Here is a 72,089-nt window from a genome sequence, read left to right on the forward strand (position 1 = left end):
ATGAAGCCATGTTCAGAGTGGTCTGCCCAGAGCTACAGAGGAATACAGCTGAGTGGCAGGGCTGAGTAAGAAAGTGACTACAGAGTCACAGCTCAGAAACAATCATAACCAAAAAACCATCTTATACCTCTGCATTTAGCTGCCTCAAATCCTTTCTAAATGAAGAGAGATTTAAATTTTATTTTAAAATATTTCAACATAGTACTTTTCCAAATATTTGTTATATTCGTTATCTCATGACCCACACATTAACTCTAGCAAGCAGGTAGGCCAATGTCATCCCCGCTTACACATGACATGCCTGAGGGGCTGCGAAAGTTAAATGACTTGCCTAGAGTCAATCAGCTGACCAACTGTTCTGGCCCAAGAACCGTGCCCTCCTGAATTCTCCCAATCCCACCCAGGCCCAACAAGTCCAGCTAGACAATTTTAGCATCCCAAAGAAAAGCTAGGAATGAAGCTGGAGATATAAATATAAAAATATTCCTTCCCAAAGACACCTGAGATCTGAAAACTACCTCTTCCTAACAAAAATTTAACAAATTAAATATCAGTGTTGCTAAGTACCAAGTTGATATACCACACTTATACCTGGACAGAACAACTACAGTCTCTACTAGTTACAAAGACTTGTGAGAAATGTTGGTTTTATGTTTTATTATAAACATTTATACTATCTCAGCTTTTAAAAATATGGTAGAGTTTAATTTTTACAGTTAAGATGTTGTCTTGGGGTCAGGAGTGGTAGCTCACACCTGTAATCCTAACACTTTGGGAGGCCAAGACGAGAGGATTGCTCGAGCTCAAGAGTTTGAGACCAGCCTGGGCAACATAATGAGACCGTGTCTGTATTTAAAAAAAAAAAAAAAAAAAAAAAAAAAAGGCCAGCGCAGTGGCTCACACCTGTAATCCCAGCATTTTGGGAGGCCAAGGTGGGCAGATCACAAGGTCAGGAGATCGAGACCATCCTGGCTAACAGTAAAACCCCGTCTCTACTAAAAAAAAAATAATAATAGTACAAAAAATTAGCCGGGTATGGTGGTGGTTGCCTGGAGTCCCAGCTACTCAGGAGGCTGAGGCAGAAGAATGGCGTGAACCCAGGAGATGGAGCTTGCAGTGAGCCAAGATCGCGCCACTGCACTCCAGCCTGGGCGACAGAGCGAAACTCCGTCTCAAAAAACAAAAAAAAATAGTTGCCATAGGCAGTACTAGTGATTTGTTAATTATATATCCAACACCTATTTCTTGAGTTGCCTTCTAGTCTAGTCTGGACTGGCTTATATGAATGTTTTTCAAACTTTTTTGGCAATGGCCTACAGAAGAAATATATTTTACTTTGTAAAGCATAGACATGTGTCTGTCATTGAAACAAAAATTTCACAAAATAACAATCACCCCTCTTTTGAGTGATTCACTTGGATATCTTCTATGCTTTTATACTTTGTCACCTTATTTTTTAAAATACAAATTATGGCCCACTAAATGGATTTTATGACTTACAAATGGGTCACAACCCAAAAGCCGAAAAATACTGGCTTATATGAACAATACACAGATCGTGCCCTCAAGGAATTTATACATTAGTTGGGAGTCTCATACAGTTCACAGACCTCTTACAGTTGGAAAGGCCTGGAGGTCAATTAGTTCAACTACCTACTCTATATTTGATTCTACACCATCTCTGAAAAAAGGTGAGAAATGTGAAAAAGGCTTGTTTGCTATTTCAAGGACAAGAAGTTACCTCTTATTTGGAACCTAACACAGGATGGGTCAAATAGAGACCTGTTTTTAACAGGTCTCTATTTAAAACAATACAGAAAGAAATAAAAATGAATCAAGTATCAAAATACACACTTGATTTCTTTTTTCTAAAAGATAACTTGGACCTTTGTTCCTAAACTCATCTTAGTCTTTTTTAGGAGGAGGGTGAAAAGGGGAAGGTAAATCAGGGGGACAGAGGTCTAGAAAGCCTTCTCTCTGATGACCTGAAGAAGGGGTCTTAGCAAGTTACATCACAAGCAGCCTTTGCGATTGAGGAGCCTAATAAATGATACTCACAATGACTGCTAGGAGAGTAGAAGTCAGGAAAGGCTCCCCTGAGGAGGTCTGAAATGAGCTGAGTCTTGAAAGACTGACTGGAATCAGACAGGTGAAGAAAAGATGGGAGAGTGTAGTCAAAGACTGTGAAGGAGAAATGAGCCAGTACATTTGGCGGACAGTAGACAGGTCCCTGAAGAGGGGCAATAAGAGATGAAGTGAAAAAGAAAGACTGAAACCAACCTGTGGTGAGCAAGACAGAATTTGGATTTTATTCTGTAGGTAATGTGGTGTTACTGAAGGTTCCTCAGCGTGTAGAGTGGTAGTTCAGAATTGTTCATCTGCACATAGACCTGAAACTTGGCTCTAGAAAGACCTAAAGACCCAGAGTTCAGATGACAGATTCTCAAGCTGTGTTTTAGTACAGAGAAAAATGTTCTGTAAGGGACTTTATAAATTCAGAATTCTAACACGAGCAGTGTTGGTTACCTAAAAATTAGAAAAACTGGAATATAGAGTTTAGACAGCAATGGAATCCAATTTATTTTTCATCATTTTACTTTTGTTAATGAAGCGTGAGCTTTGTCTGTAGCTGCCACGAAGTGACTGATTTCCTTTATAAAACCTACAGACTTTATTCAGAGGCAAGTCTTCAATGTTGCTATGGGCCTAATAAATTATTATAAACCACTTTGCAAAAATTAAATTTTGCCTAAACAACACTTTTAATAATAAGGTTGCCTAAAGTTAATATACAAACAGGGCTCTCTGAGGGTGTTAACTATCTAGTAATTCAGGCTCTGCTGGATACAGTGACAGAGCTCTATGAACCTCAACTAGAACTCAGGTCGGCCTCAGGTGAATATAAACATTTGTATGTGAGTCACCTTGCAATTACAGCTGCCACCTGGAAGCAAATTTAAGCAGTAAGAACTACAAAACCAAATCCCTGTAAGATCCTGCATTGACCTTCCTCTTACTTCTTCCTGTCTGAGGATCCATAAACTTCAGGATTCTTTACTAATTTCTCATCAGCATCATTTTTTATTGTATTTCCAAATTAAAAACGACTGTCTCCAAAGGCCTCAAAATTACTTTGTTGTTACTATAATAAATATCAGTGATGTATGATGTATTAATTAGAACCTAAGGTGTTTTTTTTCCCCTCCCCACAGGAAAACTACTTCAGAAAAAGACTTTAAATTTCTGAGAAAATCTTTGTACATATCGAGTATATATGCTATACCACATACATGAAAATAATTGTTTGGGGATAATGCACATCATTTGCCAATGATTAAGATTCAGCCCAGTCTTTGTCGCTGCATTTCTACATTCACATAAATTGGTAAGTCATGATGACACAGAAGGCTCACATGCCACGTAAAAATTTCAAGCCTGGATCTGAATCGGTGCCTGAATCCTTCTCAGAATGCATATTTTGGAGGCAACTGTTTGGTTTATGTTACTGCTCCCTAAACTGGGCAGTGACTCAAGAGGCAGCTGGAAGAGAGAAGGAGGTGCTGGGCAAGTGCTAAAAAAGAGTGAAGCCTCAACAGCAGAGTCCCTCCCCCTTCTCTACACACCACACAGCCTTTTTGTGACTTCTTGTCCCCATCAGATATGCTCCTCTAGACTAACTCACCTTCCCAGGGTGGAGCAGAGTCTCACCGGCTCATTATCTCACAGCTCCCGGGATGCCCCTGGGTACAGCAACTGTGTGGCACTTGGCTGTGGAAATTCAAGTTTTTCCACCCTAAAACAAGTAGGTTGTGAAACCCGATTTCTGTCCTGGTTACCATTAAGAGAGGGGCCTACCACAGCCCTGTGTCTGGAAGTTCCTGCCTGTCGAAGCTCCTAGCCCCCTGTCCCACCCTCACCTTCAGCACCTGATGGAGAAGATGCAGTCCCTCCGCGCACCTTACATGCCCAGGCCACACTGGTGGACTCACGCACGCACGCCAACTCTGCCATCCCATGCACGCCCGGCTTCGGAGGGCGGCTACGAACTTACTGCTCGTCGAGCCAGCCGAGCCAGGGCGCAAGGGGAAAGGCCCAAGCGGGGCCGGGGATAGGAAAGGATAGGAGTCGGGGTCGCGGTCGGGGTCGGGGCGCACTCCGCCGGCCCGCTGGCCTCCCTCCCCTGACCCCCGGGACAGCCCCCGACGCACGTGCTGGGTGACAGGCCCCCTATAGGTTCCATACCTGCCACCGGAAGTGAGTGAGGAGGGCAGTATAGGCATTTCCTGTGACGCGAGCGCCTGGACTCCATTAGGCAGCAGCTGGGGGAAGAATCAACACACCAGGGAGCAGAGCGGAGCGGACCCGAGGACAGAGGCGGCAGCTGCCTCCGCTGCCGCCCGCCGCCGCCGCCGCCGCCGTAGCCACTGCCGGGGCTCAGCCCAGCGGCGGGCCCCGCGCCCCCGCAGCCGCCCCGCGGCGACCCCCGGCGCGACCCCCGGGCCGCGCACCCCGAGCTGCCTCCGGGAGGGGGGGGGGAAAGGGCCCGGATCCTCCTTCTCCCCCTCCTCCTCCTCCCCCTCCTCTCACCCTCACCCTCCTACCCTGACCCCCTCCCCGGCCCCCCTCACCCCGACCCTCTCCCCGGCCCCCGCCTCCCCTCCCCCGCCTCGCCCCACCGGCTTCCCACCACGGCCTCTCTCGGCGAGGAAACTCTGGCCTCCGCTTCCTCCTCCTCCGACTCGGACACCGGCGGAGCCTCCCCGCCCCCGCGGAAGAAACCCCGAGCCTCGGCGGCGGAGGGAGCAGGAGAGCCCGGGGCTTCGGCAGGCAGAGCAGGCCTCTCCCCTCCGTCCTCGTCGTCCTCTTCCTCCTCCTCCTCCTCCTCCTCCTCCTCCGTGGTGGTAGTGGTGGGACTCCCCCCGGCTGCTGCCCCTCCCGCCGCCGCTGCTGTCCCCCACCGAAGTAGCGGCCACAGCCTGGTCAGCGGCAACATCATGCAGGCCAACGGGGCAGGAGGAGGAGGAGGAGGTGGCGGCGGCGGCGGTGGAGGAGGAGGGGGCGGCGGGGGCCAGGGACAGACCCCGGAACTCGCCTGCTTGTCGGCCCAGAACGGGGAGTCGTCCCCCTCGTCGTCGTCGTCCGCGGGGGACCTGGCCCACGCCAATGGGCTCCTGCCTTCCGCCCCCTCCGCCGCCAGCAACAATAGCAACAGCCTGAATGTCAATAACGGGGTTCCCGGCGGGGCGGCCGCCGCATCCTCAGCCACCGTCGCAGCTGCCTCCGCCACCACCGCCGCCTCCTCTTCCTTGGCCACCCCAGAACTGGGCAGCAGCCTCAAGAAGAAGAAGCGGCTCTCCCAGTCAGATGAGGATGTCATTAGGCTAATAGGACAGCACTTGAATGGCTTAGGGCTCAAGTAAGTATCCCTTACCGGCAGCTGGTGATGGACAGACCGAGGGACAGAGGCTCCCGGGGGGTAGGGGAAGGGGCGGAGGGGAGACGGGGGCTTGAAAGAGCTCGGTCAAGGAGAATGAGTGCTGGGCACGCAGGACCCAGTACACAGGAGGACGCGGCTCAGGCCGACCGGGGAGGAGGAGCGGACCTGAAAGGAAATAGGGGAAAATCAATCAGTCTGACAAATTGTGAGACGAGACAGGCGTTGAGGGGTTAGGAAGGGTTAGGAGAAACCCAAAGAATGACTTCTCCCCACGCACCTTCAGAGCTTAATTGTCTGTCAATAAAGACAGATGCGGGAGTGTGTCTCTGTATGTGTTGGGGGAGGGGTGGATTAGAGCTGGTGGAAATAATGAACCTTGGAGGATTTGTTTTTCAAGTGTATCTTGGAGGCATCTTTGTGGGACACCTCCCCACCCCCAACCGTGGCGGACAACAACCCAAGCAAACTACCAATCAGGAAAGACAATCACCTACAAGTGTTTATGGGAACGGAGGGGCTGGGATCATTTGGAAAGAGGTTGTTGAATGAATCTGGTGGGAATAATGAAGATACAGTGTTGATGTCGTTTAAAGGCCCTTGTGTGTGTGTACAAGAGGCCTAACCCTAACTAGTCTGAAATCTCAGTTTAATACCAAGAAGATGATCGCCTCTGAAAAGGGGACATCTGATCTGGTGAACCATTTGTTTTCAAATATAATTTAGGTGGCCTTGTATACCTAACATAGGGTGAAGGTAGACAGCGACCTTGGGCAAAAACCACCGTTTTGTATACACACAAAGAAAAACTAAGGGGGTGGAAGGTAGGATTGGTGGGAGTGCCTGATGAAGGAGGTGGAAGAGGCAGAGTCAGAATGAAATGAAGGGGGGAGGACGTGCAGCAGCAGTTTCCTACATTCAGAGTGTAGATTAAGCTCTCAGGCTAGCCGATGTGTACTTTTGCATTTATGGATTTCTTGGAGAGTGGGGAGAACAGAACTTTTTTAAAGTGGCATAAGTATTTCGGTTTTCAGGCAGATCATTGCACTGTTTAGCTAAAAATTAAGTTTTAAAGCTGAATAAGAAAGCATTGAAACATAAGCACAAAAAATATAAGACTGATAAATGAAGGTTCTTAGATACCAGAATACATGAGGGAAAAAAAATACAGTTGATGAATCTTTTAAGTGCTCAAAGACAAATATGTGGTAGGAAGAATTCACTTTATTCCCTAGGGAAAAGGATTAGTATGAAAACAGATTTTGTAAATGCTAACAGAACATATTACTGAGACAAGAAGCAAGCTGACAGCAGCAGGAGGAAATAACTCGTGACTGTTTGGAACCTACACCATAGTAAATTTGCTATTTTTAGTATAGAGAGAAAGGGAATGATTTTTGATGCTGGATTTATTTTAATTTTAAAGATTGACCTAGTAGAATTTCTATGCAATATAATACCTGGATATATAAGCTATTAACTGATACGGGTCATCTCTGTTACCTTGTGTGAAGCTAGTAGTTTTTATCTTTCAAAATGTAGTGACATAGTATGTAGATTCTGGTTTTTCATTTATTTGACTAGTCGGTTACAGCACATTTTTAGAAATTTTATACTTTATACATTAAATTGAGGCATTAAATGGCAAACTAGGAAGAACTTACATTGAATCTGGTTTCAAGAAAGGTTTTTAACTTGACTAGGAAAAAATGTAGGTGTCAGTTTTAAATAAAGTTTGTTTAACCAGGCACATGAAAGCTATTTTTTTCTTCATCATGAGGCTAGCTTAAAAACTTTGCATCTGTTTTCATGGACATTAGTTTATTTGGAAGATTAAAACCCTAAAGTTGGTCAGGTCTGTTTTACACTGTATCTTTCCTGCAGCCAGACTGTTGATCTCCTCATGCAAGAGTCAGGATGTCGTTTAGAACATCCTTCTGCTACCAAATTCCGAAATCATGTCATGGAAGGAGACTGGGATAAGGTAAAGTAGGGCATATAGAGCTGTGTGACTGCTGCTAAAATTACAGATTTGATGTGCATTTTGTGACATTTCTGTTTTTCTTTTATACCAATTTTTACAGGCAGAAAATGACCTGAATGAACTAAAGCCTTTAGTGCATTCTCCTCATGCTATTGTGGTAAGAGGCGCACTTGAAATCTCTCAAACGTTGTTGGGAATAATTGTGGTAAATACACTTTTGTTCTTAGTTTCACATTTATGCTTATTTTAATAGGTTATTGATAACTCTAGGCTTCTGCCTCTTATAAAAAAATAAGGCCTAAAAGTAGTTAAATTTCATATAATTTGTAAACTAGGTTGAGTATATGTTTTAAAGTATGAGTTTATATCTTTAAAATCATACTTAGTAAATGTGTCATTTGAACTTTATAAATTAAGCTCTACAAAAAATATATTGAAAGCTCTTCATGCTTTCAGTGCTACTAATAGAGGTTTTATATTTATAGAGTTAAAGATAAATTATACTTTTACTATGTTACTTAAAATACTGAATGCGCTGGTTAAAGAGAAAGTGTGTTTAGGTGTGTGTATATCCATACAGCCTTAAGAAGCCGATACATCATCTTTTTTTTAATCTTTATGAATTATAGTTAATTCAAGCCAACTCCATTGGTGTGCTGGCCATTTTCCATTCTTGCATTCCAGTTGTGTGAATTGACAGTGTCAAAGTTTGTATAATACGTATCACTCTGGTGGAGGGTTTGTATGCAGATTTGACCATTTGGCCCTGCTTACTGGCCTTATTTCCCTGACAAGATCAATTTAGTAGTTTAACCTGTTAGCCTCTTTCATAAATCTTAATGAATCTTTTAGACTCATGGGCTTTAATTCTTCAGTAGATGGTGGTGAGGGAGAGAGGAAATAAGTTTTTTTCTAAATGCTGGAGTTTGGAAACCGTGAAGAATCAGCTGCTAGCTGCTGGCTTTTTAACTTCTAGCTGATTCATTTGTTGTCAAAAGCAGTTTCCTGTCTGGGGGTGGGGAGAGAAAGAAGGCAAATAGGAAGTGAAGTAGAGAAACCAGCTGTTTGTTAAATATTAGTAAATGACTATTACATTTTGATTTTTTTAAAATTGAGTCAAACAATCTTTTCTGCCTCTTTCTATAAAAATAGGGCCTTGTGTTTTTTTTCTTTTGAAATCTTATTACGAAAGAGTTTTCAAACTCAGTGTAATTCTACACAATAATCCTAGAGAAATGGGCTTCAGGTGAATTAAAGGTGCAAACAAGCAAGAACAAATACAAATTCATTTAAGTTGATGATGTAGTGTATTTTTATTCTTTCATTAAATACTTAAAATATTAAAAATTTTAAACTACTGTTGACTAAGATGATTGGTAATAAATTAACTTGTAAAATAATTCTGTAGTAAAATTTAAAAATAAAAGCAGAAGTTAAAATAGTTAAACATCTATATTCAAAGGGATTGGAAATTTTTCGTTAACTAAAGTTTCCTCAATTGGTGTGTTTGGGGTTAAAAAAAAAAATACCCAAGTACATTTTATTGACCAATTCTGCATAAATTTTTGCTTTTGACTCAATGAGCTAAAATAAAAACAGTTAGATGGCCAAAATAAGAATTAAGGTTGCTTTCCCATTGGGCAAGTTAGCACTACTTGTGTGTTGACAATAAAGAACTTGCCTGTGGACTGTTTTAAAATGTGTGTGATTTCTTGGAGGTTGTTTAAGCTTCACCCAAATTACATCTGTAATTTAGTAGTAAAAAATTCGATAGGCTTACTTCCTATTTTTTTCTTATTTGTTTATAGTAATTTGAGGGTTCTGTATTAGATTCCGATTATGACTATCTCATTAGAAACCTTCATTAGAGGCAACATGTAAACTGAAGAAAGGTAGTTATAGATAATAAGGAGGAATCCTTTCTTTTTACAGCCTGTTCAGTCTGTAGAACATTCTAGGATCTAATAAAAGGTGAAGATTAAATCTCTGGCTGAGACTCATGCCATCAAACTGTTTAGGTATTTATAAAAAGAAAGGGGTTCCAACTTTTATCTCACTTTAAGCATTGATGAATCAATTGCTTTTAAAGATTAATTTCAGCATTTTTTGAAGTTGCTCTTCACCTCTCTAATTGTGTGTAAATTTACTTTTCTCATCCATCCCATCTCCAGAAGAAGAGAATCTAATATAAGCTTAAATTTGTAATAATATCTTAGAAGACAACTATTAGGGTTTCTTTAAACATAATTATTTTAATTGCATACCCAGACACATTTGATGGCTTAGTCTAGACTAAAATTGTACTTTATTTTTTAAGCCTGAATGTTTTCATTGACCCAATCCACTCTCCCTACAGCCTACTCCCTTTGTTTTGTTTTGTTTTGTTTTGTTTTGTTTTTTGAGATGGAGTCTCGCTCTGTCGCCCAGGCTGGAGTACAGTGGTGCGATCTCGGCTCACTGCAACCTCGCCTCCCAGGTTCAAGCGATTCCACTGCCTCAGCCTCCGAAGTAGCTGGGACTACAGGCACACGCCACCATGCCTGGCTAATTTTTGTATTTTTAGTACAGGTGGGGGTTTCACCGTATTGGCCATGCTGGTCCCGAACTTCTGACCTTGTGATCCGCCCGCCTCAGCCTCCCAAAGTGCTGGGATTACAGGTGTGAGCCACTGCACCAGCTGCTTAAATGGTTTCCAATTAAATGGTACTAGGAATGGCAGAAGTTGCTCTCATGAATCAGCATTTTTTTTTTTTTTTTTTTTTTTTTTTTTGAGACGGAGTTTCTCTTATTGCCCAGACTGGAGTGCAATGGCGCAATCTCGGCACACTGCGACCTCTGCCTCCTGGGTTCAAGAGATTCTCCTGTCTTAGCCCCCCAAATAGTTGGAATTACAGGTGTCCATCACCACGCCTGGCTAATTTTTTTTTGTATTTTTAGTAGAGACAGGGTTTCACCATGTTGGCCAGGCTGGTCTCAAACTCCTGACCTCAGCTGATCCACCCGCCTCAGCCTCGCAGAGTGCTGGGATTATAGGCGTGAGCCACCGTGCCCGGCCAAATCAGCATTTTTTAGTTTGGGTTCAAATACACTTAGCCATTTCTGGGCAATTTGGATGGGTTTACAAGACCAATAGTAGAAAACTTTTTTTATGTCTAGAAATATTTTGTTATTTTTTAATATAGTGGAAATATGCTTAACAAAAATTGGCGTCCATATTTTAAAGTCAAATAGGAGTTTTGAGAGCCAAGTTTAGATATAATTTATTTCCCCTTTTCTCTGAGAAATCATGATTTAATTGATAAGATTTGGCTATGACCTTACTCCAGAGTTAGAACCACTACTGAATTAGCTAGGAGGCTGCCCTTGAGAACCAAACTTTCTGAGTATCGTAATTTCTGGGTTTTTCTTTCATGTTGAGTTCAGTTTAATAATATGGGAGCAAAGGAAGGAATAAAGCAATTCAGTATTGGGTGGACTAGGGGAGCAACAGCAGAATTTACAACGTGAAACTATCATTCAAGCTATCCTAGTCACTTAACAATTTCAAATTTATTAGATATTAAAATGGAGAAGGAGATCTTCCTGGGCCCAGAGATGGTGAAAAATCATTAGAGACCAGAAATAATCTCTTAAGAGGTCTAGTTGGGAGTTGGGGAAAGACATAAAGGAGAGTTTATTTTCCTAATCTTTTTTTGTCTTTATTTCTTCAAGATTTTTTTTTTAATATAAACATTAGTAGAGCCCTGTCCCCATCTCAGCAAGCTTTAATTTTGTCTGATTTTTACGATGTTTTCAGTAAATATTTAACATTATTTGTTAATTAAAGGGTATTTGCTTTCTTGAGGTTATATTTACATTTTTGTGCTTTAAATTTTGGGAGGTAAAATACAGTTTTACTCCCCACCCTTATCATATGTGTCAAATACTTCAACTGATTTTTTGGAGAATAAACATTTTCTTTCAAACAAATCTCTAGCTGTGCTTGGCCAGCAGCATGTTAATTGCCAGGCACAATACCAGGATTTGATATCTGTTTGAGAATATTCTTGGTCTTGATCTGGATAAAATGACTCATAGAGAAATGCTCTTGTGCTACTTTTATAGCATTCCCTGTATATACAGAAATATGTGTTTATATTGGCTTCTCTCAGAGTTTTAGTCAGCCTTTCTCTGCTCTCCTGCCCCACCTCTGCCCCATAGAAAGAGAGTAACATGTTGTATCAAGATCTTGGTGGGAAAATAAGGGAGAAATAGCACTTTGGGCACTGTCCCTGCACACATTGGAATGGGGGAGGGGTGGGCATAGGAGCCTAATGATTAATACCAAAAAATATATAAATATTAAGTAAATAAAAAACTTGCCCTGAAATTTTTTTTTAAGCCCCTCAATTCCTAATTACTAAGAAAATTTAGTGAAGAAACTATATCACCTGCTCTGGCCAGTTCCATGTGACATTTAAATGAAAAAGTTCTGCAACTGAATATGATTTTCAAGTTTGAATTTAAAAAATACCACAAAATGGAATGAAACTTTTTTTTTTTGAGACAGAGTTTTGCTCTCGTTGCCCAGGCTAGAGTGCAGTGGCACAATCCTGGCTCACTGCAACCTCCGCCTTCCAGTTTCAATCGATTCTCCTGCCTCAGCCTCCGAAGTAGCTGGGATTACAGGCACCCGCCACCACACCCAGCTAATTTTTTTGTATTTTTTTTAGTAGAGACAGGGTTTCACCATGTTTGTCAGGCTGGTTTCGAACTGCTGACCTCGTGATCCACCCGCCTCAGCCTCCCAAAGTGCTGGGATTACAGGTGTGAGCCACCACGCCCAGTGGAATGAAACTTTTAACATTATATTGATAAATGAAAATATATGAGGTCTTCATTTCATAGTTGCATTTTTTTCAGAAGCTAAAATGGTGCGACTATCCAGAATGACTTAAAATATAAAATTCTTTTATTTTTAGATTTTTTTCTTTTTTTGCGTTGTTTAGTTTTTGGTTTCTGTGACCTGATGAATGTCAAAGTTTTTTCATTTAACATAGAAAGGTTAACTTCAGGCTATATGTACAGTAATGTACTTTTCAGAGCATCTTGGTAATTAATGTATTTCTGAAACATTCATTAGTCATTCTAAATTTATATGTAAAATTTGATAAGTGTAATTTTCCTAGAGTTACAGGAGTGTCTCAGTTTGAATTTTTTTCTGTTCCTTAGCCATATATTTAAGATGAGATTTGTATCAAGCAAAAGCACTGTATCTTATAAACACATGCCTAACTTATATGAAAGGGTTTATTATTGCTTACTTTCTCTAGAAACCACTTTTATAAGCTTATAGTTTATATCTCTCTTCTAAATACTCCTTGATAGAAAATCTTGTAGAGCAGTTTATTGCACTGTTAATTCTGCAAATAAATGGTAATTTCTCCACAGCATTTCGTGACAGCAGTGTATTTCTTTATGGTTTTAAAGTAAACATTTTGGGCCGGGTGCGGTGTCTCATGCCTGTAATCCCAGCACTTTGGGAGGCCAAGGTGGGCAGATCACTTGAGGTCAGGAGTTCAAGACCAGCCTGGCCAACATGGCAAAACCCCGTCTCTACTAAAAATACAAAAATTAGCTGGGTGCCTGTAATCCCAGCTACTTGGGAGGCTGAGGCAGGAGAATCGCGTGAACCCAGGAGGCAGAGGTTGCAGTAAGCCAAGATCATGCCACTGCACTCTAGCCTGGGCCACAGTGAGACTCTATCTCAAAAAAAAAGAAGAAGAAAAGCATCTTACGAAGAAGAAAAATTGTACTTTAAGTTTTAATTTTAAGTGGACTTGAGATCTTTACCGCTGTATTCCTTGGAGTCTCTAAATATGACTAACATTTCCTACCTACTGACTTCTCTGTTTACATCAATTGGCTTGCTCAAGCTCCACAAGTAGAAAATATGATGAAAAGGTCCCTCCAAGCTGTGGTCCTTAATTAGGTTTAAGGTTTAAAAGAAGTTTCAAAATGATATTTATAAACATCCCTTTTCTCTTGTAAAAAACTGCTAAGATTGCGACCACGTGGTTTCAAGTTAAAAGTAAAATAATAAAGTAGCATTTAAAAGTATTAAAGTCAAAAACACAGTTCAGGAAAAAACTAAATGTGAAAGTGTCTCACAGTAAAGCTAGAAAGTGGTTTATTGGTTTAGGGGAGAAAAGAGTGAATAATAGTTTCCTGTGCTTCATTTTTAAATGCATCAGTGATCAGATTGTCAGAAATACACAAGTACAAATATTGAATCTTTTTAAAAACCTTTAAGTTCAACCATCTAATGTAGACATCCCTTAATAGCCGCCTAGAAGAGAGTGAGTGCATCAAGCTTATGCTTGTCCACGTTAGTTGTAGGAAATTCAATACTTTGCACACCAACTTGTAGTCCATTTGTTGGACAGGTCTTAACTTTTGATAAGCCAAAATATGACACTTTTCTCCTTCTCGTGAGTGTGTCTAGTTCTGATTTCTGGTCTACTTATTCCCTCTTTCACATGGTGACTTAAATAGTTCACTTGCTGTTTTTTCTCTAATCTTTTCAAAACTTGTTGCATAAAACCCCCCAGTATCCTAGTTATAAAGTCATGCTTTGTAAAAAGCAAATTTCAAGTACTTGGAATAGTTCTAAATTTTTATACAAGAACTAAAATTCTAGGAGATTGCTTTGAGAGGAGAATTCATTTTTTCCAAGGCTGATGCCTCGGTCACTAATGATCTAGTCTGATTTGAGATTATTTGTTCAAAGCAGAGTTTTAGTAAGATGTGGAATTGAGCAAAGTCACATTTAATCTACTGTGGCTCTACTAAACTAAAATATTTTGAGTCATCTTGAAGCTTTATAAAAATTTATTTCAAAGGGCATAGTAGAATGGTTTCTACTGTTCTGTTTAGGCACAAACATTTTCTGAAACTTCCATCAACTTTTTTCCCCTGACTGCTGCTTTCTGTCATGTCAGAGGATGAAGTTTTTGCTGCTGCAGCAGAAGTACCTAGAATACCTGGAGGATGGCAAGGTCCTGGAGGCACTTCAAGTTCTACGCTGTGAATTGACGCCGCTGAAATACAATACAGAGCGCATTCATGTTCTTAGTGGGTAAGGAAACTGAGTTCTTGAACTCAGGTTAATGGAGGGCCAAAGTTACATTTCTTTAACATTTTTCCAAAATATAAAATCTTGATTATTGCTAAATTCTTAGATATTTGTCTAGGTAAACTCACTCCTGTGTGGATCAACTATTTTGGTCATCCTAGGAAACTGTTCAGATTAGGATAGAGATATATTTAAGTGGGTGAAAGGGAGAAGAAAATATGTATTGCCTGTGAAATGCTACTTTAGAATGTTCTATGAAAACCCTATTACATTCCAAGGACAGCTTTTGTAGTTAAAAATCTATGATATGGATCACAGTAAACAATGACATTTCCAGTATTGGTGCACACTAACTTTTTTAAGTGAATACTTGTCATGTGCCAGGCCCTTGCTAAGCTTTTCACATAAACAGCCTCATTTAATCCTCACATCAACATCAGTCCTTTTTTGGGGGGTGAAGGGTAGAGACAGGGTCTTACTGTGTTGTCCAGTGTGGTCTCAAACTCCTGTGATCTTCCCACAGTGCTGGGATTACAGGCATGAGTCACTGTACCTTGCCACATTAATCCTTAAAACGTTAGAGTACCCAACGGTTTGATCCTGGGCCTCCTTTTTATTCTCTATCTACATACTCTTTTTAGGTAATCTCATTCTATACCATGCCTTCACATACTATCTATATACCAGTGGCTCTTAAATTTAGCTTCTCATCTGAACTCCCAATATGTATATCTACTGGCATGCCTGACATTCTCCACTTGGATGTTTAATAGATGTCTCAGTTGTATGAGGCTGGTGTGCAGTGGCACAATCATAGATCACTGCCACCTCTAGTTTCTGGGCTTAAGCCATCCTCCTGCCTCACCCTCCTAAGTAGGTGGGATTTCAGGCATGCACAAGCACATGTGGCTAATTTTTTCATTTTTTGTAGAGACAGGTCTCACTATGTTGCCCAGGCTGGCCTTGAACTCCTCCTAACCTTAAGCAATCCACCTGCTTCGGCCTCCCAAGGTGCTGGGGTTAATAGGCATGAGCCACTGCACCCAGCCTCAAAACAAAATTCTGGATTCACCCCTTCATGATAAATACACTCAACAAACTAGGAATAGAAAGGAACTTCCTTGACCGAATAAAGGGCATTAATGAAAACTCACAGGGCTGGCAGTGAAAGACTGAAACCTCTCTTCTTGTGATCAAGAATAGGACAATGGTGTCTACTCTTGCTACGTCTGTTCAACATTGTATTGGAGGTTCTAGCCAAGGAAATGAGGCAAGAAAAAGGAATAAAAGGTTGAAAAGGAAAAACTAAAACGATCTCCGTTCAAAGATGTCATGATTTTATATAAAGAAAATTTAAGGAATCCACTGAAAAACTCTTAGAACTAATAGGCAGGTTCAGCAAGGTTGTAGGATACAAGATCAATACACAAGAATAATGGTATTTCTATAATCTAGCAATGAATAATTCAGAAAATGAAATTAAGAAAGCAGTTTTATTTACACTAGTATAAAAAAGAATAATTTAGGAATAAATTTAACCCCTACAGACCTGTGCCACTTCTAGTATATCACAAGATCTTCAACCCAGTTGCTTAAGGGAAAAACTTAAGCCTCGTATTGCTTTTTCTTTATCTTTTAACTTTGACATGTATGGCCTAATTCTAAAACATCTCAAATTTTCATTTCTCTGAATCTCCACAGTTTCTAGCCTAGTTAAGCCATGGACATCTCTCCTAGAATATTATAGTAGCTTCCCACCTAGTTACATTGTCTTCACTCTTAATTTCTTTTTTTTTTTTTTTTTTTTTGAGACAGAATTTCACTATTGTCACCCAGGCTGGAGTGCAATGGTGCAATCTCAGCTCACTGCAACCTTCGCCTCCCGGGTTCAAGTGATGCTTCAGCCTTGCCTCCTGAGTAGCTGGGATTATAGGCATGCGCCACCACACCCAGCTAATTTTGTATTTTTAGTAGAGATGGGGTCTCACCACATTGGCCAGGCTGGTCTCAAACTTCTGACCTCGGGTGATCCACCTGCCTCAGCCTTCCAAAGTGCTGGGATTATAGGCATGAGCCACTGTACCAGGCTTCGCTCTTAATTTCTTAACAATGCATATTTCACACAGCAGCCAGACAAGTAAGCAAAACCATAAATGAAGTCTTCACTCCCTTGCCACTGGCTCTCCTGCAGTCTTAAAACTCAAAATCTCTGTGCAAGGCCACAAAATCCCTGATCTTTTTCTGCCATCTTTATTCATTACTCTAGTGACACTCGTGCTCTTTCTGTTCCTTAACTTGCCACCCCTTAAGGCATTTGCACTGCTTGTCCCCTCCATCTGAAATGTATGTCCCCCAGTCTTTGCATAGCTGGGTACTCCTTGCTCAGCTCCCAGCCCAAGCATCATCATCTCCCAAGATTACCCACTGGGTATTCTCGTGACATCACTCTGTTTTTATGTTTTTTCTTTATAGCATTTTTCACTATATGATATGGCTCCAGCATCGAGAACAAATATGTGACACATGAGTTTGTAAATACAAAATGATGGACAAAAGAATGGGCTCAAGATAAGGGCCCATTCCTTGCAGATGAGGAAACTGAGCCTCAAAGAAGTTAAGTAGCCAGCACAGTATAAAGCTAATAATTCAGAAAGCAGGACTCAAAGCCTGGTTTGACTGATTCCAATGTCATTGGTCTTACCCACTACCACATCTTGAAACAGTAAATTCTACAGGTTTTTTTCTTGTTGTTTGAGATGGAGTCTGGCTATGTTGCTTAGACTGGTCTTGAACTCCTGTGCTCAAGCAGTCCTCCCACCTTGGCTTCCCAAAGTGCTAGGTTTACAGGCACGAGCCACCACACCTGGCCTGCTAGATGTTTTGATACGGTAGCTGACAAATTTCTTGTTCTGATTACTTTTTTTTTTTTTTTTTGAGACAGAGTCTCGCTCCATTACCCACGCTGGAGTGCAGCGGCACAATCTTGGCTCATTGCAACCTCCACCTCCCGGGTTCAAGCAATTCTCCTGCCTCAGCCTCCCAAGTAGCTGGGATTACAGGCGTGCGCCACCACGCCCAGCTAATTTTTTTTCTGTATTTTTAGTAGAGACGGGGTTTCGCCATGTTGGCCAGGCTAGTCTCGGACTCCTGACCGCAGGTGATCCTCCTGCCTCACCTCCCAAAGTGCTGGGATTACAGGCGTGCTGATTACCTTTTTAATGCAGTATCTGATTTCTTTCTCATCGGAATATCATTCACATGATGATTTTTTTTCCTGCTCTTGTGTCAGAACATATAATTTAGTCATATGGGTTTTATTCTGAAGCACACCATGAGTTTTTCACCTAAGGAAATGGCCCAAAGGTGGTGAGATGTGGAACTGGGATCAGAACCTAGGGTTTCTACTTCTCAGTCCAATGTCCTTTTAGTTATACCATGTGACTTTCTGTAAACAGAAATTCATTTGAAACTTTAAGATTTAATATGTATTTTCACAAGGACATAGAAGCAATTGTAAGTCATTTTTGTAAAATTTTAAAAATGAACATTTTAAAATATTATAATAAACTTTGCCCAAAAAAAGTTGTTTTAGAAACAAAATATTCACAATAGCCAACTTCCGGCCGGGCACGGTGGCACACGCCTGTAATCCCAGCACTTTGGGAGGCCGAGGTGGGCAGATCACGAGGTCAGGAGATCGAGACCATCCTGGCTAACATGGTGAAACCCTGTCTCTACTAAAAATACAAAAAAACACAATAGCCAACTTCCTATAGAGTATTTTGAGTATAATTACTTACATTATTAAATAAGTTTTTTTGATCAGCTAAAGCACTATGTACTAAAAATCAAGAAAAAGTAGTTCTGCTGTTTGGGAAGAGACTATTAAATCATTTAGATTCTAAACGAAATATGCTTTATGCAGTTAAGAAAGAGAGGGAGTGATACTCATGTTAACTGAGAGGTATAGCAGGTTGTAGACTAAGTACTTAAAATGCTTCATCTTCAAGAATCCTCATTACCCTATTCAATATTCTTTTTACAAGTGAGAGGAACAGATTTGTGTGGCAGAGCATGAGACAAAATAGCAGGAGAGTTACTTGCCAGGTCTAATATCCATGTTTGAATAATACCTTCACTTCTTTTACTTTCAAAGCCCATTCTTCTGAGAAGAGCCAAAACCAGGTCAGGGTCACACTCCCAGCAGGGGCCCCTCATGTATTCTCCAGAATCTGTGAACTTCAGCATTTATCCCACCTTCTGTACATACAGTGAGCAATAAGACAGTTCCCCAATTTTGTGCTCTGGGATCTCAATATTTTTCACAAGATGACACAAGGATGATTATCCAGTTATACTATTTCTTGAATGATGTTTATTATAAAGTCTTGAAGGTATGTTCTTTGAGTTTTATTTTACTATTCAGAAGTAGTTAAGTTAGCCTAGTGGTTAAGAGCAAGTTCTACAGCTAGAATGCCTGAGTTTATATACCTACTTTGCCTCTTAACCCTAGTCCAGTTACTTAAGCTTTCTGTGCCTTGGTTTCCTCATTTATAAAAATAGAATTATAATAGTGCTTACAGGGTTGTTACAAACATTAAAGGAAGTAATATGTGTTGAGTGCTATAACAGAACCTGCACAATAAGAGCCATATATATAATATATAACAATAACATAAGAATTTGTTCTGTTAATAGGTAATATATATTTCGGTATTGTTACTTTACATTTTAGTAATTATATGCAGGTGCCATATTAATGAATGGAGTCCACTGTAGAAATTTCTTGACATGTGTTAGTAAGCAGATAGCCAGATGGTCAGTACTTTTCAATTATATTTATTACAAAGAAATGGGTTTAATATTGGTTGCTTTCTCTGTTGTATTTTTAGGTATCTGATGTGTAGCCATGCGGAAGACCTACGTGCAAAAGCAGAATGGGAAGGCAAAGGGACAGCTTCCCGATCTAAACTATTGGACAAACTTCAGAGTAAGAGTCTTAATTTTTTATGTTGCTGTGTTTTCTCTTAGATTACAAATGGATACAGTGATCAATTAGGAAGACATATCTAGACATACTTTTATTGAGTGGTTAGAAGAGGGAGAATCAATTTTTTCAGACTGTGTCATGGAGTCTAAGAAGCTAACCTCAGGAGTTAGTGAAAGGGCACTGGTTCCAGAGCAGCCCTTCTTTCATTTGTATTATGTGGTGATGCTCCCCCTTAAGATTTTGCTGGGGGAAAAGTGCTGTGTTTAGAGAAAAAAATATGTAAACCACAGTTTTAAGTCACAAGTACTTTAAAGATTTTGTTGATTTCAATAGTAAGGTCCAGGTTCCTTTAGGTAAATTGTTTTATTCTTCCCCAACCATGTTATATTTATTCTAGATTGTAATGCGGGTTTCATTTTTGCTGTGTTTTTATGTAAAGGATGTTGTTCTCTCTGAAAATTACATGATTCTATAATTTTGATGTTGAGATGACAGTGACGATCCTAAGAATCACAAAGCCATGCAGTTGGGGAGGTATAGGGATTCAAGGATTGCAATAGGTTGGTATGGATATCAAAACACCAGTTACTCCCTGAATTCACACAGTATCTTTGGCATTTGGAGCAATTTGTACTTGATTTTAGCCAAAAGGCCAAGAAGCGATTTTTGGAGCAGTTTGATGGGAACTAGAACTTAACCTATTGCAGCATTTGCCAAAATTTTGCTCTTTGTTAAGTGGAGATTTTACTTACACCTGGTCTCCTTCTGGTACACAATAATTATCTGATATTCTTTTCATTGTTGTCTTCTTTTTCTTCATTTTGTTGTTGTTATTCCTCACTTATCCTTCCTGCCCCTAGAAAATCCACATACAAAATAAACCCCTCCCACCCAAATATATCCAATTTTATGAGCAACATAGCTATTGCTGCTGACAAATATTGGTAAAGCTCACGTATCACATAACCCAGAACTTCTCTATTTAAGGAATAGATACTATTGGGGTAAGAACAAGTACAGCAGAAGATGAGCAAATGTCTTAAATAAAAGTTTACAGTTTATTATTATTTCTCTTTTTTAAAATATCTTCTATTAAAGCCTATTTACCACCATCAGTGATGCTTCCCCCACGGCGTTTACAGACTCTCCTGCGGCAGGCGGTGGAACTACAAAGGGATCGGTGCCTATATCACAATACCAAACTTGATAATAATCTAGATTCTGTGTCTCTGCTTATAGACCATGTTTGTAGTAGGTAAGAGGAAAACTTCCTATATTCTGAAATAGGCTAACATTTTACAAAATTTTAGTTTTCTTTTTTAGAGTCTTATCCTGTAGCTATATCACAGTTCATGTCTGATTTAGCATTTGTTCACAAGTAAAGCTAGAACTATGAAAATTGAAAATTATGAGAAATTTCTGTATGTTTACTTAGTAACCATACCTTGAGAACTGAAGTTGGGAAGCCAGTTTTTCATTATCTGTAGGTTTGGTTACTTGTCTTCTGTGTCTGACAATTTAACTATGTCCCAAATCATTTACTGCACATAAAGATCATGATAATACTTTTTTCTTAATGAAAGTTCTGCTTTTTAGTAGAAGATGGGCTCTAAAAATGGCTAGAACAACAGCTATTAACTTATGGTTTGGGTTTTTTTTTTTACTGTGTGTACCCATGTCCATAATTTAACTTGTAAGAATTCAGGCTTCTCTTTTGACATTAGGAGTATTTTGAGTAAAAATATACCTACTATTTTAATGGTCTCTAAAATTAAAGTATAGCTTTATTTTGTTCTTGATGTTTTTGTTGGTTTCTTTTTTAGACACAGCCTCTCTCTCTGTTGCCCAGGATAGAGTGCAGTGGCATGATCATAGGCCACTCTATGCCTTAGGCTCAAGTGATCCACTCACCTCAGCCTTCTGAGTAGCTAGGACTATATAGGCATGCGCTACCATGCCTGGCTAATTCTTAAATTTTTTTGTAGAGATGGCGTCTCTCGCCCCAGCTAGTCTTAAACTTCTGGTCTCAAGCAATCGATACTTCTGCCTTGGCCTCCCAAAGCACTGGGATTACAGGCGTGAGCCTCCATGCTGGGCCTAAAGCATAGCTTTAATTTTAAGATATCGAATAACAAATTGTGAAATATTTCAGACTTCGAGAATGAAATAATTTGGATCTGGTGAACCAAACAAAAAGGAGAATAGAGAATAGCTGCAATGCATGTGCTCAGTTGCTTTTACCAGTGATATCAAAGAACTAATGAAAGTAACATAAATAAGGACAAAAGCATATTAAGTTTGAGGGCTTTGGAATAACGAGGAACTTCTGAATAACCATTAAAATTATATATGCATATCTCTACTGTGATATAAAATAATTTTTCACACGTGTATAAACCACTTTTGTACTTATTGAGTTTTTAACCTCACTCTCCCTACTTGAAGTACAAAAATAATGATTGTTTGAGATACTGGCCTTAAATTACTTAAAAAGGTTATTTTATCTTAAAGTATTAGATTATTACTTGGTACATATCTTAAATATTCTACAAGGAAGTGATTAGAAATTTTTTCCCCTATCCCTTTTAAACTCTTTAATAATGTTCGTTGACCTGCTTCTGAGGATTTTAAAATCTTTTTGTATAAAATTGAATAGCGATAGGAAGAGATAATAGATTAAAAGGCCATATAGTTTCATGGTTCATAGCTCCATTCGCGGATTTGAGAACAGTGTTAAAATTAAGACGCTTGTGAACCCAAATCTTTTGGTTCATAAATTTAAATATTTTGAAAGGTAGTGACTAGACATAATGGTTCAAGAGGTATCAGTAGGTTAAGAGCTTGCCCTCCCGTTTGGAAACTGAAATCTATGGGAACATGACCAAAGTGTTTTAACATCTACATCAGTATCTATGAAACTAAGTGATGAAAAATACTTAATCTAACTTTTCTCACCCCTCAGGTCAGGGACCAAGCTCTCATAAGCCTGTGTAGAAAAGCAGTCCAGGCCGGGTGCGGTGGCTCACGCCTGTAATCCCAGCACTTTGGGAGGCCGAGGCAGGCAGATCATGAGGTCAGGAGATCGAGACCATCCTGGCTAACATGGTGAAACCCCGTCTCTACTAAAAATACAAAAATTAGCCAGGTGTGGTGGCAGGCACCTGTAGTCCCAGCTACTCAGGAGGCTGAGGCAGGAGAATGGTGTGAACCCGGGAAGCAGAGCTTGCAATGAGCTGAGATCACACCACTGCACTCTAGCCTGGGCGACAGAATGAGACTCAGTCTCAGAAAAAAAAAAAAAAAAAAAAAAAAAAAGCAGTTCGAGTTTTACAGAGGAATGAAAGCATCCTTTTTCTTCTGAAATAACCATTGATTAGAAGGTCTTCTCTGTAATCTTAAAACAAAACCTTCACTCTGTGCTCCTACGTACCTCTCTTTCTCTCTCCCCCTCCACTTTAGAGCTAACTTCTTGAAATCATTGCCTACTACACATTCGCAATGTCTTTGTCCTTACTTTTCCTTGACTCTTCGTATTTCTTTAGTATTAGGACCTGTGTAGCTAACATAATACCAGAATTGTTCACGTTGGTGAGAATACCCCTTTTACATTCAGTGGATAATTTCTAGCCTGTGTCTTCACCTTACTATAGCACTTGTACTACTCTACTTTGAAACTTTTCCTTTGTCTTCTAAAACATTCCAGATTCTTAGTTTAACACCTAGCTACTCCTTAGGCTCTTCTTCTTTACCTGTCCCTTTAAGAAATACATATTCCAGGCCGGGTGCAGTGGCTCACGCCTGTAATCCCAGTATTTGGGAGGCCGAGGCGGGTGGATCACGAGGTCGGGAGATCAAGACCATCCTGGCTAACATGGTGTAACCCCATCTCTACTAAAAATACAAAAAAAATAGCCGGGCGTGGCGGCACACGCCTGTAGTCCCAGCTACTCAGGAGGCTGAGGCAGGAGAATCACTTGAACCTGGGAGGCAGAGGTTGCAGTGAGCGGAGATCGCGCCACTGCACTCCAGCCTGGGCGACAGAGCAAGACTCCGTCTCAAAAAAAGAAATACGTGTTCCAGAATTGTTTCTTCCCTCATCCTTAGGTTATACTTCCATGGTTCTAATGACGACTAGATACAGGCCAGAGCTACAGGATTTATCTCCTGAGCCTTAGACCTTAATACCACAATTTGGGTTCTCAAGTACATTAAACACAGCATGTCCGAAACAGAACTTCCTTTCCCTCACCTATTTTTGCAAAATCTGCTTTTTCTTAAATTCCCTACCTCAGTGAAAAGCAACCATCTACCCAGTTTTCCCAAACCAGAAAACTTGGAGTCAGCCTTAGCTTTTTACTGTAGAGATTTTAAAGCCACTAAGAGAATAATGTCAGACATTACGTTATATACACAGTCTTGAGAGTGAGTTGTGCCCTTTATTGCTAAACTGCAAAAATAGAACCTAAATTTAGTTATTTTTTAATTAAAAAATTTTTTTTATTCGACACATGATCTTGCCCTGTAGCCCAAGTTGGAGTGCAGTGGTGCAATTATAGTTCACAGTAGCCTTGAACTCCCATCTCAGCCTGAGTAGCTGGGGCTTCAGGCGTGGACCACCACACAGCTAATTTCAGAAAAAACTTTTTTGCTTTGTTTTTGTGTTTTCATTGTTCTTTTGTGGTTTCTTTTTTTTGGAGATGGGGTTGCTCACTGTGTTGCCCAGGCCAATCTCAAACTCCTGGCCTCAGGTGATCCACCTCGTCCTTCCAAAGTGCTAGGGTTACAGGTATGAGCCACCACACTGGGTCTGAACCTAAATTTAATTCCTATTATTTATCTAAAAGTCTTTAAAAGAGAAGTTGCTAATTTTTATTACCTTCTTTACTCTTTTAGAAACTAGATTTTAGTATTGGAACTAGAAAACTATTTTCAGAAATTAAATCTTAGCTTTGAAATTAAATACCAGCTTTTTTCTGGAGAATAAAGAATTATGAATAAATGAATTATTCTGATTGAAATTATTCTGATTAAAATGAATTATTCTGAATAAAAAATCCTGATGTACATTGAAAGAGTTTATTAGATTGTATACAATTTCTAGGCAGGGCATGGTGGCTCACGCCTGTAATCCCAGCACTTTGGGAGGCCGGGGTGGGGAGATCACTTGAGCCCAGGAGTTTGAGACCACCCTGGGCAACATGGCAAGACCCTGTCTCTATTAAAAATACAAAAATTAGCCAGGTATGGTGGTGGGTGCCTGTAATCCCAGCTGCTCGGGAGGCTGAGGCAGGAGAATTGCTTGAACCCGGGAGGTAGAGGTTGCAGTGAGCCGAGATTGTGCCACTGCATTCCAGCCTGGGCGACAAGCGAAACTCAGTCTCAAAAAAAAAAACAACAAAACAAAAAAAAAACAGGCTGGGCGTGGTGGCTCACGCCTGTAATCCCAGCACTTTGAGAGGCCAAAGTGGCCGGATCACATGAGGTCAGGAGTTCAAGACCAGCCTGGCCAATGTGATGAAACGCTGACTCTACTAAAAATCCAAAAAAATTAGCCAGGTGTAGTGGTGTGCACCTGTAATCCCAGCTGCTGGGGAGGCTGAGGCAGAAGAATCGCTTGAACCCAGGAGGTGGAGGTTGCAGTGAGCAGAGATTGTGCCACTGCACTCCATCCTGAGCAACAGAGCGAGACTCCATCTCAAAAAAAAAAAAACAAAGATAAACATTAGAGGAGGAAAAAACTATTTCTGATACTGAAATTGCTTATTTGATTGGAATTTTGTCCAGCAGTGCCTTGAAAAATATGATTTTAAAATGGTATTTGGAAAGAAAACTGGTCTTGGAGTCAACCATAGGTCCAAATCTTAGTATAATTACTTATCAGTTTTATGACATCTAGTAAATTATTTGTCCTCTTTGAGCCTCATGAAAATGGGAATAATAGTACTTCCATGAGCAATATTATATGTAAAGTGTGTAAAGCAGCATTTGGCACCTAGTAATTGCTTAATAAATGTCAGCTAGTATTGATTATTTTATCTAAAATCACACTTGTAGTAATATTAAAGCAATTTAATTTAAAAATCTGAAAGTTTAAAACAGGCTGCAAATACCCATCTGCTAGGGTAGATTGCCATGTGTACCAAATAAAGAATGTTCATTTATTTTTAAATGTATATTTTGTTTCAGACTGGTGAATTGACAAAATATAATTCTAAATTATTGATTGGGAAAAGAAGCAAGGAAGACCGTGTTTCAAGATACACTTAAAGGTGTATCCATTAATGTTTAAATAACGTTTTTTGTTGTTGTTGTTTGAGACTGTCTCACTCTGTCACCCAGGCTGGAGTGGAGTGGCACGATCTTGGCTCACTGCAACCTCCGCGTCCTGCATTCAAGCAATTCTCCTGCCTCAGCTTCTTGAGTAGCTGAGACTACAGGCATGCGCCACCACACCCAACTAATTTTTGTATTTTTAGTAGAGATGAGGTTTCACCATGCTGGCCAGGCCAGTCTCGAACTCCTGACCTCAGGTGATCCATCCGCCTTGGCCTCCCAAAGTGCTGGAATTACAGGTGTGAGCCACCGTGCCCAGCCTACTCAAATAACGTTTTTTATAATACAGAGAATTTATAAGGTAGAGCTGTTCTGTCTAAACAGTAGCCACTAACTACATGTGTCCATTTAAATTCAAATGTAAAATAATTCAAATTAAATAAATCAAGTTCCTCCAGCTTACTGGCCACACTTCAGGTGTTCAATAGCCACTTGTAGTGAGGGCTACCATATTAGATACCACAGGTATATAGCATTTCCACTGTCACAGAAAGTTCTGCTGGACAGTGCTGATATAGAGGTTGGAAAAGAATGTTTTTTTTTAAATGAGTGCTTAATGAAAATAGTCATTTAAGTTGGTAAACCGGATTATAAATCACAAAATTCTTTGCCCTTGATATATAATATTAGCTGCCATTTATGAGGTACTAGCTAAGTGTCAGATTCAGTCTAAATGGCTTGTAGTCATTTTCTCTTCCTCTTATTTCATCCTTGGGTAAGGAATTCTGTAAGGTAGATACATTAATCTTTGTTTGATAGTTGGAAAAATTGAGATTTAGAGAGGTTAATTTAATATCTCAGAATCATAGCTAAGTGACTGAGCCAAGATTTTAATCTAAGTCTGTCAGACTACTGCTCCCATTCTTAAGGCTTTGCTCTTAACTACTGCACTCCTTGCCATATATTGCACTTCTCCTGTGCATCCCCCCAAATATTATTAATCACATTTGAGTATCTGTTACATTCCAGAAATTTTAAATGTATTTCTAATTCTTACAAGAATTCTAAGAACCCTTTTAGGTAGATACTAATCTCCTTTCGTAGATGTGGGAACTCAAGCTGAGAGTAGTTAAATAACTTGCCAAAGACATTAAAGCTTGTGAGTGAGAAGGACCTAAACTCATTATCTGGAGCCTATTCTGATTTTGGTTTTGGTTTGTTTGTTTTTTGAAATGATCTCACTCCATCACCCAGGCTGGAGTGCAGTGGTGCAGTCATAACTCACTGCAGCCTCTTAACTCCCAGGCTCAAGCAATACTTCCCCCTCAGCCTCCCCAGTAGCAAGTAAAAAAAAATGTAGCTGGGACTGGTGTCACGGGTCTGTGGTCCCAGCTACTCAGGAGGCTGAGGTGGGAAAGTCTCTTGACCCCAGGCAGTCAAGGCTACAGTGATCTATGACTGTGCTACTGTATAACAGTACAGAGCCTGGGCAACAGAGAGACCCTGTCTCAAAAAAAAAAAAAAAAAAATTTACAAATACATTCATCTCTTATTTTTAAAGTTAGTGGTGATCTTCAAAGAAGTTTTGTCACTTACTTAACCTTTTTTATTATTATTACTCTAATCTGTTTTGAAAGAATAATTTGTGGACCTCTTTGTTTTAGGAGGCAGTTCCCATGTTATACGCAGCAGATACTTACGGAGCATTGTAATGAAGTGTGGTTCTGTAAATTCTCTAATGATGGCACTAAACTAGCAACAGGATCAAAAGATACAACAGTTATCATATGGCAAGTTGATCCGGTATGTACCCCGATATGAGTGTTTATATTACAAAAGGGGATAATTTTGAATCTAATTCATTGATTACTTATTTTTTTTTTTTTTTTTTTTGAGACGGAGTCTCGCTCTGTCGCCCAGGCTGGAGTGCAGTGGCGCGATCTCGGCTCACTGCAAGCTCCGCCTCCCGGGTTCACGCCATTCTCCTGCCTCAGCCTCTCCAAGTAGCTGGGACTACAGGCGCCCGCCACCACGCCCGGCTAATTTTTTGTATTTTTAGTAGAGACAGGGTTTCACCGTGGTCTCGATCTCCTGACCTCGTGATCCGCCCGCCTCGGCCTCCCAAAGTGCTGGGATTACAAGCGTGAGCCACCGCGCCCGGCCTTGATTACTTATTTTTAAGTGTGTATATATATATATATATACATCAGTAGTATTCTTTTCCAAGAGCATTTTTTATCATCTTTATTGGTTACATCTTCATGTGTTGTACAGATAATATATGTAAGTTAATATTATCAACATTGTTGAGTGTTCATGTGCTAATGATGTTAAATCTGTGTATGCATTATCTAATTTAATATTCTGAAAAACTCTGTGAGGTGCTAGCATCTCCTGCAGTCAGATGAGGAAACTGAGGTAGAAGTTAAATGCTTTGACTCTCACAGCTAGTATGTGACAAAGTTTGACTCAAATCCCAGAATACCTTGACTCCAAACCCACTGCTATTAACATATCTGCCAATTTATATCTTTGTTAATACTTGATTGAAAGATTAGGCCAGGCACAGTGGCTCATGCCTGTAATCCCAGCACTTTGGGAGGCCGAGGCAGGAGGATCACTTGAGCTCAGGAGTTCAAGAGCAGCCTGGACAACATAGGGGAGAGTCTGTCACTACAAAAAATTAGCCAGGCATGGTGGTACACACCAGTCATCCCAGCTACTCGAGAGGATGAAGTGGGAGGATCACTTGAGCCCAGGAGGTGGAGGCTACAGTGAGCTGTGACCTTGATACTGCACACTCGAGCCTGGGCAACAGAGTGAGAGCCTGTCTCAAAAAAAAAAAAAAGAAAGATTAATACGATGTCCATTCTGTCCCAACCACAAGTTAGAAAAGACTCATTACTCTTTTGCCTTCTGAAACCCATCATTATCTTGTGTAATTTGTGGACCTTGTTGTGTAATCCTTTCCTGCTTTGTTTTCCCATTGATATATATGAAAAGTATTTTATTCTGGATTTAAAATTCTAAGTTCCCTCTAAAATCAGATAAGTGTTCGTTTATAACCAGATGACCTATGGATTTGTTGTGGGTGATAAGTATTTTCATTTATTTCAACTAATTGAACATTTATCAAGTGATCAAAGGAGCACATGACTCCAGATAGATTAAGGAGCTATATTTGGTTTAGGAGTCATTCACCTAAAATAAACTTCTTTTCTTTTCTTTTTTTTTTTTTTTTTTTTTTTTTAGACAAAGTCTCGCTCTTGTCCCCCAGGCTGGAGTGCAGTGGTGCGATCTTGGCTCACTGCATCCTCCGCCTCCTGGGTTCAAGGGATTCTCCTGCCTCAGCCTCCCGAGTAGCTGGGATTACAAGCGCCTGCCACCATGCCTGGCTAATTTTTGTATTTTTAGTAGAGATGGGGTTTCATCATGTTGGCCAGGCTGGTCTCAAACTCCTGACCTCAGGTGATCTGCCCCCCTCGGCCTCCCAAAGTGCTGGGATTACAGGCGTGAGCCACTATGCCCGGCCAAATAAACTTATTTTGAAGTTTAGAATTAAAATATGCTATTAGCTCAGGATAAAGTTTTGGGCTCACGTGTTGAGAAAAATAGAAAAAGGGGGCCATAGATGGAAATAATTTTTTTCTTTTTTTTTTTCTTTTTCTGAGACAGTATCCCACTATGTCCCCCAGGCTGTAGTGCAGTGGGGCAATCTCGGCTTGCTGCAACCTCTGCCTCTCAGGTTCAAGAGATTCTTATGCCTCAGCCTGCCAAGTAGCTGGGACTACAGGCGGGCGCCACGACGCCCGGCTGATTTTTTTATTTTTAAAGTAGAGACGGGGTTTCACCATGTTGGCCAGGCTGGTCTCATATTCCTGACCTCAGCTGATCGCCCACCTCGACCTCCCAAAGTGCTGGGATTACTGGCGTGAGTCACCATTCCCAGCCTAACAGTTCTTTTTAGAAGAGAATTGAATTTGAGAGCATACACCAATTCTTGCATACCTACGTATGCTACAAACAATGAAAGATAAATAAGATACATTTTTTACCATAAAGCAGTGGTTCTTTACCTTTTTTTGGTACCACGTACCTCTTTGGCAGTTTGGCAAACCTATGGACTCTTTCTCAGAATGTGTTTAAATGCATAAACCAAAGCACATAGCAAGGCCAATATATGTTATGTATTCATTACTAAGGAAAGCCAGCTATATTGATATATAGTTAACATAGTACAAAAACATTTTTTATTTTTATTTAATGCTTTATTAATGCATTAAATAATAAATTCTAGCAGCAGATATAAGTACCAGAATTTTGAAGTAGTGATGAGCATAAATATTTCAAGGTATCTGCAACAACTATAATGTGGTATGAAAAGAATTAAGATTTCTGTTGTTAATGGAGTCACCTAATACTACCTAATTTAGTATACTAGCTAGTATACTACCCACCACTACCTAATATACTACCCTGTGTAATTACTAATATACCCAGTACTGCCTAATACTACCTTGTTAATTGCCTGCATTCGAGAGTGAAGGAAACACCAAATTTCAGGCTGTGTTTAATAAAAATAGAGATGTGTCTTTTTCTCATTTAAATTCATAGACCCCTGATTCTATCCCTGGAGTCGTTCTTGTAGATCTCAGGTTTAAAATTCCTGTGAAAAAAATGTACAGTTTAAATGAAAACAAAATTCAATGAAATAAGCATGATACATAATAGATAATACATAAAGTATTATGAAAACGCAGGGAAGCTTTACAAGTCGAAATACCTCATGAGAGCCTTATTATGCATCACACAGGTGGACAACAGGAAAGGGGCATTCTAGGAAGACAGGAAAACCTCTTGCCCTCCTGTCCTCCTCCAAAAAAAAAAAAAAAAAGAATGGGATGAGTAATGGCAGAGTGGGAGATTAGACTAGAAAAAGAGTTTGTGATCAAATCATAGCCTTTGCATACTATTCTGAGTTCTGTTTTCATTCACCAGTCATTTATTTGCATGATATATGAAAAAAAAGGTAGTAATACCAAAACTGTGCTTTATTAGTTTTCCCTAGTAGCAGTGTATAAGAATCCCCTTCATTTAGCCAGTATTTATTAAACACCTGCTGTGTGCCAGGTCTTTTGCTGTAGACAGACTAAGCACATGATAATACGCTGTAATTTATAGTGGGTGCTACAGGAGCTCATAAAAGAGAGCCTACTGGAACAGGAAAGCTAGGGAAAGTAAGAAAAGTATTAGGTGAAGAAGGCAAAGAACTATTGAGGCAAAACTAGTTAGGATAGGCCCTTGGCCAAAAGAAAACGTAACATGGCATTTAGGTGGTTTGGGGGAAGAGTTTTAGGTAGACTAGAGTTGAGATTAATTAAATAGCAGCCAGATCAAGGAGGAGCTTTTGTATTCTTTGCTAAGAAGTTTAGACTCTTATGCCAGTGTTTCCCAGAGTGTTTTTGCAGGAATAATGGGTATGCAGAATTAATAGGTGTTACATGTAAAGGGCTTTTGTTGCCAGATTAGCTTGGGAAATGCAGAGTTAATGCTTACATTCCAATATGAAACAGAGAGACTTTTAGAGACCGTAATTTTTAGATAGCTGTATTATAGTGAGTCCTCTGGGACTGTTTGATTCTTTTGGTATGATGGTATTTTTGTTATATCAAATACTGTCTGAAAAAATTATAAGAAAATATGTGTTCTTTTTGGCCGGGAGCAGTGGCTTACCCCTGTAATCTCAGCACTTTAGAAGGCCGAGGCAGGTGAGTCACCTGAGGTCAGAAGTTCAAGCCAACCTGGCCAACATGGTGAAACCCCATCTCTAGTAAAAATAAAAAAAAATTAGTCTGGCATGGTAGTGCGTGCCTGTAGTCCCAGCTACTTTGGAGGCTGAGGCAGGAGAATTGCTTGAACCTGGGAAGTGGAGGGTGCAATGAATTGAGATCGCGCCACTGCACTCCAGCCTGGGTGACAGAGCAAGACTCCATCTCAAAAAAAAAAAAAAAAATATATATATATATATATATATATATATATGCCCTTTTTGAACATGTGTATGTGTTTTTTAATGGAGAGAAAAAAATACATTTAAGAGAGCCTCAAAATTTGAGTTGATGTGATTCCAGTGCCTACTTTCCTTTAACAGTTTTTCTTTGCCTAAAAAAGATGAATTTTACCCATTCCTCGCAAAATACAAGCAAAGTCATATAGGCTCCACAAACATTTCGACTTTGAATAAATTAGTATATAAAGGCACTGTGCTAATGAAGATATAGTATTAATGTTTTTGTTTTCAACTTTATCTTTTATAGGATTATATTTTTTTCGTTCATGTACACAAAACAGTTTTTGAGTTAAATATTTGTTTTTTTTTTTTTTTTTTTGCTTTTTTTTTTAAAAGACAGGGTCTTGCTCTGTCACCCAGGCTGGAGTGCAGTGGTGCGATCTTGGCTCCGTAACCTTCGCCTCCCAGGTTCAAGCCGTTCTCCTGCCTCAGCCTCCTGAGTAGCTGGGATTATAGGCATGTGCCACCATGCCTGGCTAATTTTTGTATTTTTAGTAGAGACAGGGTTTCACCACATTGGCCAGGCTGGTCTCAAACTCCTGACCTCAAGCTATTCGCCTGCCTCAACCTCCCAAAGTGCTGGGATTACAGGCATGAGACACCACACCTGGCTGAGTTAAATATTTCTAAAGGAGTTTGTCTTCAGTTTAAAAGGAAATCTTTGTGTTGATCTGGGGCAGTACTGTGAATGAAAATTTGTTCCTGGAAAATCTTGAGCTAGTCAGGAAGACTTGACTGGCTTAGTAAATTATTTAAACCATTTTGACCTAATGATACTGCTGATCTAATACAAACACCTCTTACCCACTTCCCAAAGAAGAATCAGAAGTAGTCACATTGTTAACTCTTCAATTTTATCAAAACAACGGTGATTTGGACTAGATAATTGTATGAATGATAAACTTAGGGTTCAGTGAAGAAACAATAGCATAAACATAATCCATTTTGCAGTGACATTTCTTAGAAGGGGAGGAATCTCCAACCTAATTTTATCAGACTAGTTCCCAACTTTTTTCAACTGCTGGCAGGTCATTCCATTGGAATTTCCCACCCCCCCCCACCCCCCCCAGGCTCAAAGCTAAACTCAATACATCTTAAGACTAAAGTCTAAAACTTACTGTTTCTCCCCACCTTTAGTCAAATTCTTCCTCTATTTCTTGTAAACATCCATCCCTATCCCCTAAACCAGAAATCTGGAGGTTTGTCTTTGAAGTTTTTTGTTATATGCTGTCATGTCGTTTTTATCTCCACAATATTTTTTTTTCTTTTTTTAACGGGTCTCACTATGTTGTCCAGGTCGGTCTTGAACTCCTGGACTCAAGCAGTCCTCCAGCCTCAGCCTCTCAAAGTATGGGCATGAGCCATAGTGTCCAGCCCAAAATATCTTTTGATTCTGACCTCTTTTAGTCCTTAACATCTTATGTTAGAGCCTCATTTTTTGGGAACTGACTGTGAACTGTGTATGGCTCATTATGGTTCCATTGTCCCTTTATGGTTTCCTTATCCTGTGTCTTTCTGATTCATCTTCCACATTGTTATCCTAGTTCTCTTCCTAAAGCCAAATATCACACTGTATATTCCCTAGCTTACAACTTTTAAATGGCTTTTCACACACAGGGTAAATGTAACCCCTTAGCCTACAACAAACATGTCAACTCTTGCAGCCTTGTCACTTGCCACGTCTACATTTGCACTTCACAGTTCAGCTTGCATAGCTTACAATATGGGCTTTTAAGCGAGGCAGCCCAGATTCAAATCCCCATTGCACTACAAACAGGCATGTTTCTAACCTTTCTAAACTTTCGTTTCTTTCCCTATAATATGAGAGAGGGGGTAATATTCTAGATTTGTGAGGACTAAATGAAGTATTGTTTGTGAATGGTGCTAGTAGTGGTTGGCATTAATAAGTGGTAGCTTTGCTGGTAGGATTGTAAAATGGTGCAACCACTTGGAAAACAGTTTGGCAGTTTCTCAAAATGTTAAACAGAGTTAGCATACGACCTAGAAATTCCACTCCTATGTATATACCCAAGAGAAATGGAAACATATGTCTACACAAAAACTCATACATATTCATAACAGCATTATTCATAATAGCCAAAAAGTAGAGAAACAGTCCAAATGTTCATCACCTCATGAATGGATAAACAAAATAATTATACTGTTAAATATTATTCAGCAATAAAAAGAGATTAAATACTAATATATTCTATAACACGGATGAACCCTGAAAACATGCTAAGTGAAAGAAGCCAATTAAAAGAGACCACATCATGTATAAGTCTATTTATGTGAAACGTCCAGAATAGGCAAATCTATAGAGACAGAGACAGAAAGTAGTGGTTGCTAGGGGCTGCAGGGAGGGGTATGGCAGCTGCTGATGGGTAGGAGGTTTCTTTGGGAAATGATGAGAATGTTCTAAAAATTAGATGGTGTGATGGTTGCACAACTCTGAATATACTAAAATATACTGAGTTGTATACTTTAAAAGGATGAATTTTATGGTAAGTTATATCTCAAGTTGTTTAAAAATATGTAAGAGATAGCTCTTATTATACCCATCTGTTTTCAGTTGTCTTGAAAGCTTTCTAAGGTCAAATTCAATATATCTTTATACATATATTAAAAATGTTAATATATCTTTATATTTTCATCGAGTACACAATGACTTGTATATAGTAGATGCTTAATATTGTAGTAGATGTTTAATAGATGTTGCAATGTGAATGAGTCTTTATGAAGCAAGCTGTTAAAGGGAAAATTGGTCTGAAAATTTCCTCAGATTAAATTATCAAAGTACATCTTTGTAGCTATTTAAGTTCTTACATCAGAAAACAATGACTTTAGTGATAGGCATTAACTGAATTGTTTATTTTCCCTCCTAGGATACACACCTGCTAAAACTGCTTAAAACATTAGAAGGACATGCTTATGGTGTTTCTTATATTGCATGGAGTCCAGATGACAACTATCTTGTTGCTTGTGGCCCAGATGACTGCTCTGAGCTTTGGCTTTGGAATGTACAAGTGAGCGAGTTCCATCTTCGGTTTAGCTTTTAAGTACAGCATAGTCATAATGTACATATTCATTATAACTTTATTGATTTATATAATAGAACCATTCAACCTAAATTACTATACTGTATCTCTTAATTATTCAGGTGGAACCCAAGTTTCCAGATTTATCAATTTAAATATTATGCTCAGTAATATATTTTTGAAAGAATGATCAGTAAGTGTTTTCAGGATATTTGGCTTTGTCCTGTGGAATTTATACTATTTACTGTGGTTTCTCAGAAAGAATTTTATAATGGTTTCATAGTTTCACAATTGTACATTAAACCTACCTTTGAAATGTTAAAGGTCAGCATTAAACCAAATTTTCCATTCTGATGGCAGTTGCACCATCTCCTTACGTATATTTAATGTACTAAGCTAGTTTAGTGAAGCTAACTGATGTTTTCAGTACTTATTACTAAAGGCTTTATTGCTTGGTTTGTTCGTTTGTTTGTTTGTTTTTGAGACAGAGTCTTGCTCTGTCACCTAGGATGGAGTGCGGTGGCACAATCTCGGCTCACTGCAACCTCCACCTCTTGGGTTCAAGCGATTCTCCTGCCTCAGCCTCCAGAGTAGCTGGGATTACAGGCACCCGCCACCACGCCTGGCTAATTTTTGTATTTTTAGTAGAGACAGGGTTTCATCATGTTGGCCAGGCTAGTCTCGAACTCCTCACCTAAAGTGATCGGCCTGCCTCGGCCTCCCAAAGTGTTAGGATTACAGGCGTGAGCCACCGTGCCCAGTCCATTGCTGTTTATATATGAAAATTTGAATTTTATGCAGGGTCCCATTTTAGGAAAAGTCAGCATTAGGTTCAGTTTGTTATTTACAGTTCATGTTTTAGAAACCTTGTAGTTATAATAGTAAGACTGCCTTGCTGGTCAGTCATTTCCTTGTTTCAACTCCAGCTTTTTATTAAGAAAATTTTCAAATATTAAGAAAAGTCGAAATAGGACAATGATAATCTATGTGCCCACCACTGTAGATTCAACAGTTGTTAACATTTTGTGATATTTTGTTTGTACATACATGCATAGAAACATGCATTTGTGGCCGGACGCGGTGGCTCACGCCTATAATCCCAGCACTTGGGGAGGCCGAGGTGGGTGAATCACAAGGTCAGGAGTTCAAGACCAGCCTGGCCAAGATGGTGAAACCCCATCTCTACTAAAACTACAAAAATTAGCAGGTGCGGTGGCAGGCACCTGTAATCCCAGCTACTTGGGAGGCTGAGGCAGGAGAATCGCTTGAACCCAGGCAGCAGAGGTTGTAGTGAGCCAGGATCGTGCCACTGCACTCCAGCCTGGGCGACAGAGTGAGACTCCATCTCAAAAAAAAAAAAAAAATGTGCATTTGTACTTACATATATATTACATATATATACATATCTAAAACATTTGAAAGTAAATTAGATATCTTACCCTAAATACTTAAGCATGTATCTTTTAAAAAATAACATTCTACATATTCAAACATTATGATATCTAAGAACATTAACTATAATTCTCTAATATCTAGTACTCATGATCAAAATCTACAATTGTTCCCAAAATGTGTTTTATGCCATTTTTGTCAAATCAGCATTTAATCAATGTTGTATTTGTGATTGGGTTCAGGGAGGTGGCAAAACATAGAGTAGAATATTAAAATTGCTTTCTCTCAGTAAAACAGCTTGCAGTGAGTCTGACCTAGAAGATCAAAGAAAACTTTTTTCCATTAAAGCTTTCTTTCCACCTTCCAAAGCAGAAAGTATATCGTCTTAATCCTGTAACAGAAATTTAATGTAGAGTGCCTTTGTAGTCTTCCTTTGACCAATTAAACTATGTTCTAACATAACTTTCATTGTGTAGTACTTTATATACTTAAACTTCTTCCAAAAGGGTGATCTAATCAGTTGTCAGATTTCTTTAGTCATTTCTTAAGTTAGAAAAATCCTTTCTAATCTAATAACCTCATGTACTCACTATTTAGAGCATAATAAGAGAAGACAAACCATTTCTGCCTTCAGAATTTAGTGTGTTAATGTATTTGTCAATGAAAAATGCCAAGAATTTAGCTATTGCTTGTGTATTTGTGCTCTAAACTTTCAACTGTTTATATCAGTCAACCCAAAAGAGTAAATAGGGGAGAGTAGTTAACAATTTGGGGGAAGCATTTATATTGCTGAACACTTTTTTTCCAGTGTAAGGGAGACCTGGTTTTCTGTTTTTGTGCCCTCTTTAGTATTTGGCCCCATTTCCTAATCATACCCTTTGTTTTCACTCTTTTATTTCTACTTTTGATTACCCATTTCTCACAGGAAAACTATCCCCATGTACCTTTTATTATTATACCAAGGGCAGCTATTATCTGTCAGATCCTGTTTCTAATCCATGAACAAAATGGAATCAAGACTAGATTAAATGGTATGTGTATACCTTCTAAGTTGAGTAATTCAGAAAATGTAACAGGAGGATACCTGAGGGTTGTAACCACTAAATATTCTTACTTAGAAATGCCATGGAATGGCTATGTTAAACAGTACAAAGGTTCCTCTTTCTAGTACTTTTCATTGAAATAAGGTTGTGTATCAGAAAAATGTTTTTTTCTCTCTTTCTACCTTCCCTACTGTATTGTGAGCATTTGAATATGAAATTTAACATAATTTATTTAGACTGCCCTTTGCCTACTTTATGGGCATAGTTTTTCTCTTTTTTTTTTTTTTTTTTTTTAAGACAGTCTCACTCTATCACCCAGGTTGGAGTGCAGTGGCATGATCTCAGCTCACTGCAACCTCCACCGCCTGGGTTCAAGTGATTCTAGTGCCTAAGCCTCTTGAGTAGCTGGGATTACAGGCATGCACCACCACGTATGGGTACAGTTTTTTACTCATTAATCATGTTCTTGAGGAATTGCTAATTGCATTAACTGCAGTTTTAGAATAAAATTTATAAAAACTTTGGACTGAGAAGTGGAAGCTCAGAAGGAATAGGTATGTAGTCTTGGGCTTTTCATTATCTTGCTTGGGAAAAATTACATGTTTTAGTTTATGCATATAATTGATTTGCGATGAGAGATTTATTGAAGTTTATCTCATCATATCTACTCTTTGGGTTACCTGTACCAGACATTGTTCAACTCCTGGGTTTTTCTTCAAGTTCTTAATTTCTCTTCTGAGGGCTGTTGTCTCTTTTTTGTAGGGTCACTTAAAACAATTCATTACTCTACTTAGAATGAACTGGGAAACCAGCCAGACATCCCAGTTTTTTTGTTTGTTGTTGTTGTTGTTGTTTTTTTCACATATTTCCTTTAGAGGGGTATCTTGAAGGTCTCATTTACAGTTTTATTTCCTTATAGACAGGAGAACTAAGGACAAAAATGAGCCAGTCTCATGAAGACAGTTTGACGAGTGTGGCTTGGAATCCAGATGGGAAGCGCTTTGTGACTGGAGGTCAGCGTGGGCAGTTCTATCAGTGTGTAAGTATTCAGTGCTCCCTTCCCAATGTCTGTTGGTTTAAAAGCAAATGTACTTTTGTTTAAACAATTTCATTGACTCAGTATCTTATAAAGTATACTCTATGGGCCAGGCGTGGTGGCTCACACCTGTAATCCCAGCACTTTGGGAGGCCGAGGCAGGTGGATCACCTGAGATCAGGAGTTCAAGACCAGTCTGGCCAACATGGTGAAACCCTGTCTCTACTAAAAATACAAAAATTAGCTGGGCATGGTGGTGAGCACCTGTAATCCCAGCTACTTGGGAGGCTGAGGCAGGAGAATTGCTTGAACTCAGGAGGTGGAGGTTGCAGTGGGCCAAGATTGCGCCATTGCACTCCAGCCTGGGCAACAAGAGTGAAACTCTGTCTCAAAAAAATAAATAAATAAAACAAAATATACTCTATGAACACCTACTTTGCTGTCATCATAGGCAAGCGCTGTCCAATAGAATTTTCTGGGTCATTTTTTCCTTTCTTTTAAACATTTCAGATGTTTGTACAAAGTATAGACTTTGGGTTTAGTAGAACAAAAAAATGTGTTTTGATAAACATTTTTGTTTTTATGAGCAAGTTTCTAATTTATAAGAATTGAAAAGATTTTTTAAATTTCTTTTGAGATTTTTGTAACCAAAACAAAAAATGCTGAATTTTATGAGTAGACTCCCTTTAATATTTGAATAATAAAAGTGGTGACAAGTGCTACCAGAGTACTTTTCAATCTTTGTGTCAGCTTCTAATAAGTAGCTGCCCTAATTATTTTGGATTGTTGGAATGATAAAAATAAGTTTTATGGCAAGGTAAACTTTATATCATAAGTATCATTTATATCATAAATCATAGTTTACCTTGCCATAAAACTTTCTCTGTTACTTGGTCTGGATTCTGTGTCTCATATTACAGACTCACATGGTTCCAGTATGCGTGTCCAGAATTTTTTTTTTTTTTTAAGAGACAGGGTCTTGCTGTCTGCCGCCCATGCTAGAGTACAGTGGTGTGATCATGGCTTACTGCAGCCTCAAACTTCTGGGCTCAAATGATCCTCCCGCCTTGGCCTCCCAACGTGCTGGGATTACAGGCATGAGCTACCACACCCGACCCCAGATCAATTTTTTAAACTAAAACAAGATAATAAATCATTTAATTTAGCTAAAACAGGTTATCAGGTTCTTTTATTAAGCTCGTTTGGAACACGTGGATTTTGGTGTTGTATTATCTCAATATGGTTATAAATTGTTCTTAATTCCCTGCATGCAAGATGATCATGTATGTTTCTGCTGAGTTTGCTGTCCTATACTGTGTTAAGGCATCAAGATACAGGATTATCTAACTTATAAAATGGGAAGGGTAATTCCTCTCAGAACTTTGGATATTCAATGAGATAATGACTATAAGAGCTTTGATCTGTAGAGCACATTACAAATTTGGTAAATTTTTGAAAAATGTCATTAACAGATTCCTCCAGTCTGTATGAAGCTGTAAAATGTTTTAAAATCTTTTTCCATTTCACAACTCCTAAATATTAGGACAAATTCCAGTATAGTGAATTTTAAAGAAACGTTTAAATTATTTTTGAATAAAAATAAGACCCTACTTAGAACTTAGGGACTGTTTCTTTCTTTGTGTTATTTATGCATGGTGAGTTATTGAAGGGAAGATAGAGCTACAGAGTGTCTCTCTGCTTTCCCTTAAGTATAGTTGTAATGAAATTTGAACTATATTCAAATTTTCGTGGTTAAAAACACTTCTGGAACAATTAAAGAAAAAACTTTTAAAAAGTTTTTAAAAAAAACAATTAAAAAAAAACACTTCTGGAACAATTAAAAAAAAAAAAAACCTGTTTCTAAAAGATATTGTGAAGGGAGTCTTTTGGTTCTTTATTTGCTTTCTGAGTACTGTTGAATAATGAAGTTAATAGTAGTTTTTTCTTACTCAGGACTTAGATGGTAATCTCCTTGACTCCTGGGAAGGGGTAAGAGTGCAATGCCTTTGGTGCTTGAGTGACGGGAAGACTGTTCTGGCATCAGATACACACCAGCGAATTCGGGGCTATAACTTCGAGGACCTTACAGATAGGAACATGTAACTATTTTTTGTTTCCATTAAACAAGAATTACCTGATTTATATTAAAATGTGTAGTGGAACTTGCCTTTTCACAGTTTTTTGTTTTGGTTTGCGTGGTAATTTGGATTGGAGGTCACATGGTACTTAGTAATCAGTAACTCAGATTCTTCTCAATTGAAGTATAGTATGTAATAGTGATTGCAGGCAAAATTGTCATACTTAAGCTAGCACATCTTATATATTGATAATTTGAATGTCTTAACTCTTAATATGTTGTTTCTGACAAATTATTTTCTGGTTCCAGAGTACAAGAAGATCATCCTATTATGTCTTTTACTATTTCAAAAAATGGCCGACTAGCTTTGTTAAATGTAGCAACTCAGGTATGTTTATTAATATAATTTTCTGAAAAATTTGGCTTAGTACAAGTTTTATTTTAACTGTTATTTTCAGTGTATTTATATTAACAAAATTTTCTACTTACCCTTAAATTTTATTGCATGTGTTTGATCCTTAAATGTGTATAATCAACCATAAATTTGTCAGAATATTGGTATTTTGCATAATAGAAAAGAAGATATTTCATCAGGCAAAGGGATATTTACAGATTCTTTTTAAAATTTGTTTGAGTTGAGGTAGAGTAAATATCTGTATTCTCCTTTGCCTGCAGGGAGTTCATTTATGGGACTTGCAAGACAGAGTTTTAGTAAGAAAGTATCAAGGTGTTACACAAGGGTTTTATACAATTCATTCATGTTTTGGAGGCCATAATGAAGACTTCATCGCTAGTGGCAGTGAAGGTAAATTGTGTCCTTATCAGTTTACATATGTTGATATTAAAGTCTGTAAATCTCAATTTATGAAGGCAATCATGTCTCCAAGAAAATTCAGGATAGTAGATTAAAATTCTTTCATTTATCCAATACACAGTTGATTTCTCTCTGTAATGACCTAAGCCCCCGTATTATCACAAACTGTCACATACTCTCATGTATTACTTTCTCCTTTTCTGTAATGACCTAAGCCCTCCATATTGTCATGTATTGTCACGGATCAGCAGTGCTTATTCTGACCACGTAGCAGTGTGTTTGGTGCATGTGTTGAATCAAGATTTAGTTAAATAATTATACTTTCATACGTTGACTTGTATTTTCATGGGACTGATGGTTTTTAAGGGTTGATAGTATCTGAAAAATCAAGGTTAATTATGATGCTCTACCTGAACTTGGACAGGTTTGACTATGATTAGTTCTTCAGTATTTCTTCAGTGGTCACCAGAGTTATAATTGAGTTTGATAATTCTTAAGATTTTAGGAAAGCTGAAATTATTCTTCCTGCTACTACCCTTTTGAATAAACTTGTTCTCTAATCTAAAAGTGTCAGTATTCCAGACAGGAATATGCCCAAAGTCACTCTAATTTAAAGTGTGAATTGTTTAGAAGCTGCAAGCACAAATAAGTGAAGCAGTAATAAAATTTAGTGTACTTTTTAAGGTGATAGGAACTTAACTAGTGGCAAATTATTGCAAATTTTTATTCAACACATTTTTCTTGAATACCCACTGTACAGTTCTAGGTACTATAAAAGCAAATTATTTAAGTTACTTTTTTTGGCCGGGCATGGTGGCTTACACCTGTAATCTCAACACTTGGGGAGGTCTAGATGGGAGTATTGCTTGAGGCCAGGAGTTCCAGACCAACCTGGGCAACATGGCTAGACACTGTCTCTACAAAAAGTAAAAAATATATACTGAATCTGGTTTTATAAGATAGACCAAGGAATTAGATTATGTTATGTTCCATTTATTGTATAAGATGTTTACTATCCCTATCTTGACAAAAAACTGATCTTGGTAGATAAGAGGATCATAAAGCGCACATGAGGTTTACCTTTAAGAATAAGGCATATTTAAGGATTGGGACAAAGAGAGACATTTAGAGATTTAGATTTTAACATCAAGCATATAAATTCATCTATTCCTTTCCTTTTCTTTTCTTGAGTGCAATGGCACGATCTTGATGCAACCTCCACCTCCTGGGCTCAAGCAGTCCTTCCCTCCTCAGCCCCTCAAGTAGCCCCAATGAATTTTTGTGGAGATGGGGTTTCACCGCGTTGCCCAGGCTGGTCTTGAATTCCTGAGCTCAAGCAGTCCACCTGCCTCAGCCTCCTGAAGTGCTGGGATTACAGGCATGAGCCACCACGCCCAGCCTGAATTGATCAATTCTTTCTTTCCACCGAAAATCAGTGTCAGATGAGATTGGGAGGAAAGAAGAGTGGTTAGGTAGCAATTGGGAATTTACTTTTTTCCGGTCAGGAAATTTAGTTTTTTCCACTACTTCTAGGTTCTCTATTGGCTTTTTGTTTTGTTTTGTCTGTCTGTTTTTAATATATCGCGGGAGATAATAGACATTAGTTTCTAATTAAATTTTCCTGTGGTCTAAATATGTTAAGCCTTCTTGCTTTTAAATTCCTCCTATTTATAAGATGTCTTCTCTCATGGTCTATTCAGTCCTGCTTCTGGTAGGTTTTCTTTCTGTTAATTATGCCTGAGAATCCCTTACAGCTCTTTCTATGTACCCTAGAGGTGCTTAAAATTATGTATGGCTACCATTATCCCTAGAAAAGCCAAACTTTTTTAAGCCCAAACTAACTTAGAAACAATGATGAATACTATAATTAAACCACATTATCTTCTGGTTTAGGGCTACAAATTAGACCACTGTCAAGTACAGAGATTAGTCTTCTCATGACTCAAGTGATTTAGAATGGTTTTGAAAATGTTTTGAATATCAATCAGATATAGTGAGTATATTATCTCCCAGGATGACCACAGTAATCCATTTGCCATTTATTTGTAAGGAATATATTTCAATGACCCTCCAAATCCCCAAATATATAAGTGCCAGTATAAAATAGAACAATTAAGAAACCATTTCCCAAAAAAGTTATACCACTATTCAAGCCTTTTCATTGTGCTGGCAGTATGTAGAAAAACTGGACTTTTTTTTTTTTTTTTTTTTTTTTCTTTGAGACAGAGTCTCGCTCTGTTGCCCAGGCTGGAGTGCAGTGGCGCAATCTCGGCTCACTGCAAGCTCCGCCTCCCGGGTTCACGCCATTCTCCTGCCTCAGCCTCTCCAAGTAGCTGGGACTACAGGCGCCCGCCACCACGCCCGGCTAATTTTTTTGTATTTTTAGTAGAGACGGGGTTTCACTGTGGTCTCGATCTCCTGACCTCGTGATCCGCCTGCCTCGGCCTCCCAAAGTGCTGGGATTACAAGCGTGAGCCACCGCGCCCGGCCTATTTTTTTTACCTTTGCATAAGCAATAGATTTCTCAGATTGATACAGCCAACAGAGCTTGATGATAAAGCCTGTCATTTTGACCTTGATTACTTCAAATCCAGTTTTTCCTGCCTTTCATCAAATATGCTCCTTGAATATATATTCACAAAAACATTTTCCACCAAATAGAGAAATATTCAATTGCATTCACACTTTAATCCTGTTATCTTTCTCCTTGTGGACCTCTTCAGTTTAGGAAGGAAATACAGCTAACCTGCCTTTACTTTTTTATTTTTATTTTTCTAATTTCATTTCATGTAAGGAAAAATTATTTTCAAAAATTATTGAGCAGCAGATACTTCTAAGAAGATGAGTTCAGTTTTTTAATTGGTGCGTTTTAGCTTTTGCTTCACACATACACACACAAAAAGTTCAGATATAGTTCCAGCTTTTTATCTTCATGTCAGAAATTTTGAAGCTAAGGCACATCCTCTAAGGTTTCCTCAACTGGCAGTACACCCACTGACAGTTTGCACATTGGCCACATACTTAACTGATACATCATTAAGTTATACACCTTTCTAATTTGCCCTGGGATTCTGCCCTCTGTTCAAGAACCATCACCTGTACTTAATCTCGTCACAGTAATAAATGATGTTTATTCCAAACACCTTTCCACATACAAATATATTTAATCCTTATAACAACATGATATGAGGTTAGTATCCCCATTTACAGGTGAAGGGTTGTAAAGAGTGAGTAATTTGCCCAAAGTTGCCCAGCTAGTCAGTGTTGGAGGAAGGATACAATGTTGAGTAGTCTAATTCCAGAGCCCATACTCTCAACCGATACTCTCCATACTGTGTGGCTAGTTTTTTGAAGATTAGTTTATTACAAAGAAAGCTGTAGGGGATTTTGATTGTCGTGGTCACTTCATGAGATTATAGTCTACAAAGCCATATCATGATACAGATAAGGGACCATTGTCTACTCTCACTAGTAAGCTCTTGAGCAGGGCTGCCTGGATTTGAATCCCAACTTTACCATTTACTAGTTGTTAACCATGAGCAGACCACTTAACCATAATCTATGTTTCAGTCACCATTAAGAGGATAAGCAGGCAGGGCGCAGTAGCTCATGCCTGTAATCCCAGCACTTTGGGAGGCTGAGGTGGGCAGATCACGAGGTCAGGAGATGGAGACCATCCTGGCTAACACGGTGAAACCCCACCTCTACTAAAAATACAAAAAATTAGCCGGACATGGTGGCACGCGCCTGTAATCCCAGCTACTCTGGGGGCTGAGGCAGGAGAATCGCTTGAACCCGGGAGGTGGAGGTTGCAGTCAGCCAAGATCTTGCCACTGTGCTCCAGCCTGGGCAACAGAATGAGACTCCGTCTCAAAAAAAAAAAAAAAAAGGATAAGCAGAATACCCATTTTATGGGGTAGTGATGAAGATTAAATAATATGCCTAAAGTACTTGATACCTAGTACTTTGTAAGCACCCAATAAAGGTTTAGCTGTCATCTTCATTTTTGCTTCAGTATTCAATTTGGATACATTGCTTTTCTGTCACTTCCCATTTCCATAGAATTTATCACCATCTCTATCCTGGATTTGTTTATGTTCAAAGGCCTTGATTTATAGTTCTTCATTACTCATGTATTGACAGAATATTGCAGATAGTTTTTTTGTGGTGACTTGATGAGAGCTGATCACCTTTAACAGGAAAAAAGTGTATATTTGATTTAAACGTTTTTTCATAAGGTAACATGTTAAACTATTCATGGTATATTTATTTTCCCTTTAAGTTCTAGTAAAGAGTCCTGTGTGTAGTGAATGATAAATTTGAGATCAGTTAGTTGGTTTTATTAATGTAAAACTTTTCTCTGGATTACTATATGTTCAGATCACAAGGTTTACATCTGGCACAAACGTAGTGAACTGCCAATTGCGGAGCTGACAGGGCACACACGTACAGTAAACTGTGTGAGCTGGAACCCACAGATTCCATCCATGATGGCCAGCGCCTCAGATGATGGCACTGTTAGAATATGGGGACCAGCACCTTTTATAGACCACCAGAATATTGAAGGTAATACCATTGTATAATGTTACTATGTTTTGTCCAAATGAAACATTGCTCAGCTTATGAACTCAAAGCAGTTTTAAGCAACAGTTTATTTAAGGTGTGGTATATGATTTCTCTCTTTCACATATTGTATCCTATCTCAGGCCACAGAATGAGTGTAAGTAATCTAAGAGCCAGTAGTGTAGTGGTTGTTTTGGGGGGCACAGTGAAAAGAATAAGCTGGAATATGATACCTCATTGACATCCAGTTAGCTATTTAGTAGTTTCACTTTAAAAATCTTACTGAAAATCTTGCTTCATCATGCTACCTAAATGTAATATTGTAGGAAGCATTTTATGCACATGAAACTAATCATAAAACATTTGAACAACTTTAGATATTAAATAATCTTGATTATGGATTTTACTCTTTTAAAAAAAAGTAAACATCTGTTTGCACCATGCATCATACTAACATGAGTTGTGTTTAATGGATAGGGAAAGAGAAGAGAGAACTAAAATTCATCATGTACCTGTGTGCCAAGCAGCATGCTAATCCCTTTACATATACTGTCTTGCATAAAGTCTTCATAGTCGTATAAGGGAAGTATTTTTATCATTATTTTTAGAGGTAAGGAAACTGCAGTATGGCAAAACTAATTCACTTGTTGAGTGCCATCAGGTCTTCGAGTCTAAGTTTGAAAGGTTTTTTCCACCACTTTGAGATACTTGGGGATGAAGAAAGGCCAAAATATAAGGCTAACAGTTAAGGCCAAAAGCTTAATTGAACATGATATATCAGTACTACAGCAAAGAGATAATGAGAAACTTCATGTAAATGACTCTATCTTAAATAGAGCACGTAAAATGTTTAGTTTGCTTAGAAGGAAGCAGTTTATATATAAACAGATTTTTTGTTAGCATGTCCCACCTAAATTTTTTTTTTTTTTTTTTTTAGTGAGAAAGATGACTAATTGCTCTCAGTTAAGTGTTTCTCTGTGGAGGAGGGTTATCGGAGTAGCATGTATGGTTTGAAAAAGTATATTCCCTACACTTTTATCTTTGTGGTACAGACTGTAGAAGGCTTGGCCAAATCTTACTGGCGGGTAAGGATATGCAATCAGAGATGAGAATATAAAACACGAAGAGCACATGAGTCAAAAAGTTTGAGAACTACTGTTCATTTGCTGAGAACCTTGAAGGGCCTTTTCGTATTTATAGATCACTACCTGACATTCTAACATTCCTCTAGGAAATCAACTGAGACCAGAAATCTTTACCTTCTTGTGTTGTCATGTTTGGGCTTCAACCAAAGGCCTACAAACCCAAAGTCTTTATAGATCTGCAACTCTGATTCAATCTGTGCTTTTCTCATTTTATTAGTCATTTGGGAGTTATTTCTTCAAATAAACATACTTGGTTTAAAGAAGTAGGAAAATACTAGGTATGTAGTAACAGATTTACCCCAGAAGAGGATATGTTTTCTTTTCTTTTCTTTTTTTATTTTTATTTTTATTTTTTTGAGACAGAGTCTCATGCTCTCTCCCAGTCTGGAGTAGTGGCGCCATCTCTGCTCACTGCAATCTCCGCCTCCCGGGTTCACGCCATTGTCCTGCCTCAGCCTCCCGAGTAGCTGGGACTACAGGCACCTACCACTACACCCAGCTAATTTTTTGTATTTTTAGTAGAGACGGGGTTTCACCGTGTTAGCCAGGATGGTCTCGATCTCCTGACCTCGTGATCCACCCGCCTCGGCCTCCCAAAGTGCTGGGATTACAGGCGTGAGCCACCGCGCCCAGCCAGAAGAGGATATGTTTTATGCCTCCATAGCAGTGGAATAAGAGCGTGCTGCTATTTGATGAATCTGACTAATGTAGATCCTCACTTTGGTGAGTGAGCCAAGTTTTGGCTAATTTGTAGGATCTGGGTCCAGTTCAGCAACTCTCCATTGTGCTTTGGCAATATGGGTATAGCCCTAAAATGATTTTCATTTTCACCTGAAATAGAAAAAACAGTACTTGTATAACCAGACATTTGGCTATGTCCTTTTCACAAGTTATTTTCTGGAGTATTCCCCCTCCACCCCCAAAACACTTTTCCTAATTAAAGTAATACCTATTTAGAATAGAACTTATGAAAAATATAGATGAGGCTAAAGAAATCAATATTAAAAAATCAAAATACAGCCAGGCATGATGGCTTGCGCCTGTAATCCTAGCTACTTGGAAGGCTGAGGCAGGAGGACCCCTTGAGTCCAGGAGTTTGAGGCTTCAGTGAGCTACAATCATGCCACTGCACTCCAGCCTAGGTGACAGAATGAGACCCTGTCTCTGAAGGAAACAAAAAAGGAAAAATGTAGCACAGTAAAATACTGTAAGTCATTTAAATAAAAATATTTCACTCAACTCCATTTCAAAAGGGAGAAATTTTAACAGTAGAATAATGGACTGTAAATAAAATTTTAACAGTATAATTAAGTTTTGTTTTTGTTTTGTTTTGTTTTGTTTTTGAGACGGAGTTTTGCTCTTGTTGCCCAGGCTGGAGTGCAATGGCACAATCTCAGCTCACCACAACCTCCACCTCCTGGGTTCAAGCAATTCTCCTGCCTCAGCCTCCTGAGTAGCTGGGATTACAGGCATGCATCACCACACCCGGCTAATTTTGTATTTTTAGTAAAGATGGGGTTTTTCCATGTCGGTCAGGCTGGTCTCGAACTCCTGACCTCAGGTGATCTGCCTGTCTTGGCCTCCCAAAGTGCTGGGATTACAGGCATGATTTTTTTTTTTTTTTTGAAGGATGCATAAAATGGAATAGGACGAAGTACCAATGCATGCTACAGTATGAATGGACCTTGAAAACAATATGCTAAGTGAAAGAAGCAGGACATGAGACCACATATTGTGATTCCATTTATATGAAATGGTCTAGAATAGACAGATCTATAGACAACATAGATACAGTGATTACTTAGGGCTTGGGGAAGTGTTTGACTGCTAATGAATGCTGAAAATCTTCTAAAATTGATTGTTAATGATTGCATAATTCTGTGGATACACTAAAAACCATTGATTTTACACTTTTCTTTTGTTTTTTGTTTGTGTGTGTGTGTGTGTGTGTGTGTGTGTGTGTGTGTGTTTCTGTTTTGAGATGGAGTCTCACTCTGTCACCCAGGCTGAAGTGCAGTGGTGTGATCTCAGCTCACTGCAACCTCCGCCTCCCGGGTTCAAAGTGTACACTTTAAATGGTTGCATTGTATAGAATATGAATTATATCTCAAAGCTCTTATACACCCCCCCCAAAAAAAAAAATGGATTAGGATGATACTGTAGAATTTCAAACCAAATTTTGAGCAACCAAAAGGAAAATTAACAACTCCGTAGTTATAACACGTTATTCTACCTTAGACTGCCAGATCTTCCTTTCCTCTTTACTATTGTAGCTATCATAAAGATTTATCTATTCTAACTATTTCAAGGTTAATTTTAAAAGTATGAGATTCTGAGGCTAGGCACGGTGGCCAGTGCCTGTAATCCCAACATTTTGGGAGGCCAAGGCAGGCAGATTGCTTGAGCTCAGGAGTTCAAGACCAGCCTGGGCAACATGGCGAAACCCTGCCTCTACAAAAAATACAAAAAGTAGCCAGGCATGGTGGCATGTGCCTGTAATCCTGGCTACTCAGGAGGCAGAGGTGGAAGGATCACTTGAGCCAAGGAGGCAGAGGTTGCAGTGAGCCCAAATTACATCACCAGCCAGAGCAGCAGAGTGGGATCCTGTCTCAAAAAAATAAAAGCATGAGATTCTAACATGATTATTCACTTGGGTATCTTCAGTATTCAAAATCATGAATTTAGATCGTAATATATGGTCTAAGACATGATACAGACACATTGTTTTAATGAGTGTGATGAAAGTATCAAGAATTTGTTTTTTTAATGTTACTGTAATTTTGTAATGTCATAATGCTAATTTTGAAACTTTCTAACTGGTAATTTTTTTCTCTCCTTCCCCTCTTTTTCCTCCCCCCCCACCCCCCCCCACATACATTTCATCTTGTCTTCATTCAGAGGAATGCAGTAGCATGGATAGTTGATGGTGAATTTGGAGCAGACGACTTCTGTTTAACTTAAAATTAGTCGTATTTTAATGGCTTGGGATTTGGTGCAAACAAACATGATTGATAGCTGGACAGACATGCTCGTCATGAAAAAAGAACCATTTCTGAAGCCCGATTGGGGCCAAACATTTACACCTTGCTTCATAGTAACCAGTTGAGATGAAGCACGTCGTTAGAACGTTGTTGGACACCATGTTGAATTATCCCCCCATCGGTTGTGAAGAACTGTGCTACATTCAGGCTTACCCATTGAACTCAGTATATATATTTTTTTCCTTCCTGTCTTTTGTCTGGCAGGATACCATTCTTGTTGCTCTTCTGTGTAATGAAGTTTAAATGCTTGTTTGGAAAACTTTATTTAACAGTTTAGAAGGCTTGATAGAAAGAGTGCATTAGTCTGAAGAGTATACATTGGATAGGAAAGAATTTCCTTCTTTTGTTTCTCCAAATCTTTCCGCCTTATTTAGCTTGAGATCTTTGCAGCTTGGTTCATGGATTCTAGCCTTGCCCGTTGCGCAGTATATACTGATCCAGATGATAAACCAGTGAACTATGTCAAAAGCACTCTCAATATTACATTTGACAAAAAGTTTTGTACTTTTCACATAGCTTGTTGCCCCGTAAAAGGGTTAACAGCACAATTTTTTAAAAATAAATTAAGAAGTATTTATAGGATTAAAGTGACTTCATTTGTATACATTTGGAATCTAAACCAGCTTAAAAACAGTTTCCTCAGTGACTTAGATACACAGTATAACTGATGCTCTTCTGGAATACCACATGAGACATGGTCAGAAACAGTGCTTGGAAGGACATTACACAGGAAATTCAGAGTAATGCTTTGAAGATTTCCCCCCTTTTGTTTTATTCCTGAAGGAACATCAGTACCCGATCTTGAAGAAATTCAAGATTCAAAAAGAATTTTAAATACACCAACATGAGAGATCGGTAGTCAGTTGGTTTTCAGTAAAGCTTGTTGCAAGTTGTTCTCAACTTAGGAAGTAATTTTGGCGTGATCTAGCAAAAGAGTAGAAATCAGCAGATACAACCACTTTGGAAGTTTATAGTATAATTGAAATTATTAGAAGAATTCAGCAGGTTACAGACATACTTAAACTGGGATTAAAACCTCATAGTCATTTCTCTTAATTGCCCTTAATATTTTGACATATAGGGATACATAAATTTAAAGAATATTTCTTCTCAGTTTTTTCAGATATTGCCATACTGAACCTCATTCTAAACTGGTGCTGTGGATAGTCTTTCCCTCTCCCCTCCTGTTTTAGTTTAAGGAAAGGTTTCCTTCACGGAAAAGCACTTTTAATTTTGAGAATTTCACATTTAAAATAAGCCAAAAGCCTGATGTTCACATTGTGCTTTTAAACTCCATAACAGCTGAATACAACATAACATAGTCTCCCTTGAAATTCCCTCCCTTCTTCAGTAGAGGATAAATAGGGTGACTCCAGCTGTTGGAGTGAGAATGGGGATACCCCCAAAATAAGATTCTGGTGAAGAAAAGTCTTAGTACTAAGTTCCCCTTTAGGCATAGCCAAGTCTATAATATAATTATGATCATGAATAGACTCCTGCAGAATCCACAAAGAGAAGAGGGCTTGGATGTCAGAAATTCTTCCATTGTGGGGTAGGTGGTTGGGGATGGGAGAAAGGGAAAAGTCAAGGAAGGGGAGAAGAAAGAAAAACACATTTGGCCTTAAAATAGCATGCATTCTCCCAGAAGCCCATAGTAAAGAAAATGACAGATCGTGGTCAGCAGACTCTTACAAATTGGTATGTAAAAGACTTCTTCAAGCTCCATTTTGCAGAGACCACCACTTAGAGAATCAAAAAATTCCTGTTTTGATACTTCTAAGTTAAAATATTTGTTACAGTTTATCTGGTACTTCATTTTTCTTAACTAAAATTACTTTTTACTTTAAGCTTGAATAAAAATCTTCATTGGTAACTGTATGTAATTAAGTGGCAACTTCTCTTTACCTCAGTATAGTTAAAAACCATTCATATTTTAAGTGATTCATGTATACCCTGAAGCCGTTAATACACCCCAGTCTCTACAGTAACATCACTAAATGTGGGCATAGAAACTCCACAGCTGTTTACAAATTTGGTTACAGTATGCTATGGTGCATTTGTAACACTCACTGAGATTTGTGCCCATTCAGGGGCAATTTGGCACTCAGATTCTACTCTACTTCACCTAACCACCCCTAGATCTGAGTTTTCAGAGTGCTTCTGAAGTACAGTTAAAAAACACTTTTTAAAAAGTGGAGTAAAAGTGAGGCACATTTTACAAGAACATAACTCCTATTAAAACGGAGTAACAACTATGCAAAGGTTTCTATAGCAGCTAGGTGAGTTTGTTTTCCGGGTCTGTCCTAACTGGCAGCTTCCTGTATATACTGGTACTTTGCTGTGCCAATTTGCTGTAAACGTCTGTTTCATACATTTGCCATGCAGTGACTGTGCTAGAAAGGTGAAATAAATGGTAAAGAAGCCTAGGATTTTATGGTATAAGAAACTGATCGCAGGATTTTTTGATCCATAGCTATTAATCGAAAACTTCTGATAGTGCTATAGGCTCTATAGTAGGCTTAAGAGTGAGTCTCATACTATGAAGCCAGCCACAAGATACTAACAAATGTATAAATTGAAAAGTACCAATACTTTTTGCACATAGATCAAAATAGAGTGGAGAATTTGGGCTCCAAAAATCAGGTTAGTAGGCTCATTTCCATGTGCTTAAAAATGTTTTTGTTGTTATGCATTGATTAAGGGCTAGAGCAAATATAAAATTAAATGTCTTTTTCCTCCAAATAATTGGTTATTAATGGTAAAATGTTGGACTTGGGGATTACTGAGATTAGTATGTGGGTAGTAAAGAATTGGAGTGGGAGTTAGTGGGGAGGGATGACAAAGCTTCAGCTTTGGTTTTTGTATTTTATTAGTCTCCATAACAGCTACATTTCTGTTGCTCTTATTGGCCAGATAAATGTGTTATATTAAACCAGGTAAGTATTTTAAACAGAGAACATTTTATTTGCATATATCCCTACAAATTGGCCCATTTTATTGGGTGGGGGGATAAAAAAGGGATTCCCTAATTAGAATATCCTGCAATTGAAAGGAGAAAAAAAATCCAATTTTGTCAGTATTTTCTTAGTCTGAAAAAAACTGAAGTAGTAATATGGTGAATTTTATTATTAGGAGTGTTCTGCCTCTAGAGTGGCATTCCATGACATTAATAGAAAATCCTTCTTTCCCACCCCTCCCCATCTTGAAATTTTCTTTTTTAGGATGTTGGTTCCTGCAAACAAGAACTGACCCTATCACCTCTGCCTCACAGTGGGTAAATATATCGTACATCTCTTGAAAGGGAAAATATCCATGTCAGTTTCTTTCACAGTAGAAGAATGGCTGCTTTTGAATGGGGAGGAAAGAAGACATTTTTCTTAATATCCTTTTTGTCCCATCTCTAAAATGTATAAATATTTTGATTTGGTTTTAATTTCTCATTCATAATTTAGCAACTCTCCTTTTGGGTTGCCCTCCAACACATTACTTCCATTTCAGAAACCATATCTGATTTAATATAAACTGCTAACTTAAGAAGAGGTGAATTTGCATTTACACTTAGACACTTTCTAAAAACAGGGTGAACTTAATTGAAATTTTTCAGTGTTGTTAAGCTATTGTTATAGTAGCTGCCCTATAGTTACAAAAATAAAAACTATAAAAACCCGTCCCCTATCTACTTAATCCAGATAGCCTGGATTTAACAAAACTAATAGTATAAAATGTGTGTGTGTGTTCTGTGTGTGTGTGTGTGAGAGAGAGAGTACTTGATTCATTAAAAAGTCCTGGAAACAGCTGTTCTAGGATCTTGTCATTTTTACTAAAAGTCTTGTGCACATGTGAAGTGCCCTCTGAGTTTAAGGTTTGGTTAATACTGGTATATTTTTATAAGATTGAAATCGTGTCCCCATCTTTAACTTAAACACTTTGATTATCAGGGTCAATGTGCTAGAACTGAACTGTAACATTTTTAGGCACAGATGGAAAAAAATGTTATTGGCTCCTTGAAAATGTGTGTGTGTGGCGAGGGGAATAGATCCACAAAAGCATGTATGTACTTACAAACCAAGCTGTAGAGATCAAGAAAAGAACTTAAGTGTTGATCTCAAGATTTCTAAATTGTCAAGATTTACATGGCATTGTGGTGGAACTAGTTAACACTTAGAGCTTTTGGTATGTAATAACTATTTGCTATGGACTGATTAAATGTTTCAAAAGATTGTGTTCTTCAATTTTGGTGGGTTTTGATTTTTGTTTTTTTAACTGCCTCTCAGATTATATTTACTTAGTTTAAATTTCTTTGCTTTATTCATTAAAGTATAAAAACTTCAGGTCTCTGATATTTATTTTCACTTGTTTACTAATTATTTACAAAACACCCTTTGTTGACTTTTATTTTATAAATGTGTAATGTATTAAACGTCTTTAAATTTTTGTTCAACTGAAACTACATTAACTTTGATTTGCTTTACTGGGATTTTTTTTAAAGACACCTTTTCCATGTCAGTGCGCAGCACTTAACCAGTCGTTTGTATTCCCTTTCTTTCAATCCAATAAACAGAATGAATACCTAAATAATTCTTGGTGTGTTACATCTCCTAATATCCATTAATCTGAATGTTTAGTACTCTTTTTGCCTAAAACATTTGCTGAATTTTTATTTATTTTAGAGAGAGTCTCACTGTGTTGCCCAGACTGGACTTGAACTGCTAGGCTCAAGCTATCCTCCTGACTCAGCCTCTCAAAAGTGCTGAAATAACAGACACAAACCATCATGCCTGGCTATGATTTGCTGAATTTGCCTTCCATATAGGTACCTAGAGTTTGTGAGTGATAGCTAAAGAAGCAGTGGTTAGTCTGTTGGGATCTTTTTTTTTTTTTTTTTTTTTTGAGACAGAGTCTTGCCCTGTCGCCCAGGCTGGAGTGCAGTGGTGCGATCTCGGCTCACTGCATCCTCTGCCTCCCAGGTTCAAGTGATTCTTCTGCCTCAGCTTCCCGAGTAGCTGGGACTACAGGCGCCCGCCACCACGCCCAGCTAATTTTTGCATTTTTAGTTGAGATGGGGTTTCACCATATTGGCCGGGCTGGTCTCAAACTCCTGACCAATGTGTAGCTCTATTTCTTATATTCAAAACAGTAGGGAAAAAAGCCACACAGGCTTTTTTTCTAAATGAATAGGCTAAATGAACATTTAGCCTATTCATTCCTTATGTTTTTAAAAATAAGCTAAAGTTGCAGTGAATCACTTTTATTCTAGATCTCTTCTATCACCATGGCTAATTGTCTTAAATGTCTTTCCTGAGTGTATGAAAAAATTCTAAAGTCTTAAATCATATAGGAGGGACTAATGTACATAAAGTTGCACCAACTTTAGTATCATGACCAAGGAAGCCACTACTTACATCGAAAGGGAAGTTAAAACTTGTCTCATCTGAGAACAAGAAACACAACACAACAAAATAAACTTGATTGAAAATTTGCTATTTGTCCTTTTGATTCCCACATTAGCTATAATTACATGCTGATTTAATAACTTTAAGTACATGACTAGAATGTTTCATACATAGCAAGCTCATTTAAGTAGGCTAATCAAGTTTGAGGGAGAAGAGCCTACTGCCACAAAACCAACAACGAAGATTCTTGAACGATGTGATATGATGAGGGGAAATAGAGCTACACATTGGATTGGAAATTGTATTCCAAGTAGTTTCCAAATGTTGAATAATTTTCCGTCATCCCCCATAGCTGAAGAATATCAGTTTGTGTCCTAAGCATTCAGAAAAGGGATCCCTGATTTTATTAACATCAACAAAACTTTCGAAAAGTCTTTTTTAAAGAACAGGCAGATGCACTTCTGATAGGAAACAAAATATATTTTGGATCTGTGTGCTATATTCTGAAAAGGAAAATAAACTTTAGATGAACATGCCTGAACCTTTCACAGGTCAGTATGTTTAAGTGGGCTTTTTTGTCCCATTAATGGGTTTGCATGAAAAGACCTTTTCAGTAAGTTTCTGTTAACTTGTACACAAACTAAACAGCTAACTTGGTTTTCCTTTTTCTTTCTATACTTCGTTTTAGTAAAAGTAGACAATTGGAGTGCCTGTTAGATGCCAGGCACTAAGCTAAGCATTTCACATACATTATTTAACTGTCTACTGTAAACAAGTATTACTGCCCACTATTTTCCAGGTGATAAACTCAAGCTTGAAGATACAACCTGTTATTCCAAAGCCTGCCTGCAATTTTAACCTCTAAATACAAATGCATGTGAGACTCAGTTGGGGGCTTTTCTAAGTTTCAGATTTCTGAGGCATCTTTCAGATCTCAAATCAAAAGGGAGATCTGGAATTTGTGTGTGTGTGTTAACACTCCAGGTAATTTTATTTTTAAGTTTTTTCATGTAGAGACGGGTCTCACTTTGTTGCCAAGGCTGGTCTCAAACTCCTGGCCTTAAGCAGTCCTCCCACCTTGGCCTCCCAAAGTGCTGGGATTATAGGTGTGAGTCACTGCTCAAGATAAGGTAATGTTATGCTGTCAGCCTGGTACCAATTCATTTGTTGGTGTTTGAAAACCACAAGACCATAATGCTATGTTACATCAGTGAAAAGAACAAAAAGCAGGAGCAAGAGGGGCATTCAGAGGAACTAACCACAACATTAATTTTACACGTACACCTATTTGGTTATTGAGCAACAAGTATTCATTTGGGTGCTTACTGTAGGCCAGTCACTGAGTGTGAGCTATTTATATGTATTCTCATTTAAATATCAAAGTAGCTTTGTGGGGCAGATATGCTAATTCTCATTTTACAAATGAGGGAAATAGGCTTTAAAAGGTATACGTATGAAGGAGCTGGGACTCAAACCTAGGTGCCTCTGAGCTCATGTTTTTAGTCACTACACCATATAATATTTCTTTGGTGTCTATAGATGGCCACTTACCTTGGAAAAATTGACTGTTAAACCTTGTCAAAGATAGATGAAAAGTTTAAGGCGCCACTTTGATTCTAGTGAACTGCTTAATTGACAGAAGGAAATGACACTTGAAATTCAGGAGACTCCATATTGATTGCTTCGGGGGTTTTTGTTTTTTTGTTTTTAAAGTCTCGCTCTGTCACCCAGGCTGGAGTGCAGTGGCGGATCTCAGCTCACTGCAACCTCTGCCTCCCAGGTTCAAGCAATTATATCGTGCCTCAGCCTCCAAGTAGCTGGGACTAGAACGCACCACCATGTCCAGCTAATTTTTATTTTTTATTTTTATTTTTTTGAGATGGAGTCTTACTGTGTTGCCCAGGCTGGAGTGCACTGGTGCGATCTCGGCTCACTGCAAGCTCTGCCTCCCAGATTCAAACGATTCCCCTGCCTCAGCCTCCCGAGTAGCTGGGATTACAGGCACCCGCCATCACACCCGGCTAATTTTTGTATTTTTAGTAGAGATGGGGTTTCACCATGTTGGCCAGGCTGGTCTGGAACTCCTAACCTTGTGATCTGCCCCCCTCGGCCTCCCAAAGTGCTGGGATTCAGGCGTGAGCCACCGTGCCCCATTTTTGTATTTTTAGTAGAGACGAAGTTTCACCATGTTGGCCAGGCTGGTCTTGAACTCCTGCCCTCAAGTGATCTGCCTGCCTTGGCCTCCTAAAGTGCTGGGATTACAGGCATGAGCCACCGCACCCGGCCTGATTGCTTTAATTGTAAACAGACTCAAGTTTTGTAGAAGGAAACCTCCACAACAAATTTTAATCTTTTTTCAAGAGACAGGGTCTTGCTCTGTTACCCAGGCTAGAGTACAGAGATGTGATCATAGCTCTCTAACCTTGAACTCCTGGGTTCAAGCCATCCCTCCACGTCACCCTCCCAAGTAGTTAGGACGGTATAGGTGCCTATATCGGCTAATTTTTTTTTGAGATGGGGTCTCACTATTTTGCCCAGGGGTGTCTCGACCTCCTGGCCTCAAGTGATCCACCTTGGCTTTCCAAAGTGCTGGGATTACAGGCATGAGCCACTGTGCCTGGCCTAGATACTTAATTCTAAGGAATTGCCAGTTTATGTGTGACATTGCTCCTCTAGTCACATATGTTTTAAGAACCCTTATCTTACAGAGAAACATACTAAAATATTACGGATGTAATGAGGTCTGGGATTTCCTTCAAAATAGAGGGCAGTGGAGGGCAAAGAAGGTGGTAGGTGCCGAGGCGGGCGGATCACGAGATCAGGAGATTGAGACCACGATGAAACCCCGTCTCTACTAAAAATACAAAAAATTAGCCGGGCGTGGTGGCGGGCGCCTGTAGTCCCAGCTACTTGGAGAGGCTGAGGCAGGAGAATGGCATGAACCCGGGAGGCGGAGCTTGCAGTGAGCCGAGATTGCACCACTGCACTCCAGCCTGGGTGACAGAGCGAGACTCTGTCTCAAAAAAAAAAAGAAGGTGGTAGGTAATGGATAAAATAAGAATGACTGTAAGTTTATTTTTTTTCCTCTGCTGTTTGAATCAGCAAGTATGACCATAAGTTGATTATTGTACCTGGTAAAATAGAAAATTACCAACTAACATGGGTAAATCCTATTACTGTGTCCCAGAAAGTTGGCAAATTTATATAAAGCTACCCCAGAGGATTCACCCTGCCCCACAGGTCTCTTTGTGATAGATACCAGTGGCAGTCAAATGTGTTACTTTTAATTAAGCAACACGAGAGGTTCAATTCTCACCCAGTTTGCATCCAACCTATGAAATAAGATCTAGAAAACAGGAATTAAAGTGTATGTTCAACTAACTCACATTCTAACTAGGTGCTAACGTTTAATGGGAACTGATATAGATGAAACCAAGATTGCTCCATAACGGATGTAGCAAACCAAATATACAGCAGAGGAAGCCACAGGCAAGCCACTGAGTTCTCTCTCAGCCTGCTGATTCCGACCACCCACCCACTCACTCTTCTCCACCCAGCTTCAGAGGGAAGCAATTAAAAATAAAAGCAGCCTTTACCCAAGAACTTATTAAAGAGCACCTGAGCTCAGAACCAAGTCAGCTCAGTGAACAGTCCCTTCAGCATGTCCAGACCATGATTATTGTGATTACTGTAGTGAAGAATAACCCGAAAGCTTTGAATGACCTTCAGTCATTTGACTGTATTTAACTGAAGCAAAAAAAAGTTACTACCTTTTCAAAAATTCACGAAAAATATGGCTTAGATCCAAAAGGCTTCATTTACCAAGAATATTTCAATCTTTGCTATACTACATAGTAAAATAGTATATTTGGTTTAAAGTACATAAACTCAGGTGACAAAGATCCAGATATTGTAGAATTTCAAACTTACCTTCTCTATCTTGCTGCCTTTTTCCATATATTAGAACAAGTTCAGTTAGATTTTGGGGACAACTAATTATACCTAGTTTATGATATTTCTCAGTACTTGACAAAGTATTACCTGTTAGCAAAGCTGATTTCTCCAGTCTCAAGCGAACCAATTAATAGCCATTTCCTAGCCTAGCATGTCAGAATATTTCATAATGTGACTGCCTTGAAAACAAAGATGGTGAACTTTATGTTGCTCCATTGCTGCTTCTCTGACTTAAAGGCCATCAGTTTTTATTTCTTGCTGAAAAAGCAATAGAACACCACAATCAGGTTGACTTATTCACTCAACAATCATTTATTGTTTCTGTGTGCAAGGCACTGTGTTAGGTGCCAAGAGCAGAAGGAAGAAGATACAAATATGAATGAGCATACTCTGCCCTCCAGGAACATACAATCTAAGAGTGATTAATTGCATACAAATAACTATAATACCAGATAGAATGTGGTAAGTGCCACAGGAGATACTACTATAGGAAGCTTTCTTAGCTCTTAACTTCAAAGACCAGGTCAGGTTTTGTTCTACTGTAGTCTGTGTGGCAGGCATGAAAAGGCAGCTGAGGGGACCTGCTAGGCTTTGATGAACTGAGCTGCATCTTGGATTTCGCTTCCTCTGCTCTCTCAGCTGAGGTTACGGTGATTAGCAAGGGCAGTTGCTACCACTGAAAGGATAGAAGGAAAAAGGCAAGGGAAAATGATACGTACTAAAAAGATGCACATAGGAGTACTCGATAGTAATGTATGGACTGGGCCCTGGGTACTACCATTATAGAGGGATGGGGAAGAGGAGTGGTAAGGGAGAAAGAACACTGGACTAAGCATCAGCATTCAGATGTTCATAGTTACAACACCTTGAACAATCTCTAGGCCTCAGTTTATCTTTGGGAGGGAGTTAGGCAAAATGATCTCTAAGGTCCTCTACAACTCTCCAATCAATGAAAAGGGGAGAAAATTTATAGCATCTTAACCATGGCTTTTTAAAGTCACTGCTTTTATCTCCCTTTCATTATTTGTGGAAGCGCTGCTAAAAATTTTTTTTTTTAGCTGGGCGTGGTGGCTCACACCAGTAATCCCAACATTTGGGAGGCTGAGGCAGGAGAATCGCTTGAGGCCAGTAATTTGATACCAGCCTAAGCAACATAGCAAGACCGCTGTCTCTACAAAAAATGTTTTAAAAATTCGCTGGGCATGGTGGTGTGCACCTAGTCCCAACTACTTGGGAGGCTGAGGCAGGATGATTGCTTGAGTCCAGGAGTTCAAGGCTGCAGTGTGCCATGATTGCACCAGTGTACTCTAGCTTGGGCAACAGGGCAAGACCCTGTGTCTAATTAAAAAAAAAAAAAATTAACTACAGTGATCCCCCACTTTCCTAGCTCTGACAGACAAGCAATACAAGAAGGAAGAGTTTTTGTTTTTAACCACAGCTAATGTTTCAGAAGTAAGGAGCTTCTGACCTTTGTTATAAACAGGGCACCTTTCTGATTTGCTTAGCCTCAGCAAGCCTGATGTACTGTAAACTGACAGCCCAAAGGCTCTCTCAACTGCATGGGTCACTATTTTGGTTACTAAGAATATCTGAATGAGAAGGTGAAACATTTTGGTCAAAAGTCCTCTACATGGCCGGGCACAGTGGCTCACGCCTATAATCCCAGCACTTTGGGAGACCAAGGCAGGCAGATCATTTGAGGTCAGGAGTTTGAGACCAGCCTGGCCAACATGGTGAAACCCCATCTCTACTAAAAATACAAAAATTAGCCAGGAGTAGCTAGCTGTAATCCCAGCTACTTGGGAGGCTGAGGCAGGAGAATTGCTTGAACCCAGAAAGCAGAGGTTGCAGTGAGCTGAGATCACACCACTGCACTCCAGCCTGGGTGACACAGCAATACCCCATCACAAAAAAAAAAAAAAGATCTCTACCACCTTTGAGTTTAAGTAGCTTGTCTCTCAGTTGCAAGGATTTAAGTTCTCCAACAGCTTCATTGCTTTAAAAAGCTTGAGCAGAACATGAAGAGGCACAGGAAGTTAGGAGGAAAGGCAGAGTGAAGGGACTGTTTTCTAAGCAAAAGCTGCCTCAGAAGGAAAAGGTATGAAAAAGAGATGCAAGCAAAGTACTGTCTGTTACACAGCTTCTTGGCCCTGTGCCTGACAGAAACATAAGATTACCACAAGGAGCAATTTCTGTGACCCCAAAGAGGCCAACAGAGCCAAGTTCACTTTGCCTACCATTTCACCGTTCCTTTTGTACACGTGTTGCCAGGGCACTACTTCCAGCCTTGAAATACGGTCTGTCTGTACAGGGAGTTTGGCTTAGTGGCTCCCTTGCTTCTGCCAAGGCTAGACCTAGTCCAGGACTAAAAGGACATGTAACATTTAATCTTTTGGGTACCACACACCCTGCTTAACCACCCAATTCTATCTCAACTAGAGTGAATAATCCCTTTGGATTCTCCCATAGAACAGTCATGTTTTGCCCAAATGCCAGTGCTTAAGATAGCAACATTAAAGCACAAACTAGGACTGAGGATAAATTGCCAGGTTTATTTTACCCTGTAAGAGCTGGCAAACAGAGCTGAGGAGGTGAACTGCTCTCCCAACTGCAAGAGTTTACAATATAACTCCAAGGAACAGAGTTTGGTTGTATATTGCTATGTCCATGAAATAGCTTGTATTTGGTCTCCCAATTCACAACGTGGTCAGTGCAGAGGGATAGAGGTGTTAATCTGGCACCACGTGGAGCACCAAAAGGCTCAATTTCACGGACAGCAAATAACTATTCCTGCTTCTGATTAGCATCTTCTACCCAAACCCATTAAAATATGTTATCAGGGAGATCAAATACAATTGGAATAATTGCAATACGAAAACCAGACTGGCAAGAGCCAGTGGGGATTTTCTGGGTTTGGGGGTGATTGTGGAGGTAGTAGCTTTTAAATGAAAGCTCTTGACAAAATATTTCCTTTCTATCAGCAGCAACTACATTGTACCTGGGGAAAATGGCTTATAAGGTTTCACAAGTTGTGCAAAGAAATATATATATTTTGAAATGCCATTCTCTGTTGACATTCTTGTGAAAAGACTTAGCTGACAGTCTCATAAATCTTTAAACTATATTAAATGAAGTTGCCACAACACAGGCAAAAAGGGTAATTTTTCTTCTTTTGTCCAGATCAACAGTGTTGTTTTGTACTCTAACTTTTCAGTAGACCTGAAGAGCACCTTTGCTCGCTCATCTCTTCAGTTTGCCCTTTAAAGTGTGTTCTTTATTTCTTTGGCATGCAAAGCTGGGATGGCAGTCCTGTTCCTACATACAAATAACCACCTTCAACATACAGAGGGTGAAGAACACCTTCAAGTGTTGGCATTCAGGCTAAAGTTGAGAACTAGAAATCTACAGAGACTCAATTCATGTTTTTTAAATACTTTATATGGTAAAAATACAGCAAAAATAGTTTTTTGTTCAAAGAGGAAAATATATACTGCTATGGTCACGGTTCTAAGGATGATTTAAGAAGTCTCTGGCTCCTCAGCTGTGCACTGTAGTGTAGGCTGACTTCAACCACGGCTTCTCCAGCTTCAGTCATTTATCAAAGCTAAGATCATGCTGTGGAAAGAAGAAATTAATGTTACTAATGTTTTCTCAGGAATGTTCCTACAGAGCCTGGTTTGTCCAGACTTGCGTCCCTAAGGTTCACGAAGGAACAATCATTTGAGTAAAAGACAATCATTCATACCCAAAGGAAAGAATATATTAGGATTTTTTTTTTTTTTTTTTTTGAGACGGAGTCTTGCTCTGTCGCTCAGGCTGGAGTGCAGTGGCGCAATCTCGGCTCACTGCAAGCTCCGCCTCCCGGGTTCACGCCATTCTCCTGCCTCAGCCTCTCCGAGTAGCTGGGACTACAGGCGCCCGCCACCACGCCCGGCTAATTTTTTGTATTTTTAGTAGAGACGGGGTTTCACTGTGGTCTCGATCTCCTGACCTCGTGATCCGCCCACCTCGGCCTCCCAAAGTGCTGGGATTACAAGCATGAGCCACCACGCCCGGCCAGGATCTTTCATGTCCAAACTTTTTCACTAAAAAAGAGTGACTGGGGGTGGGGAGTTGGGGGAAGTATAACTTAAAACCTATGTTAGGCTATAGTTAAAAAAACAAAACAAAAAAAAACTAGCTCAGTCAGTTAAAAACAAAACAAAACAAAACAAAAAACACCTACGTCCAGAAAAAAAACCTCTAAATTCTCTAGCCAGATAGATACTGTTCTATGCCTAGAACCTCTTCTCCCCATCCCACCACTCCATCAAAAGCAGTAACTTCTTACTCAGGTTTTGTGATTGGCTCTAGGGCACCTCACTGGGGAAGCTGGCCTCTCAGCCCAGGGCAGTTGCACAGCCTCCTTCCACAGCTCTTCTTCCTGCTGCTGTGGCTTACATGTTGTCTCTACCACTGGACTATGAGCAACTCTGAGATGAAAGCAGGGCCCAAGCATCACCACTTTCATGTTCTACTAGCACCCGAGCCTGCAATTACCAACCTCCAAGCTTTTACTGTAGGGGTTCTGTGCTGTTCCTCTGTGTCACCTGCAATGCTGTACACAATGTCTGACACACGGCAGTCACCCACTAAATGCTACGCCACTAAAACCGACACAGTCAACACTAACAAAACCATCCTTTCCTTTGAAATACTGGGATCGGCCTTGCTCTGCTGAAATCAAATGCCTAAAATACACAACAATATCCTTACATCACTTATGGTATAAATAATTGTCCAAATTCAACCATACTAAATGTACTCAATGCACAGTAAAAATTAATGATAGCAGCTAATATTTTTTAAAGATTTTTGAGAGTTTACTATGGGGTCAGCATAAACTTAAGTGTCTTACATGTATTATCTCAGTCCACATTAAAATGTGATGAGGTAGGTACTATTAATATCATTAATATCCCCTTTTCAGATCAGAAACTGAGGCTCAGACAGGTTAAGAAACTTGCCCCAGGCCGGGTGTGGTGGCTCATGTCTGTAATCCCAGCACTTTGGGAGGCCGAGGTGGGTGGATCACCTGACCAACATGGTGAAACCCCGACTCTACTAAAGATACAAAAACTAGCCAGACATGGTGGCGTGCGCCTATAATCCCAGCTACACGGGAGGCTGAAGCAAGAGAATCCCTGGAACCTGGGAGGCGGAGGCTGCAGTAAGCTGAGATCATGCCACTGCACTCCAGCCTGGGGGACAGAGTGAGACTCCATCTCAAAAGAAAAAAAAAAAAAAGAAACGAAACTTGCCCCAGGCCACAATGTAAGTGGTAGAGCCCACATTCCACCAGGCTAGCACCCAATCAAAAAACCAAAAGCATGGATTCCCCCATTCTCTAAAGAAGATGAGCATTTTTTCAAAACTTTAACTCCATTCAACAAGCCCTGAAATGTCAACTAGGTGCAAGGTATTAGGCAAGGTGTGGCAGGTATTAGATACAAAGACAAGTAGCATAAAATCTCCGCAATCAAAAGCTAATGACTTGGTAGTAATAGCAAAACCACTGTTTAAAAACAGCAACCAAAAACCAAAAGAAAAGTGCTACAAGGACATCTTCTGACCCTTTGAACTATATATAACACCAAAGGGTAATGTAATAGCAATGTGGCTGAAAATGACAGGCTGATAGGGAAGGGAAAGGAAGGGAAGAGAGAAAAGAAAATGGTACAGCCAGTGAAGTACACAGCTGCCCAAGCAAACCAGTTACATGAGTTGCCTATCTTTTATTTAGTTATAAAGAACAACATCTTAAACCTGTCCCAAAATTACATCTTAATTCCTCCAGTCCAACTCCCCACCACGGAGTCTTACTCTGCCACCCAGGCTGGAGTGCAGTGGCACGATATCGGCTCACCGCAACCTCCACCTCCCGGGTTCAAGCAATTCTCCTGCCTCAGCCTCCCGAGTAGCTGGGATTACAGGCACCCGCCACCACACCCGGCTAATTTTTGTATATTTAGTAGAGACGGGGTTTCACCATTTGGGCCAGGCTGGTCTTGAACTCCTGACCTTGTGATCCACCCACCTCAGCCTCCCAAAGTGCTGGGATTACAGGCGTGAGCCACCGCGCCCGGCCACTCCCCACCACTTTAAATTCAACAACTAAGAGTTCAGAAACTCATGTACATTTTTAAATCCTAAGATTTTGAGTCTACTAAGCAAGATATTGCTCTCCAAGCCTAAATTTACTCCCCAATGCATGACTACATGGGCTGTACCTACAGCACCACTCCCAGGGGATGCCTGCTCTAGTTTACTTTCCAACAGCATGAAACCGCAGGGGTGGGGAGGATGAAGAAAGGATAACCTTAGCTAAGCCAATTCCAGCTTGTTTTTTGTCTCTTCAGAAACAAATATAAGGGAACATATATGACAGTAAAGATACAAAAGTATTAAAAACAAGAATAGGTGCCTCATTATGTTCTCATCATTAACTTTTTTTGCTCCTTATTCATCATCTTTGATACTCGGATTAAAAACTAAGCATATTAGTAATGAGGTAGGGTATGAGAACCAGAAACTGATACCAGTGTGCTTTTTCTGACCTAGTTTTTAAGATACAGAAAAGCAAGTAAGATGAATGGTGAAAAGAAAACTATCTAAACTCCAATTTTAATCTAATCCACTAATGGGTGGATTTAGCACAGTGAAGGGATTTTAGGAAGCCTGCTTTGTCAGGAAGAGGCTAAAATGGTTCTGACTTCTAAACTATTTCGAAAAAATAGCAATTTTTAAAAACTGGTATCTTGGCCGGGCACAGTGGCTCATGCCTGTAATCCCAGCACTTTGGGAGGCCGAGGTGGGTGCATCATGAGGTCAGGAGATTGAGACCATCCTGAAACCCCATCTCTACTAAAAATAGAAAAAAAAAAAAAAATTAGCCAGGCATGGTGGCACGCACCTGTAGTCCCAGCTATTTGGGAGGCTGAGGCAGGAGAATCGCTTGAACTTGGGAGGTGGAGGTTGCAATGAGCCAAGATTACACCACTGCACTCCAGCCTGGGTGACAGAGCGAGACTCCGTCTCGAAAAACAAAACAAAACAAAACAAAGAAAACAACCAAAAAAAACCCCTGCTATCTCTATACAGTTTCTAATCAAGAATTTTCTGGCCGGGCGTGGTGGCTCACGCTTGTAATCCCAGCACTTTGGGAGGCCGAGGCGGGCGAATCACGAGGTCAGGAGATAGAGACCACAGTGAAACCCCGTCTCTACTAAAAATATAAAAAATTAGCCGGGCGTGGTGGCGGGTGCCTGTAGTCCCAGCTACTCGGAGAGGCTGAGGCAGGAGAATGGCGTGAACCCAGGAGGCGGAGCTTGCAGTGAGCCGAGATCGCGCCACTGAACTCCAGCCTGGGCGACAGAGCGAGACTCCGTCTCAAAAAAAAAAAAGAATTTTCTGAGTGGTGGAAGTTTACTTCAACGTAAGTTTTTCCCAATAGTCCTTATGCCTATGTGAAAAATTAAACTCTACCTAGGGGAAAAAAGAAAAATGATCTAATTAAAGCTTTGATACAAAGGTTAAGCCTGACTTCTAGCTTTTCAAAGGTTTAATCAAATCATACACATGGGAATTTTTTTTTCTCCTTTGCTCTATTCTATGCATCTATGATGGATAAAGGAAAAGGTGGCATGTTCACCTCTAAAACACATAGGAATAATTTAAAACAGGACTATATAAGGCTTCCAGTGTGTCTGACAGCCAATCTATCATATTAATTCTTACTTCCAGTGTGTTACAACTAGAAGACTAATACAACTTTACCATAATAGACCATTTAGCATGCTAGAGAATGAGCATCACACCTAAATTACTTATTGCCAAGAAAGATCAGCATAATTTGGATAAAAGTTGCTGAGAGCTGCTGCTAGTGGTGTGATCCCCCAAAGACCATGAGTGGGATGGTCGCTGAGGCACATATATTAATGCTTATAACAGGCAGTGGAACTCCACAGCTGTATACTATTAGGGCAGGAAAAAAATATCAAAGACAGTTTTTTTTTTTTTTTTTTTTGAGACAGAGTTTCACTCTTGTTGCCCAGGCTAGAGTGCAATGGCGCGATCTTGGCTCACCACAACCTCCGCTTCCCAGGTTCAAGTGATTCTCCTGCCTCAGCCTCCCGAGTAGCTGGGATTACAGGCATGCACCACCGTGCCAAGCTAATTTTGTATTTTTAGTAGAGACAGGTTTCTCCATGTTGGTCAGGCTGGTCTCGAACTCCTGACCTCAGGTGATCTGCCCTCCTTGGCCTCCCAAAGTGCTGGGATTACAGGCGTAAGTCATCATGCCCTGTTTTGAGCATGTTGATAGCCTCAAAGCTAAGGCATAACTAAGATGCCACGGGGTAGATCTACTGTAGTTCAGACAGAAAGCTCATTCAATGACATACATAAATAATCTACACAGCCACAAGGAATTTACATAATCCCCGAAAGTTCCACAATGTCAATGCAAAATCCTATAGTATAGTAATATCTCACCCTTCAAAAACAAATATGGCATCTAGGAAAATACCAGGACTTTAAACTCACCTATAAAGATACATGAAGAAGCAGAGCAAGTGGAAACCAAGCTTGATCATGGCTTCTTTCATGTGTGACTTCAGCTGCCCTCGATTGTGTATTTCTGTTGGATCAAACACTCCCATGTTACCACTCGGCACCATAATGTATCTGATAAATTAAAGGATACACACATTAGAAGGAAAATCAAATCATAGGCATAAGTATTCAAATATAAGTAGCCAACAATAATCGACTTTTAAAAGTGAACCAATCAGGTCCGGTACTGTGGCTCATGCCTGTAATCCCAGCACTTTGGGAGGCCAAGGCAGGTAGATCACCTGAGGTCAGGAGTTCAAGACCAGCTTGGCCAACATGGTGAAACCCCGTCTCTACTAAAAATACAAAAATTAGCTGGGCCTGGTGGCAGGCACCTGGAATCCCAGCTACTCGAGAAGCTGAGGCAGGAGAATCACCTGAACCCGGAAGGCAGAGGTTGCAGTGAACCAAGATCGTGCCATTGAGCCCCCGCCTGGGTGACAGGGCAAAACTCCATCTCAAAAAAAAAAAAAAAAGTGAGCCAACCATAGCAGCCTTAAATTCATACCACATATGGACAGAGTAGTATGATAATGTCATGGGCTGCCACTTAGTTAGTTTCCTTAAAAGGATATTTTATGCACTGAAACCCTTTTACTCATCTGTAGAAAACTACCATACCAGTCATATCTACAGCCCTTTTCCATTAGACAAAGAGTTAAAGGAGGCTCTAAACCCAAACCAATTTTATTAAGTTCTTAGAAACTTCATTATGGAAATAGGGAAATTAAGGAAGTTAGGTTACTTTGAGAGGATCAATGAGTTTAAGTGTCTGGGCTTCAACATCCAGACTGTGTCATCTGTGTAACATATATGTCCTAACCTAGCACTGTCCATGAATTCTTCCTGCTCTCACGTCTAAGCTTCTTCTAGTACAACCTTAGTTGTCACACAGCTTCTCAATTATCACTTCTTTGAAATGCAAAGGACTGAGTTCCACAAATCTGAAATTCTCCCTTAAAACCCCAGTAGCCCAACTATGGCTGAATAGAGGGTATTTTCATTTGAATAACCAGATAACATCTCATCCTTGTCTAATTTCTAGGTTATCTAATAAGAGTGTCACCATTTTCTTGGTGGTCCTTAAAAACTTCCTCTTACACAACTGGGACTTCTCTCTTCCTTATCTTTCATAGCCAGTCCATCAAATCCTTGTCCAGTCTTTCTTCCTACCACCACTTACTTAGCTGTCTTTTTTTTTCCTTTTTGTATTTTTGTTTTATTTTTAATTTTTGTGGGTACATAGTAGGTATATATATTTATGGATTACATGAGAGATTTTGATACAGACATGCAATGTGTAATAATCCCATCAGGGTAAGGCCAGGCACAGTGGCTCACACCTGTAATCCCAGCACTTTGGGAGGCTGAGGCGGGAGGATTGCCTGAGGTTGAGAGTTCGAGACCAACCTGACCAAATGGAGAAATCCTATCGCTACTAAAAATACAAAATTAGCCAGGCGTGGTGGCACATGCCTGTCATCCCAGCTACTCAGGAGGCCAAGGTAGAAGAATCACCTGAACCCGGAAGGCAGAGGTTGCAGTGAACCAAGATCGTGCCACTGAGCCCCAGCCTGGGTGACAGGGCAAAACTCCATCTCAAAAAAAAAAAAAAAAAAAAAAAATTCACATCAGGGTAAATGGGGTATCCATTACCTCAGGCATTTATCCTTTGTGTTACAAACAATCCAATTATACTTTTTTAGTTTATTATTATTATTATTTTTAGACGTAATCTCACTCTGTTGCCCAGGCTGGAGTGCAGTGGCACGATCTCGGCTCACCGCAACCTCCTCCTCCTGGATTCAAGCAATTCTCCTGCCTCAGCCTGCTGAGTAGCTGGGATTACAGGTGCCCAACACCACCACGCCCAGCTAATTTTTGTATTTTTAGTAGAGATGGGGTCTCCCCATGTTGGCCAAGATGGTCCTGAACTCCTGACCTCAGGTGATCCTCCCAAAGTGCTGGGATTACAGGAGTGAGCCACTGCGCTCACCTCTAAAATACACAGGAATAATGTAAAACAGGACTATATAAGGCTTCCAGTGTGTCTGACAGCCAATCTTTCATATTAATTCTTACTTCCAGTGTGTTATAACTAGAAGACTGATACAACTTTACCATAATAGATTTGGCATGCTGGAGAATGAGCATCACATCTAAATTACTTATTGCCAAGAAAGATCAGCACAATTTGGATAAAAGTTGTGGTATGATTCCCCAAAGACCATGAGTGGGATGGTCGCTGAGGCACATATATTAATGCTTATAACAGGCAGTAGAACTCCACAGCTGTATACTATTAGGGCAGGAAAAAAATATCAAAGACAGTTTTTGGTATTTTTTTGATATCCATCAAAAAAAAAAAAAAGACACACACAGTAAAAAGTGTTGGCAAGGATGTAGAGAAAATGGAACCCCCAATACACAGTTGATGGGAATGTCAAATAGTGCAGCTGTGGCTGGGCACACTGGCTCACACCTGTAATCCCAACACTTTGGGTGGCTGAGGTGGGAGGATTGCTTGAGCCCAGGAGGTCGAGGCTGTAGTAAGCCAAGATCATGCCACTGCACTCCAGCCTGGGCAACACAGTCAGACTCTGTCTCAAAAAAAAAAAAAAAAAAGTACAGCTGCTTCTGAAAACACTCAGGCAGTTCCTCAAAAGGTTAAATATAGAGTTACTATATGACTCAGTGATTCCACTGCTAGGTATTTTGCCTCTTTGTCCTGTGGGCTACTGTACTTTATCTCCAACAGCATAAAGTACAGTGGTCTGAAAATAGCAAATAATCAATCTGTTGATTTTTTAAACCTTTTTAAATAGAAGGTAAACTTGTGACCAGCAGACAGCCAACTTGTCACTACAGTTACGAGGGCAATAAATATACATGATCTTTGTCTTTATTTTATAATTATATTTAAAAAAGAATCTTCCGTGTTTTTGTTTGTTTGTTTGAGGCTGGGTCTCGCTCTGTTTCCCAAGCTGGAGTGCAGTGGTGCAATCTCGGCTCACTGCAACCTCCGCCTCCCAGGTTCAAATGATTCTCCTGCCTCAGACCCCCCAAGTAGCTGGGACTACAAGCACATGCCACCACGCCCAGCTAATTTTTGTATTTTTAGTAGAGATGTGGTTTCGCCCTGTTAGGCAGGACTGGTCTCGAACCCCTGACCTCAGGTGATCCACCCACCTCAGCCTCTTAAAGTGCTGGGATTATAGGCGTGGGCCACCACGCCCAGCCTAAAAAAAGAATCTTTGGACCTGACTTCATAGAGCCTTTTACCACTATCTACAAAGAAGCCATGCCAAAGCTGGCTCTTCTAGCAGGTTTTCATTTCTAGTAGAGATGACTGACAGTATGGTCTGGTATAACATTAAGATCCTCATTCTCAAAGGTTCGAGTCCCCATTCTCACTCCCAAAGTTGTGCTTCACTTAGTGAAACTACAGGTAGACTTAGCTGTGCTAAAAGCCTGCCTGGGACTAGCCCTCAGCAGAAGTGCAAGTAATCTGCGTTCCCAGCTCAGAGCTCCCTTTAGGGCGTTGGTCTATGGAACTGATCATGGGAGAGTACTACTAAGCTTGAAAGAGGCCAGGCGCGGTGGTGTGCACCTGTTGTCCCAACTACCCAGGAGGCTGAGGTACGAAGATTGCTTCAGCCCAGGAGTTCAAGGCTGTAGTGCACTATATCACGCCTATGAATAGCCACTGCATTCCAGCCTGAGCAACATAGCAAGACTTCAACTCTTAAAAAAAAAAAAAAAAATTCAGAACCCATGTTCAGTATGTTAAAAAAAGAAAAAGAAAACAAAAAATTCTACCCCAGGATACCCACCCTCTAGAAAAGAGACACAGATATCTTAAAGCTTTTCCCTCACTCAGATTCTAGTTCCATGACCTTTATAAAATCATTCCCCCATATCCACTCCTTTCCTCATCTCTACTGCTGCCATTATCTTTTCAGGTGCATCCCATCTTCCTCCAAACCCTACTTTATTTTTTTCTATGTTTTTTTATTCTAACTGCACTTTACAACATCACACTTAAAAACCAGCCAATGAATGGTCCTGTCCCAAAA

At 39.6% G+C, this 72,089-nt stretch overlaps 2 protein-coding genes across 5 annotated transcripts in view; one reads left to right on the plus strand and one right to left on the minus strand.

The window, feature by feature from the left end:
* Window positions 1-4,312: 4,312 nt before the first annotated feature.
* Window positions 4,313-54,589, plus strand: WDR26 (WD repeat domain 26). 2 transcript variants are annotated; one of them, XM_003275073.3, is made up of 14 exons: window positions 4,313-5,416; window positions 7,319-7,418; window positions 7,519-7,575; window positions 14,399-14,535; window positions 19,425-19,522; window positions 20,621-20,777; window positions 27,460-27,598; window positions 34,751-34,891; window positions 38,258-38,377; window positions 40,328-40,473; window positions 40,761-40,839; window positions 41,127-41,256; window positions 45,646-45,831; window positions 49,872-54,589. In XM_003275073.3, exons 1-14 carry the CDS (start codon window positions 4,995-4,997, stop codon window positions 49,895-49,897), a joined length of 1,938 nt encoding a protein of 645 aa, XP_003275121.2. In that variant the 5' UTR covers window positions 4,313-4,994; the 3' UTR covers window positions 49,898-54,589. The 2 variants fall into 2 exon arrangements, with proteins under 2 accessions (XP_003275121.2, XP_003275120.2); XM_003275072.4 differs by having other exon boundaries at window positions 4,480-5,416; window positions 7,519-7,623.
* A 7,304-nt stretch (window positions 54,590-61,893) lies between these two features.
* The window catches only part of CNIH4 (cornichon family AMPA receptor auxiliary protein 4), a 20,883-nt gene continuing 10,687 nt past the window's right edge, over window positions 61,894-72,089 (minus strand). The window contains exons 4-5 of one of the 3 annotated variants that reach the window (XM_030812815.1): window positions 67,945-68,085; window positions 61,894-62,976 (exon numbers count right to left, since the gene is read on the minus strand). In XM_030812815.1, coding sequence (XP_030668675.1) covers window positions 62,949-62,976; window positions 67,945-68,085 — 169 coding nt within the window. In that variant the 3' untranslated portion in view covers window positions 61,894-62,948. Of the gene's footprint in view, window positions 62,977-67,944; window positions 68,086-72,089 lie in introns of those variants that run through there. The other 2 variants (XM_030812816.1, XM_030812817.1) reach the window with 2 other exon arrangements.

This window comes from Nomascus leucogenys, chromosome 5, assembly GCF_006542625.1.
Source record: "Nomascus leucogenys isolate Asia chromosome 5, Asia_NLE_v1, whole genome shotgun sequence".
Lineage (NCBI taxonomy): Eukaryota > Metazoa > Chordata > Mammalia > Primates > Hylobatidae > Nomascus > Nomascus leucogenys.

What these genes read in the sequence shown, in the direction of transcription:
- WDR26 (XM_003275072.4), top strand. Translation starts at nt 4,995, where the DNA reads ATGCAGGCCAACGGGGCAGGAGGAGGAGGAGGAGGTGGCGGCGGCGGC. An exon ending in CGTTGTTGGGAATAATTGTG is followed by an intron (nt 7,624 to 14,398) that starts GTAAATACACTT and finishes CTGTCATGTCAG; the next exon opens with AGGATGAAGTTTTTGCTGCT. An exon ending in CGCATTCATGTTCTTAGTGG is followed by an intron (nt 14,536 to 19,424) that starts GTAAGGAAACTG and finishes TTGTATTTTTAG; the next exon opens with GTATCTGATGTGTAGCCATG.